Source organism: Ammospiza caudacuta, chromosome 3 (assembly GCF_027887145.1).
Source record: "Ammospiza caudacuta isolate bAmmCau1 chromosome 3, bAmmCau1.pri, whole genome shotgun sequence".
In the NCBI taxonomy this organism is placed as follows: Eukaryota; Metazoa; Chordata; class Aves; order Passeriformes; family Passerellidae; genus Ammospiza; species Ammospiza caudacuta.
This window is the reverse complement of record NC_080595.1, coordinates 81183879-81255967: the sequence shown is the minus strand read 5'-3', so window position 1 is coordinate 81255967 and position 72089 is coordinate 81183879. Positions and strand designations below refer to the sequence as shown.

Here is a 72089-nt window from a genome sequence, read left to right as displayed (position 1 = left end):
GATTCACCTCATTCATTCAAGGACTGCTTGAGTGAAGGGAAAGAATGGTAAGGTGGTTGGCAATATATCATAGTGCTTTTGTTTATTGTAATTTGCAGACTCACTGGGTGTGGTATTTCTGTGTACTGGGTATCCCAGTGAAACAGGATGTGGTCACTAACACCCAAATATTTGGGGGACACTAGCAGCACTGTACAGACTTTAGGGAATGCAGATTTTAGTGTCACCCTTATAAGTTGTGATTCTCAAGAAAGAAGATTCCTAAAGAAAACAGCTTTGCAGAAAAAGCCCTGTGAGCCTTGGCCATGAGCAAGCTGTGCAGGAATCAGCAGGGTGAATTTGTTGCAAGGGAAGCCATCTACATCCTGGTCTGCATCCAGAGCAGTGATCCTGCCCTGCTGTTTGGCACATGTGAGACCACATTTGGATGTTTTGTCCTTTTTGCAGCTCCTTGAGAAGATGGTTGCTGTGTTGTATCAATTGCAGTGACAGACCATCAAGCTGGAATACAGAGTACAGCAGCACAGCTGAGGGAATGGGGTTTGTTTAGCCTGAGGAAGAGATGGCTGAGAGGGATCCTTTTGCTGTCTGCAGAAATCTGTTAGGAGCATGTAGAAAGGACAGAGCCAGAGGTGCAGACTGGGAGGAGGAGAGGCAGCAGTTACCAGCTATAACACCGGAAATTCCTACCTGATAGAAGGGAAACTTAAAATTAGGGTAGTCAAATATTGGAGCAGGTTGCTCAGAGAGGCTGTAGGAACCCCATCCTTGGAAATAACCCCTCCTTAGGTATATGGGGCCCTGAGGACTCTGCTGTGCTGAACTTGGTAGGAACAAGAGATTAGAGTGGCCCAGGGTCCCTCCCTCCCAGCCTTTACGATGCTGTGATTGTCACATAAATTGTTGTGTTTTATTGCAGTGATAATGTGTTCTTTTCGCATCACAAACATTAATCACAGCTCAGGACCTTTCACAAGACTGTATAACACTGTCTCTCAAGCTGACTTGTGTTATACTTTCCTTCCTTTCACCTATTTACATATCTAAGTCCCCAGCTGCACCAGGTAACTAAGCAGTTGCAGGCCATGCTCTGTCCCTGAGCCCAGCTGCTGTACTTGGCAGCCACACTCTAGATCTCTTAGCCTCCAGAACTGGCTGATGCCACCTATACTTCCCTTCGTCAACTTTTGGCCTGTGCTGGCTCCTGAGTCATGTCTGGGTGATGTTTGACTGAGTACAAGTTGGCCTCTGCCAAAACTGTGCAAGAGTCAAGATAACAATAGCAGAAATGACCATTTCCCATCACCTGTGTCTTAAACTGTATCAATTTTTAAAAACTTGACTTCTCTAGGTTGGTGTGCAAGGAAGGATGAGGCCTTCATTTTACTGCTTGAAAGAGAGAGACATCTACTGTAAACGATGCTCAGGGGAAAAAAAGCTCACCCACCCCACAAAACTTACATGGGCATCTCTGGTAATTTGTTGTGTGTGTTGTTTTTTTTTCCAAGCAAACAGATGCACATTGGTAAGGGAGTCTGTCAATATTGTCCTTTCAGATTTTTCCTTTATTTGCTTTCCCTTTTATTCTACCTATTGAACACTGCTTGAAACAGAAACACAGTATTGTTAACATCGAAGTTATGTGACTATTCAGGTTGCTCAAAATACACAGAAAGTGACCTAAAGAGAGACACCTGTAGACTAAATGAGATATACATAAGGTTATTTCAATGTTTCTCACATACACAGCATTTCACAATAGTTAATTCTGGAGGAAAAAATTGAAAATTGTTACTCTGACAGCACTATGATTTCACATTGCTGCTAAACCGACAGAGAGATGGTAAAGAAGTACATATAGCATAGCTCATCATGTTTTGGGAGACATTATTAAATTAGGCTGCAACTTGAGCAATAATTAATTAATGCAATGAGGAAGATATGGGGTGGAGATCTCAAAACAACTCAGCATCAGCCTCACTTTGTTCCAATTGAAGTCAAATTGACTTGCTCCCAGTGACGTCAATGGGAGCAGAGCTAGATCAGTACTGAGTATTTCTGACAGCCCAGTCTCTATTACGTGCTGACCCAAATTGTCAGGAATCATTTGTGGTTTCAGGCATCCAGCACAAGGCTCCATAATAAGGTCCATCTTCTGGGACAGGTGTTCAACCTGGAGATTACCAGATACAGTATGTCTCGTAGCCAAAAGTCACAAATCAAATTTGAGCAGTTAAACCTTTGAAAACTCTTTGCTATTGTATTGCCCAGCATCTGAGATAAACTGAAGTTATTTTTGTATTCAGTTCAAGGAACTGAAATGGTTTGATTTTCAATGGCCTTCAACAATGTATTTTGTTTCAATTCTTTCATTTCTTTCATGGAATTTCATGGAACAATTTCTGCAGAAACTGCTTTTGCTTTTGAAGTGATCTTTCTTAGAAAAACTCCCAAGCAACTTTATTAATTAGACATGCTCAATCATGGCAAGGAACATCAACATGTATTGCAAATGCCTTTGAAGTGCACATGGAGAATAAGTTATTCTTAAAGCAAGTAAATGTTTTGCTCCTTTCCTTTGGAACCTGTGCTCTAGTACAGTGTCCCACTGATTCTCCTGGCAATCACAAGAATAGATGGACAAATGAAGCAAGCTGCACAGCCCAGTACTTCATGGAGGCTTTGAAAAAAGCTCTACACACAAGCACTTAGATCCCTTGAAAAGGCACAGAAAAACCTCTCCTATAGCCCATCTCCAGACTCCTGTTCCAAAGAAAGATCCATGCAAATCTTAAACCCTCAAGTGATAACCATAAAATAATAATTATATTAAGTAGCTGATGTCCACGCTATATTGTCCTCTCATGTGAGATACAAGTTTCAAATGAGGAGTTGCATTTACAGCAGGGGAGAGTCCGTTGTCCTTCTGCCAATCTATGAAACATGTAAGAATTTGTCCCATCTAATGAATTTAGATGTTAGATGTGTTTCAACTTTGTTTTTATTTGGATAAGAATGCAGGTTACTGATATGACAACATGTTTCCTAGCCCTGTGACATTTCCAAATGCCAGTCAAACAATGTGTATTATAGGTGCAAGATTGATAAGATTCTCTCTGGATATTTTTGTAGCTCTTATAGTGTCCCACAAAAAGATTTTTGATCTTTCCAAAAAGCAGCTTTATCTACAAAGCATGTAGCAGCTCAAACAGCAGAGGGTGCTTTGTAAGCAAATACAAAACACTTGAACTAAAATTATTGAGTAGATAGATCCTGCAGCTGTGCGGATGCTTTACTACCAGTTCTATTCATGAAGTGGCCGATTCAATGGCTCACTGCTTATTAGAATTGTTTCAGACATTCTAATAAATCTCCTGTGAAAACCACCCCCAAAATTCTACATGCAAGGGATAAAATTCTACGTATGCAGGATAGCTCCATGTTTTTAAATAAGGTGAACAATATGCTATGAGATAATGCATTATTCATAGATGCATACTGTTTTAAGGCCTTAATAAAGAATTTGATTAATAGTCCAGACACGTGCCCTGCATATTTATACCCTGGTATGCATACAAATGTAATGTATAGCATTGGATACTTGTAATAGCCTCTTGTCTTTTATGCTTTTTAAGCACTTATGATGCAGAGCAGTTAAGTTAAATTGCAAAACAAAGCCAAGCACAGCAAATTGTTATCAATCTGAAAAATGGGTGGTTGGTCATTCTTTAAAGGGAGCTTTGTTACATTGAATCATGGACTCCATGTCCTGAGTTTGAAGGGACCCTCAAGGATCATTGAAGTGAAACTCCTGGCCCTGCACAGGCTGGCCCCAAGAATCATATAGCGTGCCTGAGAGTGTTCATTTGGAATCTGCCAAAAAAATGAACAGGACTTTCAGCTCCTTAACATTGCACGGTCTGTCCCCATTGCATTTCACTTCCAACAAGGGAAAGGGAAGTTTGGTGCTGAGCAGTGAAAAGAATGGCAATGCTTTCAGGCATGGAGGCAAACAGGTAGGAAAAGAAAGGTAGTGAGGGAATCATTAGACCTTCAGTGCTAACATTTATTACCAATTTTCAATTTTGAATTTTGTAGTTTTGGAACTATGATGACTTTCACTAGCTGATGATCTCATCCAAAGAAATTTGGAAGGAAATGTGGAAGAAAATTGTATTTGGTCCCATCCATTTCACCTTGTTATAGTGACAGAGTGAGAGATGGTAAGTTGAGTAAAGAGTTAGAATGAAAAGAAGACTTCAAAGTCATGAATAAGCTTGTTTCAGAGGTACCACTACAGAACAGAACCACATAAGTGGAAAAGATTGTAATAGGAGAGAGAGAGGAACAAAGGTTTGGTGATAGAATTACTATTTAGTAGAGCTCTTAGAGGACATCAATAACCAGATTCACTCAGGGTATCATTGGGGAAAAAGCAGTTTTTGAGTTAGAAAGTGCCCTACAGAGTACAGAGAAATCCCAAGATGAGTTTTCTCACATTGAAAATTTTTAAGCTAAAGACTTCACTCATAATTTCACATTTTGATTTCTTTCACACTTGGGCTTAGAAGACCTTTCTTGAAAGATCCTTTCCCTCTTCTTCAATTTCTGCAACTGAATTTTCATTGAGATGCAGCTTCTGTCTATACATACCATGACTACATCAAGACCCCTTAGTTCTAGGACAGGTTCAGGGCTAGAGTTGACCATGCAGATCATAATTTGTTTGACTTCTGTCAGGAACACATACTCAGCACTACAGGCCTGAATTTTCAACTGTATCTTATTTTTTCAGAAGTGATAATAAAGGCCTTTAGGCCCCTAGCTTCAGTTATTCCACTGGCAGCTTTTCTTCATGAATAAAATTTTGCTATGGTTTTGTAGTCTGAACTTGCAATTTTTTTTCTCAGTCATCTATTGCCAGAAAACTCTTCTAATTAGGTCCTCATAAGACACAATAAAGCAATTTTTTAATATATATTTTAAAATGAGGCAGGTGAGAGATCTAACTCTTCCATTGAGGACATCTTTCATATGAATAAAAAAAGTTTATATCTCTTTTTGATTTTTTTCTGGTTAAGCATAAGTTTTGAGAGGCTGATGAATCACTGTCTGAAGTATTGTACCAATACCATTTTTTTGCTATTTTTATTTCCTAGTAATAAGGTATCTTCTGCATTGGACTCCAGAGGACATGAGTAATGGGAAAGGAGAAGCAGCAGAAAGTGGTTCTGTTATAAACAGCAATAGAAGTCAATACAGAGATTTGTCCTGTCAGTAGACGGGGCTACAAGCCACATTAGAGATGAACACTGAGTACAAAAACTTGGGAAAGTTTCAAACTGAGAGAGCAAATACAGACTAAAATGAGAGGGAGGATCGAGCACTGAGCTATATTGTGTTGGTGCAAGGACATCATTATAGAAAGATACAGTGAGTTAAAAGGAGGCATTATGGCAGGGGAGTTTAACTGTATGATGCTTAAGGTCCCTTCCAACCAGGCCATTCTGTGATTGTATGATCCTATTATTACAGTAAAAGGTGATTACAGCTCTCAAAAATACTGTGATTGAGGAGGAGGAGGAGGAAAGACAAGGAAAAGAAGAGTTAGGGAGGTGAGTGATGACATGAATGGTAACGGGAGGGGGGAAGCAGTGGGAGACAAAGACAGAGGAAGAAGCTTGTTATGGCAGGAGTCACCAGATGGCATTGTTACATGTAGTCTTAATGGTTATTTTCCTTGGCATGCAAGCAAGTTTTTGTTTCAGGAAAAATACCTGATGTTTTATAAATGTCTACAGAGGAGTCATAACAAGCAGCTGGGCAAAACATAATGTTAAAGATGGAAACTCTGAAGGATCCAGACAAGAAGGTTTGATTTTAAAGTAAAAACAACAAAAAAAATTAACATTACTAGCTCGTCATGTTGACTTTGTTGATCCATGACTGATGTGTAGATGTGTAGACAAAAGAACTGAGCAAGAGCTACAAGCAAATCCAACTTCTTTTTTTTTTTTTTTTTAAGCAGTGAGATAATCTGTAAGGCCCTGACAGCTCCTATCCTTCAGTAGAAAAGCAATCTGATGCTATCAGGAAAGACGTAAGGTCTGAAGACAAGAATCAAGTAAATAGAGGAAAGGACTATGAAGTGGAAAAATAGAAACATTGGAAAAGAACAGGGAAAACATTAGATACAATCAATGGGTAGTGAAGCATATCTGCAAGTCAAGGCAGTCGATAGCACATCAAATACAAAACAAGGAAAATGGTGCAAAATACCATGTAGAAGTGATATGTAGCCAAAATGATGTAGGTACAACATTAGATTGGATTTTTTCAGTCTATTCTAAAAATGCTAGTACGTTTAAGCTACACAAACTGCACTAGAAATGAGGACTTATGGAGTAGTTAATTGCTGGGACTGGGAAAGAGTAGAGGGTACAACAATATCCACAACACACGGTACTTGCATTTCTGCTGAATGGCAACTGGCTTCTATAATACAACACAAAGCCTTACATTTATTACCACTTCTGTCTAGTGTTCAAGATTAATTCAAGGCTTCTTCCTTTCTCAGTTCTTGGGCATTAGTCCAGTGTTAGGTTTGAATTCTCTAAATAAAAACCCCAAACAAACAAATGGCTTTTAAACTACTGCCCTCTTTCCAGAGAGCAAAAGCCCTAATGAAGTCCAAGAGATGGTCTCTGAAGCACACTGCTTACTATTCAGAAGTACCCACTCTTCTTGGAGTAGAACATGCACTGTGTGTTCATTCCTCTTTCCTAAGGCCTGACCTTTGTAACTCAAATGGCAAAACAAAAACCTAAGAGTTCCTCATAGTCTTGAGTACTCATGGCAGCTTGTCTGTCACAGCTTAAGTTTCTCTTGCAGAAAAGACACTTCAAACCCCTTTACATTCTTCTTCAGTAAAAATAAATTCTACTTAATTGCATATCCTAGTAAAAATCCATCTGGGTGAAATTCTGAACCCCCTGGAATCAGACCTCTGACCTCCTTTTTCCTCAGTGAGCAGCCTCTGTTCTGAGCTTGAGTTGCAGCACAGAATTGTCCCAGGTGGAAAAAAGCAAATAAACTGGGAACTAAAAGGGTGATTCCTAGCAAGGCAAAGTCAGCTAAGCTCTACAGCTAGCTGGGTGGCAGCTTTCCAGGGTGATGTCCTGAAGCAGACTGTGTAGTATGTGCACAGCTAGTTCCAGGAGAGAGGCTGTGGAAACAGCCATGAATTCCCTCAGCAGCACTTGATCTCCCACCATAGCTTCACTGGTCTTTCAGCCCATTAAGGCTCAAAGCACTCTTATCCTAAAGATTTCAACCTAAAAATACTGCACAGAAGTGGAAAAAAAAAATCAAGCTGATAGTTGAAAACAGGATTGAAAAACAAGGAAGATAAAGTACATTTTAGAGAGTTTGAGTTATTTGAGATAATGACCCTTTGGAAGATGAAAACAAACTTGATAAGGAGAGAAGGACAATTCAGATTCCCCATGACTGCTCACGGGCTAACCCTTTGCTGTGGTTCCACACTCTTCTGCCTCTCAACTTCTCCTGTTAAAAGGCAGACTATTCTGTGTTCAGAATAGTCATTCTAGGTCTTACAACCACATCCACACCTGTTTCCTGTCCTCAGTCCTCTTCCTCTTGCAGTCATTGCATAAAGAACTTTTTAGGAACATACTCAACCACTATAAAATCCCAGACCCAACCCAGACTAATCTTATCTGGTTTCAGAGGCAGCCATTCAGCTTTGCCTAGACCTCTTTCCCACTCTAACCCAGAACTACCTGCTCTTTGAAGGGCCATGTTTTTAAATAGCATTAGCTATTTTCAGCTAATCAGGGCCTGCTCTACTTAAAAGCATATTACACCTGCTGGTATTTAAAGTAAATTTAAAAAAGGAAACAAAGCACTAATACATGCCTCTGCCCATCTGTTCTCACATCCACTTGGACTCATGGACCATTTAGTACCTCTAACAAAATAAGTAAGCTAACTTGTTAACACAGAAGACTAAAAGGAACTATATTATACTTGGAGGATCTATTTAAATGGAAAACATTTTTAACACTGTAATAAACTGGTCCTTCAGTGAAATTTTTGAGCAGCACTTTATATTTCTGTACTAGTACTTTTCTACGTCTGAATTCTGTCTTCACTTTTTTGCTCTCTTTGATTTAGCTGATCCTGGTTACATAATTGTTCTCTTTAGTCAGTAAACTTAAAGGCCAATATAACAAAATATCAAAATCAGGATTATATTATGTGAGTGGGCAACATAACCAACTAATATGCTTTGTATCTGACTAGTTCCTCCCCACAGCCTATCTGTTCTGTGACTTGCATGTCACTGATACAAGTCAGAAGAGTGGCATGTGTGCCACCACTCTGATTTAATGCTTTGAGATGTGCTTAGTTCCCAAGAAAGGAAAGTTTTTCAGTTTACTGGAAACTGGGGGAACATGATATATAAAAAAATACAAGGGGAAAAACAAGTAACAATGGTTGCTAGGAAATTCAGTGGAGTCAACAGGTATGATCATGTTCTTTCAGCCCACAAAAATGTATTTGAATCAAGTACTGGCTCACTTCCAAACTAAAATAATAGTAGCAAGGTAATACAGGTATGCACCTTCTACACATTGCAGAGATCACTTCCATTGTGTGTAGTTCAGGATGTTCAAAGACAAAAAAGACTTTGTTTCCAAAAATAAAAATGCCAACTGTATATTTTTAAAAAAGCGTAACAGTGAAAACTCCCAAGAAGATCCCAAGGGCACAAGAAGCTCCCAAAAACTCTAGGCAAATGACACTATAACAAAAATTTGCAAACCAGAATGCTCTGTATGCATTTTTGAAACTTGACCCAAAAGGAAAAGTATCAGTGTGTGGGTAATTTCCAGTTTTTCAAAAGGATCAATCCCATATCACTTGCATTTTCACAAATGAAAATATATGTTGACTTATGGAAAGGAGGCACCCATAGTTTTAAATAGCATGTTGCTACTTATGTTCTGCTATTCACTTCTAGCAATCTGCAAAATCAGTTTCAGTTCTCTTTAATTTTGGCATGCTTTTCATTCTTCTTAGTGTGCACTGGAATTTGTCTGTTTTCAAAGTTCTTCATATTAAGAAATAAAGCAGATTAGAGAAGCTGCATTTATGAAATTACAGTTCTGAACATATTAGCAACAACTCATTCATTTGCCACTGAAATTTAGAGATGGCCATGAGCAAACTTGAACATAGGAAGATGAAACTTCAAAGACAGACAGAAAGCAGTTCTTGAGCAGACAGAATTCAAACACCATCATTGCTAATCATATTTTTTAGTAAAAATACCAGAACCATTTTTTCCTCATGTAAAGCACTATTCATCTTGCAGCGTAGATACAACACAGTCACATTTTGCTCTCCAAATCCATGCTGTAAATCTAGTTTAACACCCCTTGCTATCTTTCATGAACTGAAGGGTTTGCCTGTAACTGCTCACAGAAGGTCACATTCCAAACCCACTTAATTTTGCATGCATTAAGGACAAACTCCTAACAAATGGTATCCTCTTTTAACCTCTGGCATGAGTGGACAGAATAATGGTTCTTCCACAATGGGGACAGAGTTTTGTTTGAGTATGATTTCCAAGGGCTTGACTTAAAGCTGAGACCAATCATCTGATGGTTGGTCTCTTTTGTTATTTGTTTTGGTGTGCAACCTAATATTTGCTTAGGCTAATGATTTGAAAATCTATAATGCATTGTCTGTCTGTGAAATTTTTAATGAGTCAGCCTCAGATCATAGCTCTTGTTTTCATTCTCTCTTATCAGGAGAGAGATGGAGTCCATGGAGGAAGATGATGACAATAATCTCTCTAGAACATACCAAGTTGGGTGATTCAGCAGAGTGTCTCCACACACTGTAATTAAAAGGCAGGCAGACACACATTTTCAATAATGTGAAGGAAAGTGTTTTCTAATTGCTGGGTTTTTTCCAACTGAAATACACTTGTTTAACCTATAATGCAATCCATCCCTTCCTACCATTATGTGTCATCAGTGAATCTGAGGGTTTATTCAAACTCTGTGTTATACTCCCCCGAACATTTCATACAAGGAAGATTTAAAGTGTTGTGCTCCCATTTTGCAAAATTGTCTCAGGCAGTTTGTACAGGCACTTTCCATATCTTTACTGAAAATTCAGAAAGAATGGACAAGTCCATTTGAGATGACAACTAAGACCATTTAATGATTATAGATGAGAATCATGCTATCATCAGGTCCTGTGTGGAGTATATGCACCCATTTACACCTCTCTCTGTAGGCGGAGCAGTTTCTTCTCACATATCCTTGCAATGATACATTTACATACAGAGCCTACTCACAGTCCATATCAACTCTGAAGCATTTGGCACCATGTTGCATTCTATTTAGTGTTAACACTTATGTTAAGAAAGGATATACCAGGAATACAGAACAGCAGTGCAAAAGCACTGCTTTCTTTCACTTTTTCTCCCTTTCTAGCTTGCTGTCACCATATTATTCTGTGCGGCACCACATTAATTCATATTAAATTCTAACTTTTCTTTCTAAAGAGCTTAAGTATTTTTCTTTTATGGCACCCTTGCCATTGTTTTGATGGTTCCAAATGATCAAGTTGCTGTTTAGTGCTGGGAGATGTCTTTACTGTACGAAGAGGAATTTTTTTCTTTTGCCAGTATTTGTAGAGATGAATACATTTAGGTTTTTGGTTCAATCTAGTGTTCCAGAGGCACACTTTTCATGACCTTTGCTGAAGCAATTATGTTGGCTAATTAACTGAAGTACCCTTCTACTGCTGCTGATTTAGGGGATCTTGAATTTTCAACCACTTTTCAGCCAAGACCAAGGAGACAGTTGCTAGATTGAGATTAGGACCTGAAATCAAATCAAAAAATAGCAATCTGCACAAAGAAAAGTATATAATTTTAGGGGTTATTTTACCTCACAAGTAAAAAATATACATTCTTTTTAAACAAAAATGTTCTTTTAGTTGTAACTTAAGACATGTATAATAACCATATATAGTCAAAAAAGGAAAAGGATGAGGAGTCAGCCCAGGAGGAGGAGAATTCAATACTGGCATTTTAACCAATTTTGAACCTGCATTTATAGACTTAGGCTTCAAAACAACAGAGATGCCTCTCCTATTTTTTAAAATACTTAAAGATTATTTTACTGATGAGATCATGATGGAGCTTTAAGTCTTAAAAACCATTATTCTCAACCTTAAATATTTTTCCTCTATGTTCAGTGTTGACTGAATGAAGCCTGAGGTTGTAGAGGAGCTTGCACAGAAGAAAGTTTTGCTGCAGCTTTTTTTTTTCCTAGCTAATAAGGGAGGTAAAAGAGTTCATTTGTATGATGGCTCCATTTAGTGATGCTCAGGCTCAGGCTTTTATTGAAAGAGCCCCAGGCTGTGGAGCTGTAACAGGGAGAATGGGTGAGCAAACCTCTGCTTGGGTTCTGGTGCTACCTAGTTTACAGTCAGCAATAACTATTACAGATCAAACTGGCAAACAAACAGCCTTGGGCCATATCTACAGTGGATTTATTCCTTTGTCAGTCACTGGGAACGTGCCATGGAGCTGCTGCACCAACACCGTCCTCAGGCTCGACAGTCAGCACTGGGGAATGGGCAAAGGAGGCTCACACTGGCTGCAGGCAGAAAGGGCAAATCACTGCTCGTATCTAGCGGCTCTCTCTGGGTCCCTGTGCCCACAGAGAGGCAGATGACAACCCCCAGTACAAACAGGACAGACACCCAAACGGGATCACTCTTCCTGTTGACATAAATCTGCCTCTTGAGTCTCAATCTTCTTCACAATTCCTCTGCACACCTTTAAATCACTGAGAGCGTCTAATGCTGAAAGCAGGCTTGGTCCTGCTCCTAATGAAATCATTAGTAATGTTGCCACTAACACTGATAGGTGCAGGATTGGGCCTGTAGCTCACAGGTATCATGTTTCCTGAAATATTAGCTAGACCATGAGTTGCAGAATGCCACATGGTGTCCCTGCCAATCCCTGTCCCTTCAGGAGCTGTTTATGTGGAAAGGAAATCACCTTGGCACTCCTGATATGCTTTAGCTTACCAAAGGTTAAGGGACTTCACAGACTTTAATTGAATGAAGTCCATAAATAATTGCAATTTCCTGCAATTGGAGTTGAAAAGATAGCTTGAGAAGGATTTTACTTTTGTTCTGAAATTATTCTTGCTTTCTTCCTGGCTTCTTTGAGAAGTTCACAGCACAAAAGCTGAAGTTTTCATCGTATTTTTAGATCATGATATTTGACAGCTCTTGGCCTTCTTTTATGTGCAGGGAAGACTCTCCTGACTGGCTCACAGAATAAGCATTAGCTCCCACAATTTAACAGCTCAAACCTCAACATACCACTTCCTTCCTTCCTCCAAAGTACTGAAATAAAGTAGATGGGAACAAGGGCACCAAAAGGTGAAGAAGTAAGAAATCTGACTTCTCCCCTTTTCATTCCCAAAGGCATTTGAAAGTACACCTCTCTAAACAGCCTTTTCTTCTACCCCATGTGAGCAACTTGGGTGGAGTAAACATGCCTGTGCAGTGATAAACCAAAGAGAGCCATGTATCATTTCATCCTGAGGGAAGGAGCATCTGGTGCATCACCAATTTGTCAGGAATTAGGTTGGGAGTCACAGTACTATGTTTTTTAATCTTGTTTGACTTAAAACTCTGTTTTGTAATCAGTGTAATAGAAAGGCACCACTGAGACACAGGGATTAGCTGTAGAGAAAAACAATACTACACAATGCTTTGATGTGTTTCTATTTGAATTAGAAAGTGGCACTTTAACAGCTCAGAGAGCTGCATACAAAATCTCAGCTTAGCAGTCATACTGTCCAGCACATGAACTTCTTGCAAAGCACTGTCAAAGTCAGACAGAAACAAACTCTGAGGAATTTAGAAGTGCAATAAAGGATTCAGTATGCAAAAATCACGAGAAACACAGATCATAATGACTGACTACAGCTACCATTGATACCAAGCATGTGAGTGGAAAGGAGCATTTAATGTAATGAAAATGAAATGCTTAATAGAAGATATTTAATGAAAGAATGCCTGTTTTTTAATTAGAGTGAGTAGAAGGGGATGAAGGCAAATACCACATATAATTTTAGACTTTGGTTTTGTGTGATTTTTTTTGAATCCTGGCTTTTGAACACAGGCAGAGTGATCATGGAGACCTTCCGTCTACAAAACATAAACTGGGATTTATCACCCTAGAGGAACTGCCACTGCAGAAATGCCTGTTTCAACATTGTTAAAAGCTGAACATATTTGGCACCAGAGTAAAGCATTAGGAATTCTTTAAAAACCATCTTTTGATCCAAACTTGTATTATAAATAACATAGCAACAGCTGCAAAGGATTCTCATTTTCCACCATGAACTTGGTAGGCAGAGACTTTTCTTGCTGTAAGTACATTTAAAACGTGCTGAGCTGATTCCATTAAGTTTTTTTTCTATTTGTAAGACCAAATAATGCTTTCTATTGTTATTATTTTAGTGTATCTGCTCCTACACATATTACATCAGCAAATCCTTCTTTAGTAATAAAATTTTACAATAATTTAAGCAGCAGCATCAAAGCTGAGTTACACTGAATGGCTCCTTTCTGCTCACAGTCAAGTTCCACACCATCAGAATTCCATGGAAAGCAAAATCTTTAATTTGGAGTTTTTCAAATTAAGTTTTAAGGAGCAAACTTGGCCTAGGACTTGCCTCTTCATGCCACAAGCTCTGAGAAAGCAGATGGTCTGCAAAAAAGGGCTCATGGAATGCTGGTTTTGGCTGCATCAGAGAGAAAGGTCCAGAAGTTTGATTTAAGTGGAAAACACAAGACCGTACTCACTGAGGTATGAGCCAGCGATAAGTTCAGCTGTGGCCAGTTCTGTTTCTATCCACGCTCAGCCTCATCCCTTTCTCCAAGTGCTAAGTAACTCAATACCCAGCTCAGGACTCAGCCTACAGCAATATTATGACTTAGACAAACCCTTTTCTATCACCCAAGGGATTTCTGTTTCCTTCTACCAGAGGCAGAGAGTTCATTTTTCCTCAGTGGCTTATTCTTCAACTAAATAAGCAGAGTTCCTTTGCTTACAGAAGGAAATGAAATCCACACTTTGCTTTCTAGGGAAGAACACTCAACACCCACCTGCAGACTGCCGTGCTAGGGGTGCGTGGCAGACTCTTCTCTCCTCCTCACTGAAACTCCAGTGGGCCTGTATCCATTAAAGACAATGGAGTAAAGTTACTTTCGAGTGTGAAGATATGAACTTAGTTCTTATTACAAAAATATGAATTTGTGCTTTGTGCAAGGAGCACAACCCAGGCTGCCTCCATCTTCTAAGGAACCCAGACTATTGACCATACACATGGTAAAGCTGACTCCACTGAGCGCAAGTAGATAATTGCTTTTTCGCACCTGAGCTGACTTCCACCTTTTCTTATTCAGAATCTGGCAAAAATCTATTTACTTAATGGTCCACTGAAACCTCCAGGAATGGACCATTTCAGACATTAAACTTGCCTCCTTTTTCCTTCCATGAGCCAACAGTTTTTCTTATAATTCAAATCATTTTAATGATCAGGAACATCAAATTGCCCCATAAAGCACAAGGGTTTGGGTAGAACACCTGCAGGAGCTCTCCTGGCAAGGCTGAGTGCTTCCTATGCCCACTAGTGAAGACAGTCAGGTGCAATAATATGCTGAAACTGGAAAGGAAATGGGATTTCTGCTAAGAAAGTTTTACCCTCCTTCTGGCAGCAGTTGGAGGAAAAATAGACTGTTTTTTTTTCTGCAGAAATTCAAAGACTGCAAATACAGGGACAGTGCTGGGCGTCAGAAGAGAATTGATGGAAACTGTGACTCTAGAAACATATACAAGGAGAACTTTTATTTTTTTATTTTATGAGACTCAGGGAACAAAGCAATCAGCAAATATTTGGTATATTTAAGACAAAAGCCAGAGATTCTCTATTTTTCCTTTGATCTGCCAAAAAAACCTTCCCATTCTTAAAACTGCTGATATGCACGCACCTTAATTTAATTCTGATTTCTGTAACTTTACCTTGAACTCTTACTCAGTAAAGCAAATCCTTACCTGTTGCATCACTAGCTTGTAGCACATGTACCTTACTAGCTGTATCTAGAGCAATATTAAGGTATTTAGAGATGATGGCTTATTCATTAGCAGAAAATAATTTTATATATATACAAGTTGTTTCAGGTCCAGTCTGAGCATATGAAAACCTATGTGGATCAAACGGGTCTCTTAAATGTAGATCTTGATAAACAGCTTCCATGGAACATAAAATAATCTTTTTATCAGGAGCAAAGGCTGGATATGGCACATCACCTTTTCTGGTACTATCCATAAACAGAGCTAAGGCATTTTCTAAAAAAACTGGTGGATCCATTCAGAGAAGCTAGTACTACTTTTCCAACAGTATTGTTGACAGACTGCCATTCAAGAGCACTATATGTAGATGAACAGAGAAGGAAACACAAGGAATATCCTAAAATCTACATAAATGTGAGATTCCCCACCACCTATCCTTTGACCTCAGATGGAGATCAGAGAGGTCACTCTTCACACTTGCAAGGTAAATTCAATGAGGTTATGTTAGTTTTCACCTGATGGGGATTTGGCTCACTGAATATGAGACTAATGGCTTCTGAAAAAACTTCAGCCTTGGCAGCGATAGTGAATTCTGTTTCGTGTTAGTTATGTATACCTCACACACTTAGCTCTAACTTACTGTAAATAGAATGAAGAGTGCTTTGTTGCTGAATAATTTATTGCACATTAAATATGGCCCAAGGCAATAGAGTTTTCAAGTTCCACAAAGGTCTTATATATTTCCTGCTGTTATAATTATGCAAAGGAAATACCAACAGTCTGAATTATGAAATATAGATTATCCATTCAGCAACAATTCAAAGTTCTACTGTATGTATTGTATGTGATGGCACTGAGCAAAGACAGGGGATTTCAAGCATCATGTGTACTCTTATGGTAGGTACAGTATCTGTTTAGGCATCTCCCTGCTGTGTAGCAAAGCTCTAGAACATGAAGAGAATTTTAGTTACCAATAAACTTGCATGACTGACACTGCTGACTCATATACCCTTTAAAGCCACATTTTCTTCTCTTTTCTTTGTTTTCTAGTTTCACTTTATCCTCCTTTTCATGCTTAATGAGACATAAAAATACCTTCACTGAACATCTTTCATCCAAGCAGCTCAAAGAATACCACATTAAGGCTCACACCACCTCTGTGAGAAAGGCAAGAAGTACCCAGAGATTTTTTTTTTTCATGTACTAGAAGATGTATGAATCTCTGAAGCAGAAGATAGCAACTTCTGAAAAGCAATGTACCTCCAGATTATTCTGAAACAGCATAACACATTGATCTGGAAAGGTGCTGCACAAAAGGTCAAGAAAAATACTCAATATTTGTGCTTAAATTAGATGTGTAAATTTATTGAAGTTACATGTTCTGAAAATGACAGATGATTAAAAGTTTCGCTTCTATACCTTGAAGAACCAAATATTTTAGGAAATCAGGATCAATGGATTCTTCACTCCCAGTGATATCTGAAGAAAATACCAGACAACATGGATGAGTTTTCAGCTCTGGACAAATTTTAAGAATACTTTGCAATTTTTCAATTACTTTCATCAGAGTTCAAAATGCATTATAAAAGCTATGAAGCACATTAGTTCTGTATTACGAGGGAGGATGTTATGCAAAAACAGATTATGTGATTTCCAAAGGTTAAGCAGAAAAAAAAAAAAAAAAGAAAAAAAAGCCTGACACAAACAGAAACACCTTGTTGGCTTCTGGCCCCCACTTGCAGACATGCATTAATCTTAATGCGGGACACTCTGATCTGGGATTTATTTTTTACTTTTTAAAAAGTCATCAGGCATGGGAAAAGGATTTTGAAAATTGTAAACATGCAGATTGAAACACATTTTGGTTATTCAGGAGTGATTTTTTTGGTGTGTTTATGTTTCTGTGCTTTTGAAGTGGAAGACTTTCAGAAAACCCACACCTTTGGTAGGAAGTTTGCAAACTTTTCCAGATCCTCCCAAAACATCCCTGTGCAAATGGAATGATGAAACTTTCCTATGATATGTTTGAGTGATACATCATACTATCTATGGAGATTTATGTTATTTTAGAGCATGGAAAAAGAAATGGTTTGACAATAAATGACATGCTGACATTCTAATACTAAAGCTACTGGTGCTGAGTGACATTCACTATCTGAATGTCAGAAATGTCAGATCACATGCACTTTGTTCTATATATGGCATATATATACCCTTTGTTATGCAGTCATGGAACTTCACCCTTGCTGTAACACCATATGAAAGAAAAACAGGCTGAGAAAGCAATTCCAACTTTTATAATGAGGCTAGGTTGGATTTAGTTTTACTGAATCAGAAGTGCACTGTGGTCACTGGGAGGAGAGATTGAGAACAGGCATTCTTGGAACCTGTGAAGAACAGCAAAACAAGTGTGGTTTGACTAAATGACAGATTTAGGGAAGGGGGTTTGATTTCCCCATACAGCCTTTCTGCTCTTCCTTGTACTTAAGCATTATGATTGAGTATTTAATTATATTGATCATGTACAATTTTTTTTTAAATTCTGCAGAATTGCTGCCTCATTTAGTGGGTGGTACTCAGTAAACAAGGCAGCTGTTCAATATTCCTTTTTATCCACTTCATTCACTGTGTGTCGTCTCATGCCTTATTTACTTCACACAATCCCAAATCAGCCCTGGGTCTGGAATTATTCACCAAATAGTATGTGATTATGCAATTAAAGACTGTATCAAAACACACAAAAGGGTAGAATTAGGATTGCACGCAGTTGAATTTGAGTTACTTGAATTCACTAAATTTTGTGTGCTTGTTTTTTTTTTTTTCCACCTTAGTAATCTTCTCTATGCAGTTTTGTTTTTATTTTCGCTAATCTTCTGAGAAAATATCTGTGGTGGACTTCTGTAAACTTCAGTTACTAGAACTGCAAAATTGTGGCTTAAGTTGTGAATGGTTTCTGTGTGGAGCTAAAAATTCTTAATTCTCAGCATATCCCCATAAGAATCTCAGGATTTTCTCTCCTGGGTCATTGCTTGATGCAGCAGCATCATTCTTTCCTATGCCATTCTCCTAAAGGAGCCTTCTGAGAAACAGCCCCACCTTTGCTGAAGGAGTGAAAAAGGCTCATTGTAGATCTTGCCCAATATAACACTGTGCCTTACACAAGGAAAGCCACACAGGTCTGGAGAGAGATGACACATCCTGTTCAGCAGCCCCTGGCCAGATGGGGGTACCTCAGGTACGAGGGCAGCCCCGAGCACAAACCATGGCCTGTGCTCGTGGCTTACCAGGCTCACTCTTTCTTCCTCACTCAGCAAACAAAGGGTATAAACTGATCCTCTATAGTACTGGAGATAAAAGAACTGTTCTGTCACCTACTTAATTTCCACTGTGGTTTTCACACATTTTCACCCTATTTCCGTGTATAAGGGATTTTACTGTTAGCAAGGCTGTTTTTGCATGCTGCTTTTTTTCCCCTTTTATTTAATCCAAGTCTAATTATACCCAACTATGTCTAATTATATCTCCTAATAGCAGGCTAAATAATTTCCAACCCTTCTTGGCTTTTACCCTGTTCAAATATTTAAAACCAGGGCCAGAATCTCCTCTCATTTCTAGTGAGCTATGTCACTGAGTAAAATTTAGCTTAGACCAAGGGACTCACAGATTCACAGTAGGTGCAGTGTGGTGTGACAAGAGGGGAGCAGCTCAACTCCAGTATAATCCTAGGATACAATCACTTTGGTAATTGAGACCTAAATGGGTTCAATTTGGCAATTTTCCATAACCCAGATTTCTGAGGCTTTGTGGGGTCTGGGAGAGAGGATGTGAGAGGGAGCAGGAGGATTAACTTATCAAAGGGTAAACTGATTATTTTGAATTTCAAGTGCAGAGGCTTTGGTAAATGAATGCAGAGGGCTCCAAGCCCATACTTAAGAAGCACTGTGTTGTGGGTGCTACAAAGGGCTAACTGTTAATTAATTATTGTCACATATGTTGTGTGGATTGTTAAACCACAATTATTTTACATTAGGGTATTGCTGGAAATGTTACCCTTGCTCTTGCTTTACATGACCTGGTGCAAGACACAGATCAACATTCATCTAACTTGAGTAAAGTAGCCTGTGTGTTGGCTGCTGCTCACATTTTTTTCCTCTTTATGTTGGCTGTGTTCCTAAACCTATTGCAAAATTCAGTGTCCTGCACTTACCACCACTGCCTCCTCTTCCTCCACTTCCACCTCAAGCCATGAATAAAGAAAGGCAGCTGGATTTTCTGCCACTTTACATCTTTAACAACTATGTAAATTTACTCTAAAACCACCCTCCCAAGGCCAGACCTCATCAGTGGCCTGGAATTGATCACATAGAAGGAATCCTAAGTAATCTCATTGTCCAGTATCCAAAATCAAATATCCCATATCAAAATGGAAAAAATAAAATAGCATCAAAAGTGCCTTTCTGTTTAATAGGAGCTGAAGTCCTCGTTTTGAAGTAAACACAGCAGAATACTTGCAGTTCTTGTTCCTTACCATTTTGGGGAACAGTTATCACTTAAACTTATTAGGAAATAACATTTTGGAACAGGATGTTGAATAAAAAAATCTATAAAAATAATTTTGGTCAACATTCAAAGATTTCTAGATCTATTATAGGAGCTCCTTCAGGGATTTCATAAAGATTGGTCTTAAAGCATGAATATAACAGATTTTTGAACAACACACTATGAAAATATATGGAAAGTACAGCATTTCCACTTTTGTTTTTGACTCAGACTGAAATGCCTGAGAATATATAGGCAAATCAATATATGTGTAAGTTTAAATTAATTTTCAAACACAGCTTTTTAAGAACTTTATATCTTTCTTTTTTAAGTACTTTTGTAAGAGGGTTTGTGAGAGGAATATCAAACCCAAGCCTGAGAGATGGGTCCAGTTTGCCAAAGCAATACACCCAACACATCCCATTCCCTGATTTTCCCTTTCCAATCTGTCCTTAGTCAGGGTGTTAACAAACACCAAACTGTCACCTTTAGCTGAAACTGACCCTGAAATAGAAATGCAGAAAACAGGACAAAGTATCACAATATATTTCTTCTGCTTCTCTCCTCTTCGCCTAGATCAATCTCTGGTGTCATAAGAAGAACTAGTATTCTTTTATATTAAATTCATTGATTGGCAAATTCATTTCTAGTCTCCAGATGTAGGCAGGTGGATTGCACCGACCAGAATTGTGGACATCCAAATGCTCTGAACCACTAACACAGCCAAAACTCACTCTCAGCTGCCAACAAGGGATTGCTGCAAACAAGGGATGTGGAAGAACTAGGAGCCAAATTACTTTTTCCTGAAATTAATAATTATTTTAGTCTTCATAATGTAATATAATTATTATTATATTAATGTCTTCTTTATGTATATATATACATACACACAAATATATAGATAGATATATATTTACGCATTTGTGCTCCTCAATAACAGGAACTTGGAGTTGATTGTGCTTTCACTGAGAATTCCACAAATTCTCTTCTTTTTTTCAATTATTTATTCAAAGCTCACTGTTTTCCAGGGGAATGAAGTTGCATATCTGCCATTAGTGAACATTATTTGAAACTGGTTCTTTTTCACCCTTGTATCCCAAATTTCTGAAAACAGTTGACTTGGAAAATATGGTAGCCCAATGTCTTAGGTTTGGGTGGCAAGTTTTTGTAGCAGTGAGGCTACAGGTTGACTTCTGAGAAGCTGCCAGAAGCCTCCCTTGTGTCCAATAGAGCCAAGGCCAGATGGCTCCAGGCCAGACCCACTACTGAGCAAGGTCAAGCTCACCAGTGGCAGTGGTAGCACCTCTGGGATAGCATAGATAGGAAAAGGAAGAAAAACCAACCAGACATCAGCCACAGTGAGAAATGAGAATATGTGAAAGCAACAACCCTGCAGACCCCAAGGTCATTTCAGAAAGAGGGCAGGAGATGCTCCAGGCGCTGGAGCAGAGATTCTCTTGCAGCTCCTGGTGCTGCCCATGGTGGGGCAGCTGTGGGACCAGACATCCACCTGCAGCTCCTGGAGGACCCCAAGCTGGAGCAGGGAAAGGGCTTGAGGGGCCCTCCTCCTCCCAGGAAAGGAAGAAGTGGCAGAGACAACGTGATGAACTGTCTGCAACCCTTGCTCTCTGTCCCATGGTGCCTTTTGAGAAAAGGAGGGAAATAAGATCAGGAGTAACACTGAAACTGAAAAAGGAAGGGGTGGAGGAAGGTGTTTTAAGGTTTCATTTTATTTCTCATTATCCTACTCTGATTTCACTGGCAATAAATTACATTAATTTCCCCAAGTGGAGTCTGTTTTATCCATGAATGTAACTGGTGAATGACCTCCTCCTGTCCTTACAGCTTGTATTTGTGCTTCTCTGTGCATACTAACTCTCATCCAGCATAATGGAGATCTTATCTAGGAATTTCAATGGAACCCCGTGATTCCCATGCTCTACTTAACATGCATCTAAACATACAGTTTTCAAGTTTGGAGTGATTCTTTGCTTGAAGGTTTGCTCATGCTTCTGCAGTAATTCCAAACTCTGCAAAGGCTAAAACAGATGCTTTATTCTTTGAGTGAAAGCTCTGCAGGTCTGCAGACTAAGTTAGCAACAGCTGACAAGCTCCTGATACAACCAGTGGGTTTATATATGGATCATGATAAATCTTCCAACAATATAATACCATGTTCCAAAACTTTGGGTTCTGCATTAACTTTGCACTATTTTATTTTCAAAAAGACTTCTTGTATTCATTCTGCTCATAATTTTTACGGTTGGCATGGAAACTGCCTAAAAATGTGCTAGAGGCATTACAGCTCCAAGCTTTTCTTGTAGCCTATGATGCTTAATCAAAAAGTTTGCAATACATCCCAGTACTGTAAGTGGTAAAGCTAAAAATATTGCTCTCTTCAGAGCATAAACAACTGCAACACGCCTTCAGAAGGAGTTTGTACTTACAATGAAATGGAAAAACACCACCACCCCTTTATCCACTTCCACATTTCAGCAGCATGCAGCAGTCCTGGAAGCCTTGTATTGAGTAACATTTTCCCTTGCAGCACTCTATTCTTTTAAAATCGAGCTAAGAAAAAAGGTTGAAACAGTTTGCTCTCTTTAATAGGTGACAAAGATCCCATTTAAAGCCATGACAGTACAAATGCTACACACAGAGGAAATGCTACACACAAAAGTGAATACTAGCACTGAACTCAGGAATTGCTTACAATAGTGGTAACCTCCAAGTTCAGCTGGCTACAGAATTTATATATCATTCTTAACTGACTGAGTGGTATTGTAAATATTCAATATTTATTAGAAGACACAGATTCAAACTCAAAGGAAGATGGTACAGTGAAACCATCACAACATGATGCAGAAACATGTAATGCCAGTGGCAGGCCTAGCTGCACACAGATATCCTGTTGCCTTGGAGAGGCTACCTAGAAGAGGGGATAGACAGAGTTAGAAAAAGAATAATAATATTCATAATATAATGATATTCAAAAATATTGAAAGGCCTTCAAAGGGTACACTTTGGGCAGTGCAAAAGCCCTCACAGAGCCTACATCCAAAATGGACGATGGTAAAGAGTTTTTCATACAGATATAAGTTTGGTCTATTTGCATATCAGAGGTTAATTGTCCAATTACAGCTTCATGTAATGAAGTAATTTACTCCAAGTTTTCTCACAATCCACTGCTGTTTACATTTTTCAGGGCCTGAGACAGTAAGGTGTCCTTGAGTTTCAGGCCTAGGGGGAAATGGTTTTGTCTAAATAAAATGGGAGATCAGTAGCTGACAGGCTGTGGAGTCTTAGAGTTATACACTAAAGCACTACTGATCTGAAAAATATAAAAGCTAAAACTTAAGGCATCAATCTTACAGTTAAATGCACCCATCTAAAGGATGGAACTGGAACTAGGGTTGTCATAATCACCACTTGTGTCAACATGGAATATTCCTTGCTAGAGTGAGATTCTTCTATTAATAAGATGCACAAAGCAGTTCTAGACTTTGCCTCAACCAACACACAGAGCAAATATCTCCTTGTAGGGGCAGATGATGGCCCTCAGATGGCTTGTTTATGCTGGTGATATGAGAATGTAGCCTATATGGAATAACTCCTTTTTGGTACAATTATATCTGGGTCTGCAAAACCAGGGGTCGCACCACAGTTTCTTTCTAGAATATTATGAATCAAGCCAATGGACCCTGAACTGGCACTCATGCGCTCAGTGTGAGGCCAGATGAACTCTGACACTTAAATAAACATGGGCTTTTAGAAGGTGTGTGTGTGAATTTTAGGGCAGTGTCCCAGCATTCCCCAGTACACAGCAAAGGGGTACAGCTATTTGCAGGGCCTATTATCTCTCACAAGATGCTGATCCTTTTGTTCTTGGTCCTTTTTCTGAAGATTTTCAAACAAGGATATTGTGTCTACTCCGGTGTAAGAGGCTTGATTAGCAGTGCACTGATAACAGCAGTGGTAATGGTAGTGCAACTAATGCTGACTCTGAAATTGCTTAGATTTGCTGGAAAACCCTGTGCTGCAAAGATCTACAATCTTTATATCTGGCAGTTTCAATGTTTTGATGAAAGTCAGAGGTGCTTAGAGCTTCTGAGGATCAGTTTCTCAATGACTTGGGTAATTTGCATTTGAAAACCTTGCTTTGAAGGGTCTGGCCACAGCACTCTCTGTTGTACTCTAATGAGACTATGAAAGCCTTGTTGACTGTCATGCACCACTCTAATGAGTGTATGTGCAAGCCTGTAATTTATTTTTTTTTTTTCTGGTCTCAAGCGACAAACTAATTGGAACATAGGAAGGTAATTTTTATGGCCCCAACTTTTTGGATGCAGTTACAATTTCCTTCTCTGTACATCACCAACTTTTTTCAATCCCCTGGATAGGACAAGTGTAGAAGATCCATCTTCTACAAGCTGAATTAAAGGTACCTCCATGAGAGTGATGGTCTCGTGGAATATAAACATATAAGCATTCAAATTCCCAAAGCATTCAAATCACAAAGACATTTTGGATCTCTTGAAAAATTTCAGAGAAATAGAAATTTCACAGTTATCATATTGCTAGAATTGTTTTGAAAATATGGAACTGCATAGGACAGAGCTATGATGTTAGCTGTCCCCAGTAGGAGTAAGGATGAATATGAACTCCCTCCTGATTACACAACAGAGCATCCACAAAACAAAACAGAAGTGTCACAATCATTGCAAAAATTTCACTAGGAGATTGTGCCTTAGTTGATGCTAGAAAATCTATTTATCAGTCCACTGGCATGGTTTCACTGAGCTCTAACAAGGGCTGAAATTTTCGTGGAATTCATTTAAAAAGTCGTCCTCTATTTCCTGGTTATTGGTAGAAAATATTTCCATAATTTTGTAAATATGCTAGTTTTAGGTCCATTTGGATTGTGTACAACTTTTTCTGTTACAGATTTCTGTCCCATGAATGTGACAGACCATGTTTAAGGAACTCAGGATCTCCTGCATCAGTGTGTGTTAGAAAACCTCAGCTTTTTTCAGTATTCAGGTAGGTTGTCACCCAGTCCTAAGGAAACAGGCACCACTCCAGCTTTGAGCTCCATCCAGGCCAAAGGAATGGCTGAAGTGGCACTCTGGGACTTCTGTTGATGATCCTGTGATTACCAGGCCTTGTAACATCATTTAGCAGAAACTGTAAAAAAAACCACTTAAAAACCCCTTTAAATGAGGTCTTCTGAGATACAAGACAATATCTGTGGAGACATTTTCATAATGTTGAGCTTCTGCTCCTATTGGGAGAGACAACCTTTCTCAGTTTAGAGAAAAGAGGGGACTAGATGGGAGCTCTGTTTTTTCAGATCTTGTCCAATTCACTTCTAAACCCCAGTGTACAAATAGGTACTTTTAACTCTTAAGATAGAGGAAGTGTCACCTTAATTACTGGTCAAATCTTGCCAGGAAGCTATAACAATTATTTCAAGCCAATTTTAGAAATACTAATTAGAGAAAATGAAGGATAAACCTAGAGGAAGTGGCAATTTAGTGTTTTTATATATTAGAGTGTTTTTAGATATTTTGCCATTCCTTACTCTGTGTGACTACTGTTTCACAAAAATGAGACATGCTTTACTGTTGAACTGGTCTTAAAGCAGAGAAATTTCCCAGAAGCTGCAAGTTCAACACAAAAGTTGAATTCAAATAGGTCATTCCTCTGACTCAAATGAGACGAGATGGTGGCTCCCATGACAAGAAGGACTGTAGTGATCCTACTTCCCTGGGATTTTGAGTGACCACCTAATCCTGAATAATTATAATCTTGGGATGACAGTGCTTTAAAATCACTGCCTTTCAGTTGCATACACTTACAGTAAAATAAAAAAGGCAGGTTTTTCTAAAGATTAAACTATATGCTTTGAATACATATTTTCAATTTAAACTGTAACTTTACATATATAATATTTAGGATATTTCATCAAGGAGATTGCAGGGGTTATTGCAACTTCCTCTTTACTTTGCAACTCTTTGGGGCAATATTCAACTTAATTAATTTGATTAAACAGTTAAGACTTTCTGTTAAATGCTACCCGTGCTGCATTAGCCAAGAAAGTCTCTCTTCCTTCGATGGCTCTGATCCCCACAAGAGAACCCGAGATACAAACAGCCTCAGACCTTGAAGACACATAACCATGTCTGTCCTTATCAACACTAATATGAAGTTACATATGTTACCAAAATATGTGGATACAGGCCAGGGTAACATCGAGGGACGTTTGCCAGGTCCTCATTGAGCAATAAGGCCGGGTGTAGACTCTGATCCCATGCTCTGGTATGTTGCTAAGCAAATGGCAAAAGCTCGGTACTATCACTCAACAAGGTGTGCTGTCATTGCACAATAACTCCATCCTGTGCCCTGGGATGATTATATATTGCTATTTTCAGTGTGTAGAAAATACTTTATTTATGTATATTTTATTCTACTGACAGGCAGAGGAAGTAGCTGCTTTGTAAATGCTGTGTTATAGTAAGTGTATGGCCTATTTTTAGCTAGACAATAATGTGAAATGGGCTGTTCTTTACAGGCCACTGTAGGAGTGCATGGTCTTGCATACAAAGGCTGGGTGGGAGACTTTAAAATGCCAATGCCTTGTTCCTGCTGTGAGCCATGGGCATGCAGAATCCTACCTGTGCTTGAGAGTGAGGAAAGAGGAGTGCCTTGCTACCTGAGACTGAAGGGTTTACCTACAGCAAAAAATTCACAACACATTTTGTGAGGAAATCCAGATTATGTAAAAAAATAACACTGCTGCTCGGAAACAATTTCTCATAGGAAGCAGCACAAAATTGTTTTCAGCTTCACAGTTATCTTGTTTGTTTTGCTAATCCTCACAAAGATTAATAAAGGAATGATGAGACAACAGCAAACTGTAAGCACAGGAAGCGACAACTGCCTAAAGCATCTGGATATGATTATGTAAACACGATGTAATAAGAAAGCTGAGAGATTTAACTTTCAAAATCTCCTTTATTCCCTTCTAAAAAAAATAGTCTGTTCAGAATATTTACCTTATTCCCTGAGTAGCCTTTCAGTTGTTAAAGCACTGCAATTTTCATTCAAGCTCCTTGCTACTCATGAGCAATCTGCTCTAGATTTGATCTTTTATCCAAACTTTTCCTGGAATATAGTCTGCTACATGACCCTTTAATTTGAGAGATGTGTGTCACTAAATTTGAAGGGGACATTTTGTGTCTAATTGCTATATGTACTATTTTCCTCCAACCTACTGGTAAATACAATAAATATTTTGAACTTTTGGTACATGGTATAGTTTCTTTGTCACTGACACAGTGACCTCTTCTTTAAGGGCATGAAGCTGAACACTCTCCACAGTGAGCCAGGCTAGTCACACCTACAGATAAATTTGCTACACACTAAAATTCCCAAGAGATAAATCTTTTAAGAATATTGTTATATCATATATAAGTGTTAGCAATTTTAACATTAATTCTACTACTTTTTAGCTTTTTTTCCCCTCAGTAATTCCTTTTTGTAACAGATGCTAGCTGTGCAGGATTATTTTATAGCCCTTTTGTTCAAAGTAGGGACTTCAGTTTTATTAACAAATTACCTTAAATCTGTTCTTTGTATACAATTTATACTAAACTCATTTTGACCTCTTTGTCATTATCTCTTCATAGATAATCATGCAAGAGGCATTGAGAAAAATGCAGAGGAAGATCAACGCTTCAGTAACTTGAACACTTTATTAAAGCAAGAGAAATATGTACTTTTACTGTCATTTTATACCTATCTGATAATATAGAATGACAGGAGAGTCCAGAAAGAAGTGGAAATGGTTCCTGTCTGACATTTCTAAAACATCCCCTGTAATGTGCAGAAAATCCTGTTTAGCTTCAGTAGCTCTTGGCAGAACACAGCCACTGCAGAGGCCTCTTAAGTGAGTTTAGGTCTCCCAGGGTAGGCCAGGTGGGTTTGTTTCATGGGGCCACGAAAAATATTTCTCCAGTGGTAGGAAAAAAATTATTTCTCTTTTTTGCTTCTTTTTTGTTTTTGTTTTTTTGTTTTTGTTTTTGTTTTTGTTTTTGTTTTTGTTTTTGTTTTTGTTTTTGTTTTTGTTTTTGTTTTTGTTTTTTCTTCCCAGTTTAAGCACAGGGCTTAAAGAGCTATGAATGACACACGAGGCCAAACACAGACTCTGTTGTCTGTTTTTAAATTTTGTTTTTACTTTTTTTTTTCCAAAGCACCATTTAAGGTGAATATTTCCAAAAGGAAACACATAAAATGAGGCCGAGACAGATGTCTGGCATGAGCATTTTCAATTCAGTTTGTTGGAGTCTGATAAGGTTATAAACAACAAAAACAGTGTTTCCCTTGACCAACAGTTGTCAACCTTAACATCAGAAAGTCAATTAACTTTGCTCATAATTGTAATAAAGAACTACTGACTGCCAGACTATTACATTTTTGCCCATAATATTGTTATAATAGATAATTACAAGTATCAAGATGGGCAGCTCTTTCTTTGAATGAATATTACCCTTTCATTTTTTAAATTTAGGTAAGATACCAAAAATGTTAAAAATGAGTAGTCATTCATTATATAAAGCAGCAGCTGAGCGGTAGGTGGAGGAATCATTGCTTTTTCCTGCTCCTAAGTAAACACATACAGCTTCATTTTTTAAATTCATTTTATTTTGATGGCAAAAAAGGGGATCTCTAATGACACAGAGTTTCAACTGGTAAATCTTCTTTGCAGTTTTTCTCTTTAATCTTGAAAGCTGATGTAGTTCATTCCAATTGCCCACAGCATCAGCTTTATTCTCTTGAAAGAACTTGCTCTCTTTTTAGTTTTCCTTTAATGTTTTGAGCCCTTACCAGAAATGGTAATCTTCTTTAGGTGTTGGCAGGAGCCACAGAATGCACCAAAACTAAAGCTCATATCTAATGAAGTATCCCGTTATCAGGATCACCCAAATGACTCAGGTTTGTCACAGACACACTATACTCCTTTATATGATTTTGTAGAATTAGAAAGGAAAGAAAACTTGGGGGGTTGATTAGTCAGGCTAGAAAAAGGTTATGAAGATCACTCTGCCTAAATAACAACAGTCATTTAGTTGTTTTGTAATATATTCAGGTCTATTTATTACCACAGCTAGCCAGTATATCTGGGTTATTTGATTACATGCAGACATTCTCGTTCCCACACCTTATGTTGAGGAACCCATAATTTATAACCAACCTTTTCCCAAACTCCCCACTTCCTGCAAGCTGGCACTGGATCCTATGGAGATAGAAACCCTAGGGGAGATGTGAGATGCTACTGCACATCTTGGTTATAAGCTTTCCCTCTGACCATGGCTTTGCAAGAAGCCTTAACCAAAAAGAAGTCTTAACCAAAAAGGTACTACTCGTCAACTGTCCATGAAGAGGCTATTTCAAAAGGTGAGAAAAAATGCTATTTTTTTTAAAACAAGGTAGAGTTTTATCCTGTTTGTAAAGCCTTATTCAAATGTAATACATGGAGAAGTCAAATTCTTCAGCATAGTTTTACATGTTATATTTGCCTTCTCATGCGGCAGCACACCGTCCGGGCTGAGCCATGGAAACCTGCAGCTGCTACTCTACAATGGGATGGATGGAGCAGAGCATCCCCCAGGAACTGGTCTGGGGATGGCTGCTCTGTCCTGCAGTAAGAGCCCAAAAATCAGGTGTGACTGTCAGCCTCCCTGCTGACTTCCCTCTGTGAAAGCCCAGAATGGGGATGGCTCTGGAAACTCAGCAGCATTTTGATTGTTTCAGCACAGGCTGGGAGTTGCCACTGTAGCACCTATTGAAAAAACAGTGGTTTACACCACAAGAGTGGGATGAGACATAGTGATACTTGAACTAAGTCACCACCACTTCCCAGCACAGTTCAAGGTGTTGACTGGTCCTGGAGTAGCTGGCATCCCGCTTAGGGAAAGATCACTTCTTTCACCATCTTGTACAGTACTGATTATAATCTGCCAGATGAATCTTTCCTGTCCTGGAGCTGAAATCTCTGTGACTGACAGAAGATCGTATTTGGAGGCTCCACTCTTCTGAAATTGGCTTATTCTGGAAGTCTGCCAGTGTCACAGCCTGGCAAAGTAAAAGGGATCAGAATTACACTTGGCTATTCACTCAGTCTTGTGAACTGTTGCATCATCACTGCAGGATGTTACAAGCTTTTGAGTTTTTGAGCTCTTTAGTCTTAGTATTGTTTTCAATAATTTCTACATACTTAAGATTGGGAAAAAATATTTACTTCTCAGGTCTACTGCACTTTGAAAATATAAAACTTGTCTGTTCAATAACCATTTGTCCATCTTAGCTGAAGAAGCCAGGGAAAAAAAAGAAAACAACATGAAATCCCAGAAAGTACCACACTGAAGACACACATAGAAAGATTAGATGGCAACAGTTACTCATTCATGCCTTGTGAGACAAAATAACTTTACATTTATTTCCTCCCCACACCTCCACCCTTTTCTAAGGGTTCTAAGGTTAACAGAAAGGATTCCTTTCATTCATAAGTTATTTTAAGATCTTGAACAACTTAGAGATCTAACATCTTTTTCCATGTGTATAAATAACCCCACCTGTTGCAGTATCATATATATGTGATCATTAAAATAGATACAAGTGAAAAACAGTAGTATACATTTCAATCTAAAAGTGATTCTAGGAACAAAGCAGACAGGACAAGCAGGCTTTTCTTCTTTCAAAAAGATAAAGGGGATTCTCAAGTCTGAGGTGGATTTTCCAGAGTCAGAAACCACACGCTCATCAACATTGTAAAAGTAACTGGAAATTGAAAAAAAAAAGAAATTTTCCTTGACCAAGCTGTTGAAATTCACAGACAATGTTTTGTCACTGCACATAGCAAGGGTTGCCAAAGTGGTGCCAGGGATGCATCAAATTTGTTTCAGCTTCACAAATTCATGTGTCCCCTTTTTAGTGTTGCATCAGGAACAATCACAGCTCTCCAGGAGTTAACAAAGTGCTTCTCCCTCATTTTCCAATAGAGATCTGAGACACAAACTGAGAAAGCTCCAAGTTATTTTGTGATAAAGTCAGCACAAAACATGAGAAGACACAGCATCTGTGTCAAACTTTGCAGGCTGTTTCTAACTACAGATGAACAGCCATACTGCAGATAAGAAAGAGATCTGAGACTGAGCTTCGTGCAAATTGTTCTCAGTGAACTACAAATCCATGGTGAAAAGATGGTTATTTTTACAGTTATATTTTGGCTTCTTTGTTTGGTGATCATGTGACGTTTTCAGCACCTAGAAATCCTTTGCTTATGACAGTGTCTGAATGAAATGTTGTTACTGACGTAACAATTATCTCCTCACCCCATAGCTTTCAAGTTATGACTTAATGTTGAGAAAACTGTGGGCTAAGTGAGTGAAATAACTTCAGTACCTTCAAAGGATGTGGTTAGAATAGTCCGCAGGGGTGGGAAGAGAGTTTTCCTTTGCAGTTGGTAGAGCAGCAACAACAGAGTGTCTTTCAATTGCTTCTGTATTGCAGCTCAGGGCTTTTAGCCCCTGTCTGCTGCACCCACACACGATCTGGTACAGACACTTAAAAAGCATATAGCAACCTCTCAGCTCAAGGAGCCCTTTCAAAGCAAGCTTCAGTCACCCAGGGGGCCAGCAATCTGTAGAGGCTGCTTTTTCTATCCCTGAGATGGAGTATCACATTGGTTCTGCTGCACTGGGACTACCCTATGCCCATGGTGGAGAAATAGGATTTGCTTTTCATTAATTCTGTTACTATAAAAAATTCCTGTAGGATATTCTGTAGTTAGAGCACTGAATCATTTCTGAAACTTCCTATTCAAATATTTGTTTTATATGGCAATGGTATTAGTAATGTGCAAGTTTTATGCACTGCTATTTCCTCCCACACCCATTGAAAACTAACAAGAGCCAGCCTGTCAAAATAAGCATGTGAATTATAGATCAGCTATAACATGCTTCAAATAGCCAGTGTTCCAGCCTAGGTGATACTATATAACTATGCTTTCCCTCTGCTTGCAAAACTGCACAACTACAATTCACAAAAAAAGCCTACAAACTGAATTCTGGAATTATCTCATCTCATTGGAGATACTAAAAAGGTGCTTAATAACAGAATTTTCATCTACTGTTGATGCAGAGACAGAAAACTCCCTTTTAGCTCATCTAGTATTTAAGTTATCCTTAAGGAGGGCCATTGCTGACTACTGACAGAGCCCAAGGTGACTGATTTCTGCTTAGGTTCTTCAGGTACATACTTCATTTTCAAGAAGAAAAGGTGACAAAGCTACTTCTGACCCCCCCCAAAAGTTTGCAGGAAGGCTGAGTTCACTCTTTCTAGTCTGGCCTTTTTTCCATACCCTGCATCCCCTTGGAGGTAGGCTCTGTGGTGCCAGCTGCTCCCAATACTGAACGCCTAATACATACATTGTCCTGTAGGTAACACTCAAAGTGATCAGGAAGTGGGAGTAAATAATGTGTCTGCAATGTTTGCTCATGTGGGGTAATAAAAAGGAAAACAAATGAGGAGCTACACAGAGGCCTTATGCTACAGAGCAACTGTAATAAAAGTGCAGAGGAAATCCAACATTGATAAATGCAAAACAGTTCACAACAGAGAAAATAACCTGAACTGCATGACCCAGCAATGCACTCTGATCATGGAGGGTTTACAGAAACATTGGAGTCATTAATACAGCCACAGGCACAGACTGTCACATTCAGCTTAGCAATTAGTAGTGATCAGAAATGCAATTCAGTATCAACAACTATTATAAAAAAATACAGAACAAACAGTGTGTCACTATAAATCCATATAGTTGCTATATCCTGAATATTGAGTAGGTTTCCAGTTTCCCATCCCAAAGGGTATAGCAGAAGCAGACAAGGAAAAGTGAAATGAGACCTTTTATAAAAGGAATTATTAAATAGATGGAGATTTTTCAGCTGGGAAAAGTGATGGGATATAATACAGAGCCTAAAAATTCATGAACAACAGGGAGAAAGTAAGTGCAGAATTACTGTTTGCTGCTTCTTCTAACACAGTAACAAGGGGGTATCACATAAAATTAAGAGGTTTGAATGACACAAGTTCAAACAAAGAGTTACTTCTTCATATATACAATTAAGTTATGGAATGCCTGGCCACAGGATGCTGCAGTTGCTAAGAGCACATGAGGGCTCAAAAGCAAATCAGAAGGATTTGCTGTAGAGAAATCCAGTGATGGCCATCAAATAGAAAAGAATTGCTACTGGTTCAGCAAGCAAATGGACTGCAAATCACTGGGAGAGGAGCCAGAGAGACCACTCTGAGGCTGTGCTTGCACTGTTCTTGTCCTCTGCCATGGACATCCACTGTTGTCCTGTGTGTGAGAGAAGACTCTGAGCGAGATGGACAACTGTTCTGACTTTCTAAAGTCATTTTATGGTTTTAGTGTCCCTACAAAACTCCGTGCTTGAAGAGAAGAAAAGCTAATTTTAAGTAAGATCATATATCTTTTTGTCTGGTCAATGTCATCACTTAAGTAAATGGAGGGTAAAAAAATGCTCATGGAAATCCAAACAGGAAGCACTTTGCAAACAAAGAGGTACAGGCTGGTGCCTGCAGAGCTGCTACTCTTCATGCTCCATGGGACCTGAAAGGGACCTCTGCTACATTCAGCCAGAAGGACAATGACATGATTTTTTTTTTCTCTCTCCAGATAGGGGCAGATCTGATGCTTATCATTTGAAGACTGTGACACACCTGGGCAGCAGTAGCACAGAACTGCCAGAATCATGACAGTAACTCTCTCTGGCTAATGTTCTGATGATAGCCAGGCCAGCACTTCAGGAAAACTCTCAGATTTTCGTGCTCTCACGGACTCCAGTCTTCAGTGGCAGCAGCATGGTTACGCTGAATGTGTAGCATGAAGCAAGGCTTTGTTCCAAACAACACAGAACTGGCTCATCCAACCAGCCCTACCTCTGGGTGTAGGGTGACCTTCATGATTAGCCTTTTAAAAGCCTTTCACTATATATGGCACTTTCAGTCTTGGCAAGATAAATCTGAAGGGGGAGCAAAGGGATGTCTCATGATGCAAGTACTAAGGCATTCTTGGATTTTCAAGAAAAAATACACAAAACAACTTCCTGACTCAAAGAGAGCTGTATCTGGCATGGGAAACTTCTACATTAGACCTCATCCTGACAGGGAAGTATTAATCACAAAATTTAGAGTTTGTTTAAGTGGAAGTCATAATGACTTTGTTGCAACAACTTTGCTTTCTGTGTTTTTAGAATGCATTTTATGTTTGACATGCAAGCAGGATAGAGTCATAACCAGTAAAATTTATATCATTATCCTGAAAGATCCTGTTCTACAAAGCTCAAAAAAATTAAAAGATGTATCAGTCAGCCTGGAGGAGAAAATTTAAACCAACAAAAATGTGAATAATAATTTATAGCAACTCAGAAAATTTTAATTAGATCTTCAAAAAGCCACAGTTGAGAAAGATGCACACACTAGCTAAAACCAGTCATCTGAGGAAGTACTGGAAGAAAGTTAATATTTTGCCAATACTTCTGTAGACAAAATAGGGCAACCAGGTAATTATAGGCCTGTCAGTTTGACGTCTATTCCAGGCAGAGTGATGGAGTTGCTGATAGGAAAGTCAATTAATAAAGTATTAAAACAGTGCAATTTAATTAATGGCAATCAACACGGATTAATGGAAGAAAGATCTTATCAAATTAATGTGCTATTTTTATAAGACTACAAATTTGGTGGATAAAAGGAATTGTGGTAGTATTTTATACTTTGACTTTGGATGCATTTGCCACACAGTACCATGAGGGATTCTGACAGGAATCATAACGGACTTGATGAACTCTCCAAAATAACTAACCTGTTTTAAAGCTGGCTAGCAGGGGATCCAAGACCTGAACTTAAAGTGGGGCTCAAAGAGTGGGTTCTGCAGGCACTGCTTATCAGCCCCATGCTAAAGATGATTCCAGCAATACCAAAGGAAGCAGTAATAGCAGTAGTAATAGCAGTAGTAGCCTTTGCTATTACTACTTTTCAAGGAAACAAAATTTGGAAGTGGGCAGAAGTGAATAATGACTTTTGGCATTGTTTGAAGAGAAGGTGCAAAAGAAGTACCAGGTGTTTCTAGGTCACCCAACATAAAGAACTTATTTAAGAAACAAGTACCTCAGGCCTTACTTCACAGAAGAATTCTTCGGGAAGCTGAAACTGAAGAATAAATTGTGGGTCCTGACAGACCCCCAGCCTCAGAGCCCTCTGAAATCGTGTTGCCAAGAAGGCCTGTGCAATCTTTTTTGGTGTGCAGAGATACTATCCATCACAGGGCAGTAAAGGGCATCTGTTACTTCTGCATTTGACATTGAAGCAGGTTGACCCTTGCATCATGTACTGGGATAATGTTGGTCCTCATATCAGCAGCTCATGAGGGATGCTGGCAAACTGGAGGTAGTTCAGAGAAGAACCACAGGAATATGAAAAAAAAATTGGCAGTAAAATGGAATGACTCCACAGGGTAAGTCTATTTAGATTTAGTATATCAAAGCAAAGGCTAAGGAGTAACTTGATTATGGTTTGTAAGTGCTTTCATGTGGAACACACACTGCCTAATAGGGGAGTTTTTGCTCTGGTATAAAAATATACAAGTAAGTCCAATGGAAAGTTGAAGACACATAATTTCTTTTACATTAAGGATAGGCAACTGCTGCAAACATTTACCATTTTCTGTGCTAAAGATGGACGTCTTTTCTATCTCATCCTTCTCAAGTCCTTCTATTGTTCAACTGGAATCAATTCCAGGTAAGCTAATTACTCATGCTGAAGAGTCAGAAATGGTCTTGAGGTGGTTTACACCTTTTACATCTGTGAATGCAGCTGTAACATACATTTTTAAATAATTAAAAAAAAAAAAAAAAAGAAGTTTCTCAGTGAAGAATGGTATACAAATTTAGCTGATGGGAGTGTCTTGTGCACATCAAGAAGGACTTTGTGAATGATGAGTGTGATGTTTCTTTCTAGCTCTGCTTTGGGAGCCTGCTTATTTTTCAGTGCTACCTAAAAAGCTGGCAAGACAAAGGATTACAGTGAGGTTTTGGAGAGCAGCTCCTAGAAGCACATCCAGTTGTCATGTTTCCATCTCACATTCGCCTCCACCAGCATCATGCTGATGGGTGCAACTGAGGAAGCAAAACCTGCTTAAGAGGGATTTGGTTCAGGTCATGCACTTGTCTGTAAAACAACTCCCCAAGGAAACCTCATGTGAAAAATGAGTCTTATACATCCCTAAAAGAAAAGAGACCTTAATGGCAACTGGTTGGATTGTGTTCAATCTCAAAAGGTTAGGAATAAATAGTAACAGCATTTCATATCTTCTCTCATCTATACGGGATGTGCAAAGACAGCACTTTTCTTCCTGATCTTACATCCATGGCTTTGCTCTACTCACCTGGCCCATTACAAAAGAAATAAAGAAATAAGCCCCACCCCCCTTTTTCTTCTCTTAGCAGTACCAGTATAACTTCAAATGTGGAAAATATAAAAGAAATGGTACTTATATCTGAGCAATGAGGGAGTGTTTTTCCTCAGGTTATTTCATAAAGCTAAAAGAGAGGGATGTTCAAAAGAAAATTCCACTATGTAAGATTGATTTAAATTAGCAAGGGATAGGATTGATATGGATATACATAACACAACCATTTTTTAATTTCTGGGAATGGTGCCATCTGTGAATAATGAGAGTTAGTGGTAACAGAGAAATGTAAGGTCTAGCTGTGGGAGCCAACAGCCCACAGCCCTGACAGTCAGATTTGGAGGGCAGTGCTGTGATTTAGAAGGTCAATTTGCTTTTGCTAATGCTGAAACCCATCAGCAACGCATTCAACATATGGAGACTTGTAAACTACTGGGGATGATTAGGCTGGGAACAGACTGTGGTCACAGCCATAGCTAGGACCTGGGGATGCAATACTACTGCTTGGAAATACCCAATACTTAAGTGAATCCAGAACCAGAGAGAAAGATCACTGACTCTTGAGCTGAGGACTTCTTTGCTTCCTGAGCAGACTACTCTTTCAAACACAGAAATTTTTTTTCTGAGGACAACAAAGACACTTTTTGGGTCCCATATTAAGAAACATATAATGGCAAACCTCAAAGAACCTTTATTAATTGCTTTTTTTTCTTTGCAATTAATGTACAATTAACCAAGAAGGCAGCTCACAGAAATGTTGGACTTGCTTCTCTCTACCTCATTTAACTGGCTTCTGTACATAAATTATATTTTAGTTTTTTTTTTTTATTATTTTTATTGCACTGTAGATAGTTGTAAATCTTGCACTGAGTTATTCAACAACACCTTTTCTTTTTGTTGTCTGAGTGAAGAATGAAGCCTAAGGCTTGATTCTGATTGCAGATATGGCACATAGGTATTTATCCTTACATACTTTATTGTATCCTTATTTCACACACACGTAAGCCCCACACACGCCGTTCATGCAAATGGGTACATTTCTTGTCAAGTTACCTCTTGACAGCAGCTCATTAAAAAAAAAAAGGATGCACATACCAAAAGTCAAAATCATAAGATTTTTTAAAGAAGAGATGCTTGTCTCTATGTCTTTGAATTGCCTTTTTGATGTATGGTGAAAAGACTTGTCCCTTTGCTGTCCCATGATTTATCACTTTCTTTAGCTTTCCTTACTAACATACTAGAGTAATAGCATAAGTAAAAATAATTACAAAAAATAGAAAAAACATATTCGAATTGGCATGGGGATCTAGCCTTGACAACTGATGGGGAGGTACTTTCAAGCATATTTTGAGCTTGCTACTTGGATTAATTTTGCTGAAATAAGACTGTCTTCTCACTATGACAGTTCTCGGCACTTAATAGTTGTTTAATGCTCCCAGTAGGCTCAGCTCTGCACTTTGTAAATCAGCAAAAAAGTAAAATTAGGGTCTTTCTTTTACCACTTCAAAAATTATTATCCTTTTTGTTCTAGCTTGTGTTTGTACACTGACAATATATTTTCTGTAAAGGGACAAGGAGCAGATTGACCTGGAAAAGGAAGTCTTTTAAATGTAGGACTGTCTTTGATCACTCACAAGACTTGCACTCTGATCTAAGCTCATTGACATCAATGGAAGAAAGACTGCTATTGGCTTGGAGGGGAGGATTGGCTCCTGTCCACACAGAGTCCATATTTGCAAAAGCAGATGTTAAAAGATAAAACAGACTGAAAATTAGAGTTACAGAAAAAGATGCTTTTCTTTTCACAAGGTCAGATTTATGTCACACTTTTAATTTAATATTTTTTTTCTCAGTCCCTGAAACAGGAAACTCCAATTTCTACACCTGGTTTTGCTGTTTGCCTGCTGGTAAACTCTGGATACAGAATAGGGGAGAGTTTTGGTGGATGATTTCCATGGCATGAAAATGTAAGGCCTTCTCCATAGACTCTTCTGGGATAGTTAAGAATAGGAAAAATGCTCCAGGGAGAACATCACACACACACCCTCACCTCCCCCTTTCCCCCCTTCCACTCCTGCAGCTGCACTTCCTGCAGAAAGAGCAATTCCAGAGCAAGCACTCAGCACTGCACTACTGGACATCATCATCAAAGAAGTAGATAATTGTAGGGTCTGTTTAAAAGATAAACTTCTAATTGGATTGTCTCTTTTGGTGACAGTTTCCAGGCAAGGTAGATCAGCACAATGAAGTCCAAAGAGCAAAAGGCAGTCAGTAGGCAGTCCTAAAAGGAATCCTTCCTAACTAACTTCATTCTGATGTGTGTTCAGAAAGATCATGGGGAGATATGATAGTTTTCTCATATGCCAATCTGCTGGCTACTTCTTTGGTAGTACCACTGATTCACTAACTGTTTAATCATACATATGCTTATATACAATATGCTTATATACAATATACAATGAGAGAAAATTTCTCTCATTCAATTGGATGAGAAAATACAACGAAACTACCAACACAATTTACTTCAAACTGGTGTTTCTAAATGTCGTGAACGTGACATTTAAACTTGGACCAGCCAATGGCACCCCTTTAGCCCTGACATTCTGACTGATGTGTTTCAAGTCACATCTCTCCCATTTGGTTCAGCACGACAGCTATGGGAGACTGGATGCAGTCAGGCAAAGCCTCAATGCTGACTTGGTTTTCAGACTTTGATCTGACTTTTATGATCTCATTCATTTTCCCATCTCACATGTTATATGTTGATTTTCCTCTGCAACTTCAGCTGACACAGACTAAAACAATGGGCATAGAATTATGGACACCTAATGTCTCTATGAGGCAGATAAAGGGGTTTGCTCATTTAGAGCTTACTACTTTAACATTGGACTGAAATGGCAGTATCTTCATTGACATAATTGAGAGCAAAAGCAAAATTTACAAAGTATTAGGTCTGGGGAGGGACCCCATAGCAAAGGGAGTGAAATAATTAAAATATTCTGAAAGAGTAAAACTCATTTGATGGACAGGTAACTGTGTCATTACACACTGTACGTATCCTTCTGTGCCTTAGAATGTAGATTTAATTCAGAACTCAAAATTTATAATCTCTTCATTCCAAACTTGAATGGATATGGAATCCCTTTTTCAGATGTAAATCCCAATTCTGATAAAAATCAGGAATTTCCAACCAGAGGCTTAGGATGAATTAGACTTTTCATCCCTTTCTCCTTTCACTCCTTTCTCCTGTTGGCCTTGGAGGCTCTGGATAGCCTTTCCAGAGTTGCTAGGGACTGTGGCTCCAGCTGATGCTGGGTAACTAAGAAAGTTAAACAGAAAACATTTATTTACAGAACAAAGGTTGATGCAAGAGCCTAGGTCTTTGTCATAGTCAGAAGGAGTATGCAGGGGGAGAGGAAGGGAGAAATTGTGTAAAAAGCCATCTACTAAGAAAAGAATGTTTGATTTGGATCACAGGATGTGATACTGGAGAATGTATTGCATAACTTTATGGCTTGTCCTTATTTGCAATGATTCAGTATCCGGCACTGCTCATCTCATTTCTAAAAATGGTATTGAAAAGTTACAAACTATTCAGAGGTGATGGGAATAAGTGAGGAAAGGCAGGAAAAGCACCTTTTCATTTTTACAGCAAATAGCAAACACTGAGTCTGCAGGTCGTCCTAGGGGTTGCTGCAGATGACTGCATCTGTGCCCTTCCTCACTACCCAAGTGACATTCACCAGGTTAAATCTCTGCTGCCAGAAGCTCATCTGCTCCATGCCAAATTTAAAATCATGACAACCCTTTTCTGTGGTATTTATCTTATAAACTCTAAAACAGGGCACTTACAGCTCCTAGTGTCAAGACACGAGGCAGGTGCAATGCTATAGAGAGGCATTTCCAAAGCCTCCCCTGTCAAGACTGGAGTCTGACTGCAGCATCCCTAGCCCCTTTGGAGCCCTATTCAGAGCTTGTTTCTCTGCCTCAAAGCAGGCACCTCTGGGACTGACTCCTCCATTGGTTACTTCATTATTGTCATACTCACTTCTTTCTACCCCTTGAAAACAGGTATCACCCAAATTTGTAGGTGTTCACCCCAAAACAACCCTTCTCCCATTTTCTGATCCTCCCCTGTGCTGATGGGGGGAAAGAACACACAAGACACAGACAGTCCCTTGGCATTGCCCTGCAAAGGCTGCAGCTCCAGGACAGAGCTGTGCTCTCCTCACAGACCTATTTTCTTCTTACTGTTAGCTTGTATATTTATTTTTTCCCCTTTTTGGGGGGCAGGAGGGGACTGGGGGAAGAGGTTTGAGCATTTGGTTTGGTTTGGGCTTTTTTTGGTCGCTGTTTCAGAGAAAATCACCAACATCCAGACAAAAACTAGGGAGACTATCAGGCTCATTAGGAGTTCAGGGAACTGCTCAGCAAATTTCAATATATAGCTAAACTCCTGTTATTCAAACAAAAGGGAACGGATTTTAAAAAAAGACAAAAAAGGTAAAAAAACAAACCAAAACAACAACAAAAAACCCAAACAAAAATAACAAAAGAAACCCCCAAAACAAAACAAAAACCACCAAACCGACAGCCCGCAGTGGTGCTGGGCGGAGACAGACCGACCCCATTCATGGCTTTCTCTGTGAAAAGGTTTACGTTTTCCCCCGGTCTTCCCTTCCCCCGCACTCCCTCCTCCCCTCCGTTTTAATTTTGGGACGGATTAAGACAAGTCTGGAGTCGGTGGAACTCCTCCCACCCGGCAGCACCAGGGTACAAGCGCCAGTGCTCCCCTAAGTATGCGGGGCCCCGCGCTGCCCGGAAAATAGCGATTGCTTCATTGAGAAAAAGCTCGGCCAGCACATGAGATACCGCATCAGCCCCCGCGCCCGGCAGCGCAGCGGACTCTGCTTTTAGGGCAGCATAAGCCACTACCATAATTATTGTTATTATTTTATTTGATATTAAAATTAGTACCACCATCTCGACCCCAGCCGCAAGGGCAACCCCTGGAAAGGCTGGACCTGCCGGAGCTCTGTCAGCGGGGGAGCCGCGGTCAGCATCCCACCGCTGTACAGCGCTGCTCACACTGGTGGACACACCGGGATACACCGGGATACACCGGGATACACGGGCACAGCCCCGGGCCCCCGAGCCGGCCGGCGGGCCGCCCCCGAGCGCTCGCAGGGCTGCGGAAGGACGTCTCACCTTGTTTACCCCGAGCGCGGCGGCGCGGGGGGGCTGCGGGGCGGGCCGGGGCGGGGCGGCCGGGGCGGGGCGCGGCGGGGCCGGGCCGGGCCGGGCCGGGGCGGGCGGCGGCGGCGGGGCAGTCGGGCTGCGCGCTGGGCACCGTGCGGGCGTGCGGCGGCCGGCAGCGAGCACGGAGGCAGCCAGCGTCCCCGCCACGTAAGTAGTTACTGATACGCTGGGGGGAGACGGTGCCTCGGTGGAGGGGAGCGGCGCGGCTACCTTCTGCTCCCTGTGTTCTATCCCCAAGAGGAAAAAAAAAAAAAACCCATCAAACAAAATTTGCTCTCTGCATTTATTTTTTTTTTTTTTTTGAGCGATTCTATTTAATTGTCCCTTATGGCCTTTCGCTTATCGCCCTCCCAGCCCCTGCAGTAAGAACTCGGGCCTTTCTCGCCGCGCCGGTTTTTCTTTTCTTTGTGCGTGAACTCCATTGAAGGCGGTGAAGGCAGCGAGCCCCTGCTCACAATTCCGCTGTGCAGGGGGAGCGTGGGAGCGCTCTCTCTTCTCCGGTTGCACTTTTTGTTCTGTCGCGACAACGACAGCCCGTTCCTTTCCGCCAGCGCGGAGCGGTGCGCGCTGCCCCGCGCCCCGCCGCGCTCCCGCGGTGCCGGTGCGGCTCCCCCGGGCCGCCCGCCGCGGTCCCGCTCCTTTGTCGGCCCAAGTTAAATGCTCCCTCGCTGTTTCGCGGGGCATTCTCGGAGCGCCCCGGGCGCTAGCGGCGAGGCTCCCGCGCCATCTACAGCCGAGCCGCGGCAGCGCGGCGCTGCCGGGCCGTAGGGGAGCGGAAGGACGGTCCCGCTGCGCACACCGCGTTGCCGACCTTTTGTTGCCGCCCGCGCTGCGCGCCCCGCGGGAGCGGCGGCCGCCCAGCCCCGGCCGCGCCGCCGCCCGCCCCTCGGCTCCGCGGCCCCGGGCGCCGCTGCCCCGCCGCTGCCCGCTGCTCCGCGCCGCTGCGCGCCCGGCCGGCGGCGGGAACAAAGGGCCGCGGGCTGAGCGCTCTCTCCCTGTGCCCAGGACGCGGCGCTGAGGCTGGTCGCCCGCCGCCGCCGCGCTCCCGCTCCCGCCCCCCCCGCCACACAAAGGCAGCCGCAGCTGGACGGGCGAGAGACCGCGCTCCACGCCAGGGCTCCGGTGCAGCGTCTCGGCTGGTCTTCTCCATACTCATGAACATACAAAGGTCAACCCCTATCACGATAGCACGATATGGGAGACCGCGGAATAAAACCCAGGATTTTGAAGAGCTCTCGTCCATACGGTCCATCGAGCCAAGCCAGAGTTTTAGCCCGAATCTAGGCTCGCCGAGCCCGCCGGAGACCCCGAACTTGTCGCATTGCGTTTCTTGCATCGGGAAATACTTATTGTTGGAGCCTCTCGAGGGAGACCACGTTTTCCGAGCCGTACATCTGCACAGCGGCGAGGAGCTGGTTTGCAAGGTAATGCCTCTCCTTGTTCTCCCCCTCCCCCGGTTCTCCCCCGTCGCGCCCGGGTTTCCCGTGTCTCGCAGGAGGGCGAGCATGGCCGTGTACCTCGTTTATTGAATAGTGGAGAAACAAAAGGCAGGGAGACGGGATTATAGGCGAATCCTGTAACTTTTCCCTCTCTCCAGACAATGGCCACGTTATAGCGGTGGCCCGGAGCCAGGTCTGCCTTCTATTGGCAGGGGGATATTTTTCTGGAAAGAGCCGTTCTTGAAGTAGGTTTTAACGTGAGTTCAGACTAGGAGAAAGCCTCATCTTCCACATACTCACTTTTCAAAATGGAGTAGGGAATCCCCAGCTAATTTTAAGGTGTTGGGACCTGCTGACTTCCTCGATTTTTACTGCCCCCAATTCTGTGCTTTGGCTACGGAAGAGGATGGAGAAGCGGGGGGCCCGTGGGCAGATTGCCATCGGCTTTATCTTAAAAGTGATTTAAAAAAAAGAAGAACCACATCTAATTAATCAGCCTGAGCTCCCTCACGGTGGAGGTTGTTTGCAAACAGCATCCTCCCCCACTGCCCAACTGAGCAAGAATAAAACCTGCACACCTACGGTTTTTAGAAGTGCAGACAGAATAGCTATCCCACTCTTTGTAGCCTGCCGGCTTTTCTCTGTCTCCTCCCAATTTGCTCCTACTATTAAAAGGTGAGCTGTGGGAAAAAGAAATCCGCATGCGTGCACATCTGTGGAGGGGTGTTTTTCTCCTTTTGAGCTGAGGGAATATTATCCTTTGTTCCTAAATTGTGATTCTTATTGTCTGTAACGAGACAGACTTATGTCCAGCAAACTGAAACAGTACCCAGTAGTAGTTTTTATAACTACATAGCAAATTGCAACCTTGCAGCACATGCTGCAGTGTTTGTATTATTCCCAAAACACGGAATTAATGCCATTTGGCAAATTTCTAGATGGAAAAGTAGATGTATTATAGCTTACTAGTATTCCAGGGATTAATAATAGTATTGCTCACTGTTTCATACTTTCTCATACTTGATTCATAAAAAGTTATGGACTAGACTGTAGCAGAGAAGTGAAAATAATTGCTCCTCCTTGCTATTTGTGAAGATTGGAGTTCAGAGGGCAATTTAAATATGCTTACTGATTGAGTTATAAAACCTGATGAAACCTTCATGTGATTATTTAGGGGAAAAAAGGCCCATGGCTTTGCTAAGAACTAATATTGCTTGCTGAACTGGATGCTTTGTTACCAAACTGAAATAGGACATGAGAATTTCGAGAATGAAAGCCCAGCTCGACGCAGTAGTACAGTGCTGCACTCTAGGACATTGGCATCTTATCATGAAATGAACAGGTCTCACAAAGCTGCTGCTCTGCATGAAATTCTAGGTGAACTTGCATGGCAAGTAGTGAAGCAGGGGCTCTGCGCTTCTTTGTTTCTTGTTTGCTTTGCAGGATTAGGGCACTGTTGATAACAGTATGAGCAGTAGAACTGCAGCTCACAAAGACTGGGCCGTTATTTTTTTTCCCTTCTATTTAAGCTGTATGTTTTTGAGCTGATCCTGACATTTGAATAGTATCAGTTTTTCCATATGTGCGAGGCACTACTAGCTGTGCTCCAAAAATACGATCTTAGCCTGGCTTGCTAGTTTCTGAGGGTGCAGTTGTCAGTCCTGAACTCGGCTTAATTTAATGTGTGCTTTAAAATGCCTGCAGTGTCATGACAACTATTTGTCAAGTAGCCTTCCGGCAAAGAGAGGTGCTCTCTGGTATCTTACTGAAGATGCTCTCAGAGATTGCTTGCAGAAACGCTGGCTCTAGCAGACACATACTGATGATTCTCAAGATTCATTTGGCTGCACCCACCGGCTGTACCGATGCCGTTATTTGCTTCAAGGCTCTGTGGCATCCAAACAATGGTAACTTCTCACTTCTAATTCCTAGCGAGACCTAAATCAAACTGCAGCTTATTGGACATTTGCTGAATTGAGGCCAGGGATCTTAAAAGCTGGCATACAAAGAAGCCCTTTATAGAAGGTATTTGACACTGTAGCAGTATGATAGTGCTTCCTATCTACCCCCCCCTCCCCCCCGTTCAAACACAGTACTGGTACATAACCAGAGCTACTTATTTAACATAGTCTGAGAACCACAAAATGTAACTAATTTACATTATGATAATGTGGTTTAGGAGAGAATTCTGGAATGATGTCTTTTCGCATGAGAGTTTGAGCCACATGAATATTCCTGCTTAAATTTTATTTTATAGCAGCTGCTTTGTAGAAGAGCCATTCACTTATAACGTAGTAGTTACGAGTTTTGAGATCCAAATGTCAATGAATTCTCCTCTGGAATGAATTGCACACCAGGGATTTTAGCAACACCCTCTCCGCGCCCTGGTTCTGCTTCCCTGGTGCACCATGTCACCAGAATGCCTCGGTGCTAATCCTCCCCCCGTAAAATGCGCTGGCTCTGTTTGGCAGTCTGCCTTTAAGGTTGTTTTTCCCTATGCCGGGGTAAGGCAGCGCAGGTATGAGGTGACAGGAAAGGGAGGTCTGTGAGGAGGGGGTGTCCCAGTTTCTTGGGGCTTGAGCCCTCCTCTGTGGAAGGAGTTTATTAGGATTGTGCTCTGAAGCATTAAAGGATGCAGGTTTTGGAGCCTCAGGTAAATTTTGATTGAACTGTATCTTTCTCACTCAATTTTTAAAGGCTTTTAAAGCTTTAGAGAGAACAGGAAGATATTTGCTTCTCAGAGAGGGTACAAATACCCACTATCAGAACACAAATACTATAATACAGAAAGGTAAAAAATAATTGCAGTTTAAAACAGTGGTTAGAGAACTAGACCAGTTCTTAATTTTTATATTTCGTTCGAAGGACACATGAATACCTTTAGTTCCTTTTACTAAAGTAACAAAACACTCACGAGTAAGTTACATATTAATTGAATTTTTATGCTGGTGGAAATGCTAATACTTGCTTTGCAGTCCTCTGCAGCAAGTATAATTAAAAATAAAAATCACTCCTATCAAGTACTTTGCTCAGTCTCTTTTAGTACACTGACTTCTGTTATTCTCAATGAAGTCTTTCATTTTCTTGTAATGTGGTCTTTTCTCAATTGACTCAAATACTGATTCATTCGTCATCACTAGATTATAGTAACTTTTTATATTTGGGTTTCCCAGCAGCTTTTTTAGTTCTTACAGCTCATTCATAAGATCAGTGATAACATACTTAGTAGTAAAGGGACACTTCGCTTTTAATGGAGCACTTGATTGAAATGCAGAGAGTTCAGGGTGGTTTTGTCTTTGCCTTTTGAAGGGTGTTTGTCTGTGCTCCAACAGGCAGAGCTATTTCCCGGGTTGTCCTTCTGATCTTATAAACAGCCATTGTGGAACTGAGACTTGGAAAATGAAAGTGACTTTGCTGTTTTTCAGACATGAAAGAAAGGCAGGAAGTAAATAGGAATAGCAATAGATGATACTTTAAGCCTGAAAATCCTTAAGGCTTTAATGGGTTAATAAAATCAAAAGAGCCAGGCATGTGTATCAGGGGGGATTTAATGTGACAGCTTCTCTCAATACAAAGCTACTGGCTGTATTTTTTATGAGTTTATTTGGATGGAAAATTGAAAAGAAACATGCTTCCTTCTGAGTACTGCCCTTATACATCTCTGGTCTTTACAGCTTAATTTAGGTTGCATTCTGGATTTGATCAGGTGTTAGCTAATGTAACTGTGCTTGCTACCATTTTTGAAGACTAGCCTTTCCTGTCAAGGTTACGTGTCTTCTGTGTGGGGTTGTGCAGTCTGCTTTGTCTTGTCCTCAGTGCTGCGAGTTTGTGACATCCTGTTTACATTGGTGCAGCTTTCAGCAGTGACATAAATTGTACTTAGGGATGGTTCTGTTAGCAGAATCAGATTTACCATGACTTCACTGTCCTTCTTGTCACTAACCCTGGCTTTACTGTCATTGTTCCTGCAGGTGTTTGATATTGGCTGCTACCAGGAGTTATTAGCACCATGTTTTTGTCTGCCTGCGCATAAAAATATCAACCAAATTACTGAAATAATTCTTGGGGAGACAAAAGCATATGTGTTCTTTGAAAGGAGCTATGGGGACATGCATTCGTTTGTTCGTACCTGCAAGAAGCTTAAAGAAGAGGAGGCAGCCAAACTCTTCTATCAAATAGCTTCTGCTGTTGCACACTGCCATGATGGTGGACTGGTACTGCGGGATCTCAAGCTGCGGAAATTTATTTTTAAGGATGAAGAAAGGTAAGTCTCCCTCATTATACCTGAGGTCAGGTAGCTGGAGGTGCAGGATATTGTAGCCTTTGTTTGTAGTACACTTTATTTTCCTCTGCAACCTGATTGTGGGATGGATGTGCCATTTTACCTTCTGGCTTAGATTTTGGAGTAAAGTATAGAGAGCTCTTTGCATCCTGCACCTCCACCTAGAGGAGTTTCCTCATTCCTATTGGGAGACATCCATCTGAAAAGGTGTAAGAGCTGCACTATTATAAAGGCTGCTGGTGTTAAAAGAGGATGTTAAAGAGGACTGGGGACTGAAATGGCTCGTTCCAGTGAGGAGGTGTGAAGAGGAAGAGCAGTCAAGTGTTCTGTAGGACTGTTCTGAGGACATCTTGTTTTCCATGCTCAGAGGATCTGGAGGCTGCTTGTAAGAGTATTATGTAGTCACTAATCATAGTAAGACTGAAACTGCCTTGCACTGGGGGTGCTTGTTTGTAGTACCAGCTGTTGTAGTACTTGGGGAACTACTGTTTTGGTTTTTTTTTTTAATAAAGAAAAAACCTCCTCCCTAGACACCCTCCTGTGTAAATGATTTGGGGAAGGAGTATGGGAAGACAGGGGAAGAAATAGCCCTGGATGCTCTGGGTATATTGTTGAAGTGCTCTTTCTCATGTGGAGCAGTAGCTGTACTGTTGTGGAAATTTCCTATCTCTTTCCTTGTGTTTACCAGTTTTCTTTGTCTTGAGTGATGAATTTATTTGCAACTTCCACATAAGGTATCAGAGCAATTAATACTGTCAGAATCATGTCAGGCTTTCATAGAGTGATTAAATTGGAAGATAACCATTAAAAAAACCCCAAACATCTAAATGGGAACAGAACCTGCCTTTGTGCTTCTTCTGGTTTTGGTAGACAATGGGGAGATGTTTTACCTTTTTAATTGAATGATAAAAATTGTCTGAAAACTTGTTCAAACTGCTGCAGAGTGAAATGGATGTTCTGGAGAGCTTTGTTAAAAATAACCAGTGCATATGGGGGAATTACAAGCAACAGCCAAATTCTCTAAGTTCTCCACAGGCTCAGGAAGTTGGTGATCTAAAAATTAGAAAAAACTAATACACAATTCATTCAGGAAAGAAAAGTTCCTGGTCTTAAAATAAAAATGACATAATAAAGATGACAATCTATCCCATTTAAATATTCTCTACTTTCATTTTATTGCAAGCTGAGTTTTGCAATATAGGCTTCTCCTTTTAATCTATTTACAGACTAAAAAATAATATATATTTTCACTTCTTAATTCAGTTCAGATGATTGTCTACGGAGCATTTTCCTACTGCAGCCCCAATGTCTGATTCCTCATCTTTTTCAAATAAAAAAACCATGAAATTAAATGAGCTTAATGTCCATTCATAGAGAAATGCAGAGCAGGTAGATATAAACTGCACTTCCACAACTTTTACTCCCAGCTTAATAACTAAGCATCATTCTAGAGCCTCTGATGAAGATAAGGAAACTTGTTCAAAGTAGTTGAGCGGTTGTTCTCTGTTGTAGCTGATAACATCCTAATGTTTAAGTGGATTTTTTTTCCTGGGGATGTATGTAAACATGTGTGGTTTTGCATGAAGAACAGAACTTGGAGGAGCTCTTCCAAGGGAAGGCAGCATGAGCTCAGAGCAGTGCAGTGGGAGCAGACACAGGCCTGTGCTGGATGCTCTTGAACTCCTACCCTGCTGCTTACTAGGAACACAGTCAGCATAGGAGGCACAGGGCCAAATCCTTCAGCCACCCAAGAAAAGTGGTGTGTACTGTAATAGCAGTGCTGGCTTTTATGAATGTTTTTAGCTTAGCTGTTGTTTGCAAAATGACACTGTTGCTCAGTTTTGAGCATTGTCTTCTAATTATACAATAATTCACTTTAAAGGTCAAATAGGACTTGCTGGTTATTTTTAAGATAATCATAATGCGGTTTTCTTCTGGATGTAATGTTGGCTTGTAAGTAGGAAGGTATTGTAATCCTTTCTCTGCTAAATAAACAGAGGTGAAATAATGTGAGATAGAAATAGAACCAAACAGCAGTGACTGCCTTTTTTCACATCCTCTGATCATCATACTGTAATCAGTCATCACTTTCAGTCTCCTGCTATATTTAGAAATGAAAAATCTTCCTGGTCCTCCTGAGTTCACAGAGGTGTTGGTGTGTTGCTTGCATCCCTCTGAGCTCCCATGTGTCTGAGGCTGCTGCTGAGGATTCCTGTGTGCTGAGCAGTCCTCGAGGAGCTGCCTGGCAGATGGGTGCTGCACCATCCCTTGCTCTCTGATGCTCATAATGAACCAGAGAGGGAGAGAAGAGATAAAAATGATGTTTTGAGAAATGTGTGTGAACTCTGCTGCTGTGTGTCACCTGCTCTTCAGTGAAGCTCTTTCTTAGCAGTTCTTTTCCTATTTCTTCAAGGCTGTTTTTCTGCAGTTCATTTTAAGTACCTACCACTTTGGAACTTCCTCTTCCTGAAGACTTTCATGGCTTTAATTTTGGTAGAAGAAAAGATGTGAAATCCAGCAGGCAGGCAACACATGAATGGAAAACTTGGTGCTTTTATTTTATTTATTTTTTTTTTTAAGTAAGATGCTTGTCTGCTGTTGGCTTAGAGCTGCTGGACTGGAGGAGCCAGAGGGAATGTGAATGTTATATAGAAGTAGTTCCATTTGTCTAGAAAAGAAAATCAATTTTAAAGCATTTCTTAGTACATCATCTTTCATTGATCCTAATGAGATCCTGGTAGTTCAATAGAAAAACAGAGCTCCTGAAGTTTTGCAGGTGGTGCATACATGTTAAAAGTCTTCTACCCCATCCCCATTATCTAAATTACAGCTGGCATTTGCAAAGATTTGGGCTCCTGATCTAGCAGCACCAAGAGTGCTCTTAGCTTCCACTTGATGTCCCCACTAAAAATGTGTGTTATTTGGATGTTGCAAATCACAGTGCCTTGGGATGTTTCTAATGAACTGGGAGGTAAGAAGGTGGAATAAAGTATTGTTGTAGGCTGGTAGCACTGAGCATTCTGTGGGGCTCCTAATTGTACTAGAGGTGTTCTCCTTAATGTGGTAAATCCATGAGAGACTCGGATCATGTCTTACACTATTGCATGTGTGTAAGTACATTAGCACTTAAAATGAAACTCAGAATTCCACTGTGGAAACAAACAGAAAAAAATTGTCTGTGTTTCAAGGTAATTTATAGTTTCTTTAAATCCTGAACTGTAGGAAATTTGAAGATAGGGTGAATTGCATTCTATAAAAATGATATGTGCTGTTGCTACATGGGCTTTTTGTTTTTTATAAAAAGTAGTGCAATTGTGTTTTTTAGGGGGAGGTGTCTGTAGATCCCTTGGTAAACTATAAGTGAAATAGCCAGTCTTGTAGTATTGAAATTTCAGAGTTAAACTCCATAAACCTGCAGCTGATGTTGATGAAGCAGAAGTTCTAAGACATTACAGCATGGCTGGAAATGTTTTGTAAGACTGGGTTAGCAAGCAGCAGCACATCTATTAAATGATTGTAGTGGCTTCCAGAATACTGAATATATGGAAAACAACACTGACTTGCCATGCTGAGTCTCAACAGACTTTCTAAAGTGCCTCTAAGGTACTTCAAAAACTGTGTCCTTACACTTCAGAATGAAACTTGAATCCAAAACAGTGAATGACCTATGATAAAACCTGTGTTCTTGTATGTTTTTTCCTTCCATCTGTGTTATTAAAATTTTTGTCCTGGGTATGAAGCCAGGTTGGTATTAATGTTGTGAGGCTCTTGCTTTTGAGTATTTTATCTGTGTTTGTGTCATGGTATTTACCATTTTCTATGCACAGCCTGTTCTCATAGTAGGCCCTTGGGCAGAACTGTGCCCTTCTCCTAGCTGGTGTCCCATAATGATGTTGCAGAACAGGCAGGTTTTTTTGGGTTGTGCTAAAAATAGTGCCATGCACAGTATATAGCTAATAAAGCAGTTCATCAGTCTGATACATAGCAGATGCTTTGAGAAAGAGCCATCTGAAAGATCTCAGAATTAAATGAAGCATTTCTGTGTTGGTTGTTTCAATGGTTTGCTTAATACAAGAACATTTCTGCTGTCAGGGAATTGTTAATTTCTTTAGTGTGTTTTTAAGCCTTTAATTATATTAAAATATTAGCTGTCGTAATATTTGAAGCTTAAAGACCTTGTACATTCATCATACTTGTTGAAGGAAAAATTAAAATAATTTTGGTATTTAGATATTGTAATTTTCCTCTATTCTTTGAGTAAATATGAGGCAGGTGGGATTCAATAAAAATAAACAAGATTTGACACTTTTTGCTCTATGCCAGGGGAATGCAGCCAGTACAATACACTAATTTAGAAAGCCTGTGCTAGCATAACATATTTACTTGGCGCTCTTAGAATAATTTTTCCTCTTTAATTTCTCAGCTTGGAATGGATGATGCTTTAACATGACCTAGTTATGTTGTTTCCAATCCTCATGATACAAACCTGATCCCACAAAAAATACAAATGTATATACCAACCTTTTTGCATGTAGACCTGTTATTTTCTTATAGCTAGTAGCAAGCTTTTCTCCCCAGCATTTGTTAGAGTATAATGTGATCAGCAGCTTTTTCATCAATGTGTTAGAATTTGCTGTTACCCTTACAATTCGGTAGAGAACATGTAAGTTAATGCTTTCTCTAAGTCCTAGAGAGTCCTAAAGTGGAAGAAAATCAAACAAAATGGGAGTGCTGTTTAAATACCTGAAGATTTAGAAATAAAAACAGTCTTCATCTGTTTTGTTATTTAAGCACTTTGCTGTTATTTAAGCGCTTTGCATTACCCTGAACGGGGCCACAGGACCAAAGAGCACAAGTTCTTCAATAGTAGAGACTCACAGGTCAGATTTCACACCAGAAATTATTATTCTTAGAATATGGAGGAAGGCGAATTTCTTAATGGACAGCAAATCTGCTGTGAGGCTTAGGGTAGCAGATGAAGTGGTTGCACAACTGTTTTCCACAGAAGGGTTTGTGTCCCCATTGCCTTTATGTGGTTTGGTTACTAAGTCTCTGTTCTCACCCTGTTCCTGGAGCAACACTGATGTGTTTGGTGCCCTTCCCAGCAGGAGGGAAGAGGGAGGCTGTCTGCAGGTGGTGAACATCACAGCCACCCTGTGAAGTGCATAAATCTCCCCCTGAGGGCATAGATAGTCATACAGGTTAATTGCTGTGCCAAAGGTTATAAATTAATGCAAAAGCTGAGAAGGAAGATTTGGCTGCTGTCTGGCCCTGGGATGATGATGGGAACTCAGATGGAGCTTGAGTCAGCTCAAGGCCTTTCAGTGAGACCAGGGGTGGCAAGGGGCTTTGCTGTTGTAACTAGCACTGGAGTTTGCAGCAGGTTTTACCCCTGCAGTGTCATTTAAGCACTTTGCACTATGTAGATCATAGTAGGGCCTTGTCTTCTTCACTCTCCCTGTTCAGGCAGGATGCTGTGGTGTGTGTTGGCTGTCATGTCAGTCATGGGTGGTGCCTCTCCTGAGATGCCCATTGTGGGATTGATCTCTCTGACAAAAGGTGCTCTGTAGCCCCTGGAGTAGATGTGTCTCAGGGCATCTCAAATTCAGTTAAATAGCTGGTCCTTTTAAAGACTTGAAAACCTCCATCCTTAGACTTGCTGCAAAATGGTCCATTTTGAATTACGAGTGGAGACTGAGGGTACCTGGATGTGTGTGCTAGGGGTGAGTGAGAAGGAGGGGCAGGAGCCCAACTAGTCACAGCTGCAGTGCATTGTCAGAGGGAAATTCTTCTGCTGCCTTCTCTTAGTTGTTCTTATTATCACACTTGGAGATTACTTCAGGCTTGGGAGGGAGAGAAAAAGTGGAGATTGTAAAGAGGAGCACACGTGAGGCATATTTAGTCTTGAGCACCTGCCTTTTTGGTCAATGTGTATTGCTTGGAGACAGGATTGCAGACATCTAAGCAAAAGGTTTTCAGTAAGGTTGTGAAATAATGGCATGGCCTTAGAGATGTTGAACACCCATTGTAGGCTCAGAAAGTGCAGGGCTCTTTTCACAACATGAAGTTGTGTTAAAAAAAAAATTGTGGTCTTCTTTCCCTGTGGAGCTTCATCATGCATTGTATCAAAAGACCTAGAAAAGATGGGAAACACAGCATATGGTTGACAGCACAGCCTTTTAAAACTCTGATCTTCAGTGTGATCTAACAAGATGAAAGTGAGGTGATGAAGTAGCTGCCCTGGCTCAGATTCTTACAGAAGAATGGATTGCTCAGGGTATTATTGTAACAGAGCTCCTCTGTGGAAGGGTCTGCAGGATTTCACAGCCTGCACCCCAACACAAGCATCACTACCTACCAACTCTCTGGGGAGTATCTTTTGTCTTAGGCAATAAGGGCATGGAAGAAACAAAGTATATGGCATACAGGACAGGCTGTTCCCAGCAATCCTGTTTGAGTGTTGTAAAACTGAGGTCTTTGGGGCACCAGTCCTTCCTGGAGGTGAGCCAGAGCATTTGTAAATGGAATTCTGTAGGGAAAAAACCCAGATCAGCTTAAAACAAGTTAAAAAGCTCTAAGTTGTTGGGTACTGCATGTCAGGGGGGTGCAGGCAGGGCTGACTGTGCTGTTAGCATCCCTGCAGAGGAAGGGTGGGGGAGATGTAATTTTTAGAGGCTTCCTCATTGTGCGGAAGTACCAGTGAAGGAATCTTCCCTTAGGAACAAGGTTCATCCTGTAAACCTGTGCTGCCTGAAAGTCCCAGTTGTCTTTTGAAACATATCCTTGAGCCTGTTTCATTATGCAAGAGACTGTCTAACAGCCTTTGTGCAGAGTTTGGTTTTTTTTCTTCTCTGAAATTGTGTAGGACGTTGTGTGGTGAACGCCCATGCTCTGTGCTGTTACAAGTTGGAAAGGGATCTATTGGTGAAAGGAGCAGGATTTAAATGGATGGCATAACATTTCCCCCTGCTCCTGTGTGCCCCTCTGCCCCCAAGGAGATTGGGTAGTTGTGAGTTCAGAGCCAGTCTTTTCACCAGAGCTGCAAATCATCTGCCGGGGCTTCCATTACCGCCTTCTCTGTCTCACTGGCTCCCTGATGAAGAATGCCTACTTCTGCATTATTTAGGAGAGATTCCCTTGGTTAAAAAAAAATAAAAATCGATTAGCAAAAGATAACTGCTTCCCATGTTGAGCTTCCCTTTTTATTTTTTTGCCTCCTTGTGACTCTAATTGCATGCATGCTCTTCTCATCATTATGATGAGGTGTGGGCAACTGACCTCGATTAAATGACCTGTAAATTATTGGCCACCTAGGAGCAGTCCCTGGTCCACTGGGCAGTCAATGGCTTGAATGCCTCTACCTAGGGAAAGGCTCTCCTGGTCTCAGAATAATATTGAAATATGAGATAACATTTCTTGGGTGGTTTCAGCTTTTTACCCTTGGAGGAATATTGTGAAGCACCTTTAGAAATTGCCATTTTATATTTACCTGCAATTGTATGAAAAAAATAGTCATTCATATGGCAATGATGTTTGTTTCCTGATCTCCAGTGTCTGCTGCATTGAATCTGTAAATCTGGACCTTTTAATTTTACCCAGCCTGAGTAACAATTGGATGGTGTATCTGGCGTGTCCGGAGCAGGATGGCTCCTTCAGTCTCTTCCAAAAGCAGCTGATTTGGCTGTCATATGGGGAATGTTGCTGTGCAAAAATTGTGGGCCCAGTCTGCAGTTAGTGTTTCCAAAATGGGAAGGTTGGCTCAGCTGTTGCTCAGATATTACTTCTCATACAGATGGCTTTGGGGACAGACTAGAGGCAAGTGCTTTCATTGATTCAGGTGCAGGCTCCTTTACTACTGACTGCTTATTCACTGCAATGAAGATATTTTCTTCTGAAACACTCAGATTATCAGTTGTTGTCTCTGCCTTAAATGTTAAAGATTTTTTTTTCTCCTGCCTTATGAGTTTAGAGCCCTCTGAATAATTCAACTGATTTTGGTATGGAAATTGTTTGCTTTTGGAGAGCAAGTGTGAATGTTGGATTCTTACGCCCTGGTTTCAGTGTCAAAAGGCAGGATAGCAATTTGCTGGTAGTCCCAAAGCTCTGCAGGGAAGAGTAATGTGAATCTGTTGGAAAAAATGTGTGGGATGTGCAGCAAAGGCAGAGGGGAGTGCTCCAAAGGTTGCATTGGAGAACCTTCTGGAAGACAATTGATTATGTTTTGTTACATTACTGAAGAGCAAAGTCTGAATGCAGTCAAGTAATGAATGGCATATTGATAAGAAACTCAGAGTGGTATTGTTTTTCATGGGTTTCCCTGATGGTTTCTATGGGGACAAAGACGCATTTCCCGTCCGAGTGCTGCTGCTGCCCTCTGATTGCACTTCTGTGGTTTCATTCACCAGTAATGGGAAAGCATTCATAGGCAGAATAGCTTCCCCTTTTTAAATAGCCATGATTCAGGGTTGTATTTTTTTTTTTAATGCATTAAACTAATGCAGTGTTTTATCAATGATCTGATAGATGCATAATGCTCTTTTTCCAAGTGCTTATTCGAGATCTGCATTAAAACTTGAAATTATGTATTGTAATTACGTAAGCCTTGGCAAAACTCTTTGTTGCCCTGCAGTAAAGTGATTCTCATCCGGCTGGGGCAGTAGCTTACATTTGAACTTTAGGGATTAATTTTGTTGCAACTGTTTGTCAAGCTCAAATGCTGGTGCTTTTGGAGAACTTTTTTCTCTTCTGGGGATCCTTTGTGAGAATCCTTTTTCTCTTGTGGGCATTGATGTGAGTTAATTATTTAGAGAATGAGAGGTTTTTAGAGAACTATTTTTATTTGTCCTTTTTCCTCTCTGTGATGGGAGGCACTTCAAAGTTGATTGTGATTTCACACCTTCATGTTTGTTTTTTTTTCTGTCCTTTGCCTTAACAAATGTCAAATTTTGGGTTGTCCAGTTAATCTGCAGTTGGATGCACTCCCCACCCTTTTCTGTGGAGGTTCTGTATTCTCAGAATCGACTTGTAGTTTTCAGGGTCTGTTTGTTGTTGTTGGCTTTTATTCCTGTTCATGGCTATTTGATTTCAGTGCTTTCTGAGAGAGGCATGTGGGGGAGAGAGATTGCTTCTCATTCAGCATTCTGCATTTCTCTGTATTTAGACTTTGACTCCCCTTTTTCTCATTCCCTTCCATACTCCCTGCCTGATTTCCCCTCCCAAAAACAACCCAAAAACTAAATCCTAAACATCACTGGATTGCAGAAAGCAGAGGTCTTTAAGCCAATGCTTGAAATGCAGTGTAAAGGAAGTCCAGCAGAACTGGAAGCTGTTTCTCATAGAGATGGGGTACTGTGCACTGGGAAATAGCAGCTTCTGAGCCAGGCTACTGCTTTTTGATTGCCTGAAAAGATGTGGAATGACTGTCAAAAGGGGACTGAGAGTTGCTGTGTACACACACCTGTGCAGTACCCAGTGGTAGCACTGCACAGACCGTGTTCCATCTGTGAGCTGAGGTGGGTGAGGTCTGTCAGTCACTGAAAATGGGCTGCAGTGGGTCTGCCCAGCCCCAGTCCTGCCTGGTGGTGAGGGGTGCTGGCAGAACCACCCTGTGAGCTCTTTCTGTTGCCAGCTATGTCAAGTCAGACGGCCCTTCCCATCCCTGTGCTCTCCTTGCTGTGCGGATGGACCGTCTGTGTTGTCATCTAGTGCAAAGACACCAGACTTCACAAATGAAACTGGGAACACCTGGGCTGTGCCTGGGTGTACCTGGGAGAGGAGAAAGCCATGCTGAGGCCATGCAGCTGGCAGTGTGTGCTCAGGGGATGCAGGCCCTGCAGTCTGCCAGGGAAATGCATGCCCGGTGCTGCAGGAGCACTGCCTGCTTGCAGAGGAGCCATTTCACCACTTGCACCTTGCACCCAAGGGAGTCTCTGGCTCAGGGTTTGGGGCTGACCAGGAGGAAGAGGACTGAAGGTTGTGTTTTTGTTTAATTTGGGACCTTTGTTTCCTCAAAGCCTGTCGGCTCAGCAGGATGAAAAACCAGGCTTGAGTGTTTTCATTTGCCCACAGCTTACAGAGGAGCAGGCAGATAAGGGCCAGCTGTTGTTCCATTTGTTTGCTTAAACAAAACCTGCTGTTTTGTGTGGAGGCTGCAGCACCTTGCAAGGAAAGCAAGATGGGGATATGGCTTTTGTGTGCTGCTTCTCTTTTATTATCAAGAAATTATTTCTTCTCTTGGAAAAAAATAGGAGTTTTTGACACACCTTGCAGTCTGTTCTCTGTGGTTTTGTACTGTGTCCGTTGTAGGAAATGAGAGATTAGGGAATGCCAATAATTTTATGTAATATAAAAGCTTCTTATTGAACTGTTTTTCTAAAGTCTTTGGCAACTCCCAGAAATGTAAAATAGGATAGGAAAGTAAACAACATTTCCCTGTGTTGTTGACACTGGGATGGCAGGCGAGTGTGTGTGGGGGTGAATTCCCTCCTGGAAGTTGTTTATAAATAGCCTGCTCTGCCCCACTCCCTGTGTGTGTGTTCTGCTTCTGTTAGTTAGCAGGAGTGAGTCGATGCTTTCCTGTCTGGCAGTTCAGTGACTTAATGCATGTTTGAGTATCTGGCCCCACTGTTTTATTGCTACACATGCTTTTCTGTGGAAAAACTGAGGTGGGCAATGCAAATGGAACCACAACTCATGTCCCTGCCTTCCCTTTCATTTCCTCTTCTCTGTTCTCTGCCCTCTTTGGCATGTTCTTTCCCTCCGGGTATTTCTCCTTGCTTCTCTTCCTACGCTGTGCAGGTGCAGGAATGTGTCAAAGCTGAGCGCTATGAAAGGACTCTCCTCAAGTCACTCTCCTGTTGTGGACCCTCTGCTTTGTGTACAGAGGGAAATTTCTGTGGTCTTGGTAATTGTAGTTAAGCTTTTCCTTGCAGCCCACTTCCTGTGTGGTGCATTGCTGCTGTAAAGTATTGTTTGAGTGCTAATGAGGGGGTTGTCCAAGGCCAGAAGTACTGTTAGGATGGCAGTGGTAATTAATGAGGAAGCAGGTGTATTGAGCAATGCCCATCAGCATTGAACTGGAGGAGCAAACACTGGCCTGTTTCAGGAGAGAAGGAGCTGCCCTGACACACTGTGCTTGGGAGCCAGGTATTTGGAATTCTGTATTTATGACTTCCTCATTTGAGGCATGTTGCCAGAGGGGCTTTCACCTCTGCTAGTAAACGTATTTAGCTGTTGAAAAGGTCCAAGTGTCATGAAAGTTTATGGCACAGTTGCCTCTGGAGTACTCAATGGAGTAAAATGCTCTTCTGTTGGTTCAAAAAAGATAGGGCTGAGCTGCCCTGGAACTAAGTCTAAGCCAAAGCTGGCCCAGATGTCTTTCGCAGCTCAAGCTCAATCGGTGTTGTCTTCAGTAAACATTTAAGAAACAAGGCTCTCCTTGTCTATTTTAATGCCTGTTAAATTACGTGGTTTAGTCAAGAGACGCAGGTTCTGCCTTCTGGGATGAAATCCAGTCCCTGCCTGTGAGTGTCTGTGGTATGAGAGCAGGGCCGTGACACAGGGCTAGGAGTGATGGCAACAGACCTGTGGGGTTCAGGGATGAGGGCACTAAAACTCAAAGTTGAGTTATGACCCCAAATTGTTGAAAGGAAAATCTGCAGTACTGCTAGGTCACTCTGCCATCCCAAGGCACTGGACAAGCCCTGTTGCATTGTAGTGACTGTTCTCTAAACCACCCTTTGCTGACAACTAGTCTGAAGGGTACTTGGTAATCCTTTGGATGCATCCAACAGGGACAGATTTTTAAATATAGATAAAAAGCCTAGCAGTGAGAATTGAAGGAAAGGTTATGTTCAGCTAGTGCTATGACAAGCAGCTCTGCATCTTTTTTTTCTGCTCCTGTGTGATATCCATAAGGGAAGAAAATTCTCTTGCAGAGATAATTACTGCAGCACAATGACAAGTTCACAGTGCTTTGCAGGCAGCAGGAGTTTGCAGTCTAGATAAGGCTTTCCTGTCATCTCTGCAAGTCCTTTGCCAGCTTCTCTGTTCATTCCAGTGCAAGGAGCTCCTCTGGCTCAGCTGGGTAGATAAGCTTGCTGTTAATCTTGGACTTCAGTTCACCTGATCTCCCTTTGCCAAAAATTCTATTTGGGAAGACTGGAATTTGTTTGAAGTGCTGTTTCTTAATTTCTCTTAAAATTGCTGGGGTAAAGGAAAATGTTGGCTGGTCAGAGGGATGGATCATTTAGGGTCAGAGTGACCATTTTATTGCTGTTAAACCTTGTGGAATTACAAGTGTACAGAGTGGCTTTGCCAGCATGAAGGTGTCAAAATAACCTTGTGTAGTTAGGACTGGGTTTGTATTTGAGTGTGAATCCTACATGGGTAGGTTAGAGTGCATCCAGCTCAGAAAAGACCTTGAGGTTTATGATTTCAGAAATCATGTCTATGTGAAATCAACTAAAAGCATGAATATGGCAGTTCCTATTCTCTTTTTAAGAAAACTTATTAATGAGTTATTAATTAAATTTATTAATGAGTTTACTGGATGTGACTGTATTTGAAAGCCTCTAGCTGTATGTGTGGCAGTATTCCCTATATGTGTCTAATACCTCTAACCAGTATGGAAGAGACAATATCAATTTATCTGTAGCAACTGCTGTGAGTGGGATTTTAAACTGATGCGCTTCTGCAATTGTCAAATTTTGGATAGTATGACTATTATAACCATACAATTGCAACAGTCAGAATTTGTGTTTGATGTTTGCTTACCTTGATAGTATTGTGTTTTGTTTTTTTCCCCCCCACAGGACTAGAGTGAAATTGGAAAGCCTAGAAGATGCTTATATTTTAAGAGGAAATGATGACTCTCTTTCTGATAAGCATGGATGCCCAGCCTATGTGAGTCCAGAGATCTTGAACACAAATGGCAGCTACTCTGGCAAAGCAGCGGACGTGTGGAGTCTAGGTGTCATGCTTTATACCATGCTGGTTGGACGCTATCCTTTCCATGACATTGAGCCTAGTTCCCTCTTCAGCAAGATCCGCCGTGGGCAGTTTAACATTCCAGAAACTCTATCCCCTAAGGCAAAATGCCTCATACGTAGCATACTGCGTCGGGAGCCATCAGAAAGGCTGACTTCACAGGAAATTCTGGACCATCCATGGTTTTCTACAGATTTTAATGTATCGAATTCAGGATATGGTGCTAAGGAAGTATCAGATCAGCTGGTGCCTGATGTCAACATGGAAGAAGACTTGGACCCATTCTTTAACTGAGCACAAAGACTGGTGTTCAGAAGGTACACAACCTGGAGATGGACACATGAAGGAGCCCTTCCTGACCGCGTTCAATCACATCCTGCATCAGCCTAGCTTGGTAGCAAAAGACACTCAGAGGTCCTCGGATTGAGAAGGAACCTCCACAAGGAGCTAATATAACAAATGTAGCATGGGGACAGATTGGGGGGGCGGGGGGAGCTTGCTATCAGGTTAGATTGATTTGGAGGAGAAAAGGCAGCATGGAGCAATTGTAGCTTCACCTTTTTGGAGCCAAGGAGACTGCACATGCCAATTCTGGTGCAGCTGTATCACACCTGTTTCTGTTCTATTAAAAACAGTGGTAACTCACAACAAATAGAAACTTTTTTGCCTCAGCTCGCATCTTGGCATCGCACTGTTAGATACTCAACTTCAGCCATTATTCAGGGAAAATACAATTGGCTAACTTTTTTAATCAGATGTCTAATAATTAATGGGATTAATACAAGAAAAAAATTAGGTGCACAAAGATGGACATGAAAAGTGGGTGCTAAAAAAAAGCAAAATTTCAGTTCATGTCTCTTGATAGCTATTTTCAAGTCATTTCTTCTAAATAAACTACTTAATATTCTTGTCAGGAAATTACATTTTAATGCGTTGTTCCCTTAAGGGGAAGTAACTGTCATTTAACAGGCTGTTCTGTTTTGTGTCAAATGGTTTGTTGCAGGAAGCTATTATAACTCGAACTTTCAACTGCATTACTGCTATAATAGGAGAAAAAAAAAAGAATAAAACTGTATAATTTTTTTTAAAAGATATGAGATACTGGCTTCCACATCTGCCATGCTGCACGTATATGACTAGCAAGGGCAGAAAGCCCTTAACGGTGTCTTCATCTGAGAACCAATCTCTTCTTTACTGACTAGCCCACGTGTAAATAGAGGGCTCTTTATTATTGAGGAAGAGTATTGTGGGTTTTTTCTTTGAATTCCTTTAAACTTGGGAAAAGAATTGTTTGATTTTCATTTTTGTTTATGTCCAGACTAAGAAATAAGAGGGTATTAATAAGCTGAGCATTTATATTACAGATATTCCTCTTGAAACATACACAGTAATATGCACCTTTTGTATTGTCAAGACTTATTCTATTTATTGAAGAAAATGTCACAGTAGTGATGTATTAAGCCAGTACTTCAATTACGGGTTGACTTGGGATGACATGTTACATGCTGTAGTTAACACACTTCTTTTCTGTTCAGGTATTTCTGTCCCTAAATAACTTTTTATTTAGCTTCTTTTTTTTTTTTTTTTCTAGATAGCTTTATTTGATTTAGACTGGCAAATGTTTTTATTACTGCTTTTATATTGCTGTATGATATTGAAATCTCTTGGCATAAATATTTGTGTTTCCAGTACCTCAGTTGTTCTGATATTACTGCCTGTATACGTTTTGTGAAGTGGTCATGTTTTTTGGGTAGGTACATGTGGACTCTGTAGTATGTAAATGTTACTTGAATTTGTGCTTAATTATAGTATGTGGCATGTGCGTACAGCTACTTGGCATTTGACGTATGGATGCTATTTGCCTGCCTTGCAGGAAAGTTATGGTCCCACTCTCAAGAGGATGTTTCACAGTTCTTTATCAAGAGACAAAGCTAGCTGCAGCTGACCTGCCTTGGTTCTATTTTGGTAACTAAGAATATAAAGGAGTAATGTTTTTACACTCTGAAGATGGTGCTGTGTCAAGAAGGACTTTTTTTTTATTTTATAAGTACCTTATAGGAGGAAAGATTGGTGATGTGCATGGTGGGGTTTTACTGCCTCTGGTGCTTTGTCATGTATTTGGTTTAATGTTTTTGTCCTAATCTCTTCAATAAATAAAATTGTGCATATTTAACTAAAGTTCAGTGGTGAACAGTGTTCTTACTGAGTATCTGAGGTGCTGCAAAAGTTTGCTCTGTTAGGATCATTCAGCTGATAATTTTTGTGATGCTGACAGGCTCTTGCCTAGTCCAGTGAGCTGAGAAAACTTAGCATTTATATTTATTTACAAGGTAACACTGTAAACCTTTTCATCAAAAATTTTACCATTTGCTATAAACAAAACTGGCTTTTATTTTCTCTTCTTTTGGCTTGTCCCTGCATCTTACCAAACCCATTTATCTTGTTCAAGAAGGATATTGAAATGTGGTGAGAGCTTTGGTGCTGGGAGACCCTTCGATGAAGAGAGATACCAAAATGGAGTGAGCTGGTATTTGCACTTTCCAAAATCCTGGGGCAATGTGCATCTTGCATTTGCAACTTGATTCCAGAAAGAATGGTTCTGAATTAGCATCTCCTAATCTAATGTCTTCTCTTTAAGGTCAGCTTCTGTTTGTCATTCACCTTAATAATTAACAGATGCAGGCAGTGACATACATAAGAGCATGTAGGGTAATAAGATGCTTTGAGAATGTGAGGCAGAATAGATGAATCCTGGTCTCTTAAGAAAAGACAGTTTAGACTGGGCTTTGGTTTAACAGCCACACTGCAGGCTGTTTTCAGCACCTCTGTAGTTTCAAAAAGCTGTAGGTGGTTGACAGTCACCCCTAAAGAAAACCCCCCAGCCTCAAAACTGCACATTGCAAAATAAAGATTATTGCACTAAAAGTGCTAGCACAGGGTTTATTGTCAGCCTAGCTAACTTGGAACTACATAAATTTTTCCTAGGTAATTCTTGGCATGTGTTTCAGTTGGTAGATTGAGAACTAGAACTTGATTATAGCACTCACAGAAATGTTATTAACATGTAGAAACACTTGAAGATCAGTTTTTAAATGATCTGTATGCCTGCAGCAAAGTTTAATTTCTTGAAATTCTTTCAAATCAAACTCCCACAATAAATGTGCTTTATAGAAAAAAAACAGATTGTAATCAGTCATAGAGAGAAGGGGAGCACTGAGGATTTCCCTCTCCCCCACTAAAACTTATGTGAACAGCTTCTGTTCTGTTTGGGTGGAAGTAGTTAGACCTTATTTTCCAGCAACCTGCACGCTTGCTTTTTCACTGCCAGTAATTATACGAAAAATGCAGCTGACTAATGATTGCTCGTTTGCAGTGAATTTTTTATTTGAGGATTAAGCTGCAGAGGAATCCTTTGGCAGCTGAAGTCAGTTTTATAAAATGCTGAAGGGGTGTCTTTTTTTTGGAGCTTCCTTGTTCTTAAAGCTAAACCCAAGAGGGGAATTTGTGATTCTGATTTCTGGCTCTTTTTGTTATTTCTGCTTCACGGGCACTGCTAGTTAAGTACACAGGTATAGTGCTGCTTGCTGCAGAAATACTTGAGACAGCTTTCTTAAGAAGTGCTGTTCCACCCTCAGTTTGGGTAGCAACTGCAGTGGGATTTGGGATTTTGCTGAGCAGATTGTCACACAGTTTTAGCTGCCTCTCAGTCCTGGGGAAAAGGATGATCATCTCACAAATGTGAAGGGTGAAAAGCCATGTCTACAAACAAAACCATTTCACAGAATATGACCCCATGGCAGACTTTGGAATCCCTCCAGCCCTTCCTTGTCTACCCTTCCCAAATGTAAAAAAAGAAAAAAGTTGTACTTCTCTTTTACTACAATACATGTATTCTGTCAGTGCAGCACTCTGTGCGATCCCAAGCTACAGGCTTTTCTTCAGGACTGCACAAACAAGAGACAATTATTCCTTTGGCACCATGATGTCATATAACCTGATCCCTTAGTCTTGCTGAGGTGTGCATGTGTTATGGAGATAAACAAGTCAATTAAAAATGCATTCTCTTGTAGCTGAAATAACCTTGGTAAACTTGTGTTTCTGGAAAGAAAAAAATAAACTGAAAAAAGCCCAGCCCATGACTATTGAATCCCAACTCTGCTTTCCTGGCAATTGGAGAGGAAGGGCATGAAACTTGATGCCAAGGAAAAATTAAGAAGGGAAAAAAAATAATACTCTTCATCCTGAAATGATTGTGTTGAAATTTGGAAATGTATGAGTGAGCTCTGTGACTAATACCATAATGAATACCAAAAGAATTAGTAATAATCAGTTCTTTATTCTTTAAGTCTTGGCTAAGATTTCTATGAAAAACTTGCTAATTTAATAAGTGACAGTCCAGCTAACAACTTAACTAGCTTGTAACTTTCCTATTCTTTCAGTAGAAGCAAATGTTTAAAATTGGTAACACGATGAGACAAGTTGAAATCAAAGTGTAAGTAAAGTGGGGTATAAATGACCTCTAATATGGTAAAATTCCCCTGGAACAGGAGAAACTGCTGAGGAAAATTTCTAAAGAAAACCAAAACAAGAAACCAAAAAACCCCTTAAATCAGGGCAGTTCTGCCACTGATTTTTGTATTTCCCAACATTCTTGACAGTTGTATTCTTGGTACCGGTTTCTGTGCCTCCATTTTGGCTTTTTTGACATGTGAATTAAATTGCTATTAGTGTGAAATTTCGATCCTCTAGAAATGCCTTGCCAGTGGCCTCTATACAAGTTTGAAACTCTAGGCTGTATTTAACTTGTAAATTTTTATGTATATTGGTGGGTGTATGCAAATATGTGGGGAAATACATTTACAGTGATGGTATTGTAAATTCTGAGAAATTAATTTGATATTATTTGCACTGATGTAAATGAGTGGAATCCATTTCTTAAGGTCCTCACTACTATGCTGAGAGGTGTCATTTATTATTTATATAAGGTAATTTGAATTTGTTTAGATTCCTCTTAAAAACTGGCTGAGTACAGGAGTGGATCCCATTGTTCTGATTCTCCTGCCTCCTTCACCCAGCATCTGTAGCCAGCAGGGCAAAAGGAAATAATCTTGGCATGGCAGCTTGTGCAAAGCAGTAGGTTAGTTGCTGCTCTGCTTCTTTCTGCTCAGGAGGTTAAAGCCTTGCAAAGCTGGTGCTGACATCATTCCAAGCACACAAAAAGCTGACGTCAGTTGCACAGTCTATGGCAAGGTGTTTATCTCCATCTGATTAGGCTGTACTGGGAAAGCAGCACACAAAGAAAGAAAATATTTGTCCCTGCTTCCCACTTGCCCTGACATCAGAATCAGTCCTGGAAAGACTGAAAGGCTTTCCTATGTTGATAAGGCTTATGAGAAAATTTGTAGTGCTGCCATTGGTCTGGACTGTTTCCCATCCAAATCACTAAGAATGAGGGTTGAGCACACAATTTATTGCAGGTGTGTGCTGGGCAGCCCCTCCTTGCAGGGGAGTCCAGGTCTGAACTTCTGGCCTTCTCAAAGTGACAAAACAAGAAGGGATGCTATGACACAAACACTCCTCTTTGGCCTGCTCACCCAAACATGGGTCACTGGTCAGCAGGAATTGCTGCTGGCCGGCTGGTGGGAGGCTGCTGGCTCTGCCCACTGCCCTGCCTGCAGCCGCTACCCCGGCAGCCTCCTCTGCTGGCCCTGCAGAGCACGCTGACAGTGCCAGCTGCTGCCATGGCAGGCCAGGCCACATGGCCTCTGCTTCCCCCATCTGCAGCAATGTGCTGGAGATGCGGAGTAAAGCAGCAGAACACAACTATCTTCCTTCATCTGTGACCAAATGTGCCCTTCAAAACAGAGACTTCCGCCACTGTAACTGCGAATCACAAAATAAATGAGTAGGAAGAGAACCACAAGGATCACTGAGTCAAATGCCTGGCCCTGCACAGCACTGTCCCCAAGAGACCATGGGTATATGTGCTTTAGAACATTGTCCTAACACTTCTTGAGCTCTGTCAGGCTGGCGCTGTGACCACTTCCCTGGGGAGCCTGATCCAGTGCCCAACCACCCTCTGAGTGAAAAACCTTTTCCTAATATCCAACCCAAATTTACCCTGGCACAGCTTCAGGCCTTTCCCTCAGGTCCTGTCCCTGTCACCACAGAGCAGAGATCAGCGCCTGCCCCTCCTCTTCCCCTCCCAAGGAAGCTGTAACTGCCGTGAGCTCTGCCCTCAGCCCCCTCCAGGCTGGACAGACCAAGAGGAACACCTAGCAATAGTGTGGTCTATGGATCAGCCAACTCCTTCAAGGTATGGGGCAGAGCAGGCTAAATGTCTGATTTCTACTCATGCTGAGACCTGACTCTTTTTTAAATTCCACATGGGTTCATTGTTTCTCTCATAACAGGGTATGGCTAAAATTTGGTCTAATTCAGTGCCTGGAAATAAGGAAAAAATATAGACAGAATTAGAATTAGTCAGAATTAGAATATCATAGGTTGAAAAAGGTGTCGTCAAATTCCATGCACTTGAGGTTTAATTTTAAAAGCTCTGTATCAACTTGCAGGAAGGGGAGAGTTCTGGTTTATGGGTCATCAATGGGCATTTTATTCCTTCATATTGTGTTGATTCATGCTTCCTCCTATGTGTGATCCCAACAGCAGATTATTGGTAATTTATAAGCGGTTTTAATTGCTAATTTTAGTTTTCACATTAGCAAGAAGCATGTCTGATCTCTGCAAACAGCCCTTAGAGCTGCTGTAAGATGGACTGTATCTGTGGGTAAAAATTGAAGCTCTTCTGGGTACTGAGTTTCTGACAGGGCTCCAGCTGCATTAGGGTAAAAGGATTTTACTACATACAAACTTTTTATTAGAATAAACATTACTTAAAAAATTACATAACATGCCTACTCTCCTTGGTAGCTCAAATCAAGGCCAATCAAATCAAGATGCTCAAGATGAGTAAGTATATGCATATTTTACCAGTTGTTACTTTTTAGAAACTCTCTAATTCAGTCAAAGGAACGTATCTTGGAAGAGCAATAGCTTGATTACAACAGGGAATTCATAGCAGAGAACAAAAAAATCTTTTTTTCTTTTTTTTTCTATTCAACTTGATGAGAAATGTTGACAAATCCATTTTCCTTGTACTGTGTAGATTATCGAGTCTGTGCCTTGTCTGAGGAGCTGCTAACATGAATAACCAGTGATCTCATGTAACCTCAGGACAGCAGTGAGATTTGTCAGAAAGTTCGCAATGTGCTGTCTGTAATTTAAAAATGAACATCAGCAACAAGAAATGTATGATTCAGAGAAATCCAGTGACATTTTGCTATTGTCTGCGGCTGATAAAACTGGAGTAGTCAACGTTGCCTGATTTGATGCCTGCTGATTGATCAGGCCATGAGGATAACCCACATTTTACTGCAGGATGACATTTTTCCTGGATAAATTTAGCAACAAGGTCAAGGTTGCATTTATATCCTCAGAGCACAGGAGATGCAGAGTGATTGTGCCCTTCCTCCTTTTTTATTCCCCCCTTATGAGTGGTCTTTCTGCATAGGTAAAGGTAGGGAAGATAATGCCCCTTGGCCCTTTTGTGGTAGCAGCATTAATGATCTGTTCCAGAATAATACTCACACCAACCTATCAAGAGCCAAGTGGTATTTTGAGCTCTACTTACTTGCCATTTGAGCAAGGGGGAGGGGTGTATCTTATTTTTTCCATCAAGCATGCTGGGATTGTACAAGTAATTTCAAAAAAAGCCATGCAATTTAACAAGTTCTGCTCCTTCTTGCACAGTACTTTTTCAACAGCTTCATCACCATTTTCTGTAGTTAGTAATTTTTGGGGAAATTAAGTTTTTAGTTTTCAGATAGTCTTGCCTGTAAATAAGTCTGAAAGATAAAAACCATAACAATTACAATAACAATATTTTATGTAAGCAATCATAGACTTTTGGTAATCTGTTTTCTAAAATTACAGAACAAAAATGAAAATCCTACGGTGATTCTGTTTAAACAGTTTTATCTTCTGACTCTTTCCACCCTGCCAATACACTTTGCTTTTATCTAGGACAACTGCAATTGTAAGTGACACTTGCTACCATGGGGTTTGTGCTGCCAGGTCACTCAGAGTGCATTTGGAGGCCACCATGGTGAGCACACCATACAAGTAAGGGAGAAATGCATGTGTTGTGTGTTATATCCAAAGGCTATCTATCTCAGAAACACCAGGCTTTTCTGAAGGGTAGAAGGCTTCTCATCTTATTTCTAATAGTAGATGGCGTTAAGAGATTCTGAATGTTGCTGCTCCCATCCATAAGTAATGTTTCCAACATTGTAGCTGTTGGATGCCAATTGTTCAGAGAAGTGGAAAGAACTGCATTTTTCTATACTTTGCAACTTTTTGACACCATCAATTACCTGTGTGGTCCAGTCAGCTGAGTCAATAACAGATATAATCCCCAGAGAGCTGGGAAAGACCTGCTTTCAGGAGGTTAGTAGACAGGCTATAGGCTTCATTGTCTGGGATGGAATCATCATGCTCTTGCTGCAGAACTAGACCAAAGACTCCGATATTTAGGGCAGTTTTAAAGCTTGTTCCAAGATTGTTTTCACAAGAAAAGGTTACCCTGTCAGAGCACAGCAGGGGAGATTGACCGCCCTTCTGAAGTCAGTATCGTCAAGCCCGAGCTTTGTTCTGCCTCAGCTCTTAAATCAAGCTCCTCACAGAGGGGCAGAGAAACCCACTGCCAGCTTTACATGTAACAGGGAGGACAAAGACAAGACTCAGACTATCTAATGCTATTGAAGCTGCAAGTAATGGGCTTACACAACTGGAATTTGGGGGTAGGATTAGTCCAGCTACGTGTTGACAACTATATTTCTCTCTGCTGACTATAAAAGGAGCTCAGCATGACTAGCTCAGGCATAGATGTCTCAAGTTAAATGGGAGTAATCCTCCCTGCTTGCCAGAGCCCAATTTGTTTGCATACACAGAAAAGTCTTGTTCCCTTTGAGATACACCAAGTATCCAAGACATCTACACAAGACTTGCAGATGAGAGACAAAGGCTATGGAAGAGGAACCTCTTGTGAAGAGAGAGATGGAGGTGTGGTGGGGTACCCTCAGACATCTCAAATGGTAGTCAGTAGACACATCTATATGGACGTCTATGTAGGGCGGTCAAGAAGACTTCAAAAATGTAACCTTTTTATAAACCCAAGTCTCAGAACAGGATTCTCTTGTTAGCTTGAGAGTTTTCTAGGTGTTAGCCCTTGGGTATTTTGAAAAATGTAAATACATGTATAATTTATGTGGGAAAATGCTTTCCTTCCCTCTTTGGAAACGGTCACTTGTGAAAACAAGCTTGCAAATGTTGTTGGCCCAGAAGGGTTTCAGGCCAAAGGAGCCTGACCCTTATATAACATGTGAGAAAATGTTCAGCCATGGATACACATGGCTGCTTTAAGCTTTCTACATCTAGCAGTCATTGGACAAAATACAGAAATAAACCCAAATGCAGAGAGAGCATAAATCAGCATCATAAAAAATACTAATGATGAATGTTGATACATCAAGATGTACTGGGAGACTGAATAAAAGATCAAGAGCAAATGCATTTATTTACTTTTTATAGCATGTCACTATTTTATTTTCCTCTTGTTACCCCTCCATGTAGGATGTGCTACTTAGAGCAGACTTAACCACCTGTTCAGTAGAGAAATTAAATGCTTTAGAAAAGCATTTTCCATTTCTTCCCTTTAGTGTCCACCAGTGGATGTTCTCTCTGGCCCCAGAAGCAGCTGGTGTAACTCAAATAGCTCATTAAAAGTGCCTTGTGATCCTTTCTGTTGTGTACATGGCACTTTAACCTGTTTGCTCTTGGACTTTCTCCTCTAACAACTTCCCTCAAAAAAAGTTGTTTTTTACTTGGGAGGGAGATTTGTGTGTTGTCAGAGAAGAAGATTCAAATTGGGCACAGCATCATAAACACAACACTTGCAAATCTCTCCGGTTTTAGGCAGTAGGAAAATGAGTTCCTAGCATTTGCTAGTACTTCTCCAGACAAGGGTGTTCATGAAACAATGTTAATGTTTTTCTTCTCTTAAAAGCCAAGCTATGGTATGAGGCAGCCTTGTGTTTAGCAGTTGCTCACTGCCTAAAAATCCTATGGCAACCAATAAATGGAAGCCAAAAAATGTTGCAATATTATTTTAGAGGACTCGTCTGCTTATTTTTACAGTTAGCCTTGCATAACCTTCTACATTTTTGGACTCTGCCTTATGTAGAATATTTCTTAAAGTTTCCATTTATTTCAATTGTGTGCTGCACATCATGAAAACTCCTAAAAGAATTAGAAAAAATGAGTCACAAATACTTTCCCTTTATGATGTTATCCTGCCCTTCTAGAACCCATTTATGTACTGCCCTTACATAACATTCATTTGGTGTTACAATTTTGCTAAGCATCTTACACTAATTTCTTTGATATGCAAAGCAAAAATGAAAACAGTGTCATGATGGTAACTTGAAATGTGTTTGCTTCCTGGGATTTAAACATATGGACACAACAAATTATATCTGGCTTCCAGCTGAAGACCAGAACTGGATTTCCAGCTTGAGAAATCACATACCTATCTCAAGAGTGTGTAGGGTGTGAGATGGTCTTTTTTTTTCAGGGTGGTTGTGGAGATGCATCTTTATAAGCAATGAAAAGCAGTGTAATGTTAGGTTTAAAATGATGCACGAAAAAAATCCATTCAGTATCAGTGCAGCTCAAGTGTTTGGTGCATGCATACCTCTGTGTTGCCCTGGCACAGCTAATCATTACCAGCAGAATATCAAAGACTACATCTGTAAGATTCAGCCTTGATGCATATAGTGCCCTAGAAATTGTATATTTCACTCTCTCCTCCCACAAAAACAGCCTCAAAATCCCTGCAGCCTGTTCCTCTGTGGCAGCAGTGTAGCAGTACATGAATTCCTTCAAGCTGGCTCTCTGTAGGTTGACTGGTTCATGCCTGATGTTGCAACCCCATCACCCATGACAAATTACACATGCAACTCTTGCAAAATTGTATTCTGAATAAATAAAGGCTTGGAACTTTATCCCTGTCTTTCTTTGGCAAACAGGATCTTAGGCAGGATGGAAATGAACAGGTTTGTGTGCTGGCATGTGAGCATGAGGCTGTGTGTGCTCCTGCATAAATGAACAGTCCCAAATGGGAGGGGGATGGGCATGCACCATTCTGCTTCTGTGCACCAAGCTGAGTAAGAAGCTGAAACAGGAAATTATGACATGTTCCTCAGCTGCTTCAGAGCAACCTAGCTTTTCTCTCCAGCAAGAGGAGCTGGGAAAGGTTTGGTGCTTCTGTAGGGTGGAGATTTCCAGCAAGCAGCACTGGCAGCTGGAATGGGAGAGAGCTGATGGGACGGCAACATCCTCGCTGTCACCTTTTCAGGAGATCCTTGTCCATACAGATAGATAGGTTTTGTAATTGAAAATTTATGTCACCTTGTGCATATATAGAAGAATAACAAGGAAAGCAACCAGTTCAGTTCTTAGATTCTTTAAATACCCTCAGGTGGGTTTCAGCACACAGAACTTTAGGTTTCTGCAGGAAGGATGTCTCAGTTCCTGAAATTTCATGGAGACCCAATCTGTCCAGCCTGTGGAGCCCAGAGAGTGATTTATGTAATCCCAAAGCAGGCACTGATATTTTATCAAATCAAAATTATTTTATCAAAAGTGGTGCCCTACACCCTTTGCCTGAGACCTATTTGATTTTTAAAACAGTGACCAAAATGTGTAGCT

General features: G+C 40.6%; 1 protein-coding gene across 1 annotated transcript; it reads left to right on the top strand.

The window, feature by feature from the left end:
• Positions 1-41661: 41661 nt before the first annotated feature.
• Positions 41662-62422, top strand: TRIB2 (tribbles pseudokinase 2). Its single transcript, XM_058801576.1, has 4 exons — positions 41662-41702; positions 42561-42979; positions 46966-47258; positions 60089-62422. The coding sequence occupies exons 2-4, from the start codon at positions 42710-42712 to the stop codon at positions 60555-60557; spliced, it is 1032 nt and encodes a 343-aa protein (XP_058657559.1). The 5' UTR covers positions 41662-41702; positions 42561-42709; the 3' UTR covers positions 60558-62422.
• Positions 62423-72089: the final 9667 nt, after the last annotated feature.

Bases quoted from the DNA above. Each gene is read 5' to 3' on its own strand.
- TRIB2 (XM_058801576.1), top strand. From the start codon at position 42,710: ATGAACATACAAAGGTCAACCCCTATCACGATAGCACGATATGGGAGA. The intron at 42,980-46,965 runs GTAATGCCTCTC...TTGTTCCTGCAG, and splicing joins GCGAGGAGCTGGTTTGCAAG to GTGTTTGATATTGGCTGCTA. The intron at 47,259-60,088 runs GTAAGTCTCCCT...TCCCCCCCACAG, and splicing joins ATTTTTAAGGATGAAGAAAG to GACTAGAGTGAAATTGGAAA.